The sequence below is a fragment of the Arachis hypogaea genome, chromosome 6, assembly GCF_003086295.3.
Source record: "Arachis hypogaea cultivar Tifrunner chromosome 6, arahy.Tifrunner.gnm2.J5K5, whole genome shotgun sequence".
In the NCBI taxonomy this organism is placed as follows: Eukaryota; Viridiplantae; Streptophyta; class Magnoliopsida; order Fabales; family Fabaceae; genus Arachis; species Arachis hypogaea.
This window is the reverse complement of record NC_092041.1, coordinates 14,499,220-14,571,308: the sequence shown is the minus strand read 5'-3', so window position 1 is coordinate 14,571,308 and position 72,089 is coordinate 14,499,220. Positions and strand designations below refer to the sequence as shown.

At 40.2% G+C, this 72,089-nt stretch overlaps 1 protein-coding gene and 1 pseudogene across 1 annotated transcript; both read left to right on the top strand.

Annotated features, from left to right (window-relative positions):
- The first annotated feature begins 24,110 nt into the window (after positions 1-24,110).
- On the top strand, positions 24,111-58,862 carry LOC112805349 (heat stress transcription factor A-2b-like; annotated as a pseudogene).
- A 6,281-nt stretch (positions 58,863-65,143) lies between these two features.
- LOC140173612 (uncharacterized) lies at positions 65,144-65,632 on the top strand. Its single transcript, XM_072198102.1, has one exon. It carries the CDS (start codon positions 65,144-65,146, stop codon positions 65,630-65,632), a length of 489 nt encoding a protein of 162 aa, XP_072054203.1.
- Positions 65,633-72,089: the final 6,457 nt, after the last annotated feature.

Genomic DNA, 72,089 nt, shown 5'->3' with positions numbered 1-72,089 from the left:
TCCGGATTCTCGAAATCCTACTCGGAATACCATAGACAAGGTTAGACTTTCCGGATTCCCATGAATGCCGCCATCTATCTAGCTTATACCACGAAGATTCTGTTGGGGAATCTAAGAGATATGCACCCGGCCTAAGGTAGAATGGAAGTTGTTGTCAGTCACGCGCGTTCATAGGTGAGAATGATGATGAGTGTCACGGATCATCACATTCATCAAGTTGAAGTGCAACGTATATCTTAGAATAAGAATAAAAGAGAATTGAATAGAAAATAATAGTAATTGTATTGAAACTTGAGGTACAGCAGAGCTCCACACCCTTAATCTATGATGTGTAGAAACTCCACCGTTGAAAATACATAAGTGAAAGGTTCAGGCATGGCCAAATGGCCAGCCCCCAAAACGTGATCAATAGTCTCCTAAGATGAAGAATGAAAAAAAACTGAGACCAAAAGATGTCTAATACAATAGTAAATTATCCTTTTTATACTAGACTAGCTACTAGGGTATACATGAGTAAGTAATTAATGCATAAATCCACTTCCGGGGCCCACTTGGTGTATGTTTGGGCTGAGCTTGATTTATCCACGAGATGAGGCTTCTCTTGGAGTTGAACGCCGAGTTATAGCGTGTTTTGGGCGTTCAACTCTGGGTCGTGACGTGTTTCTGGCGTTTAACTCCAGACAGCAGCATGTACTTGGCGTTGAGCGCCACTTTACGTCATCAATTCCCGAATAAAGTATGAACTATTATATATTGCTGGAAAGCTCTGGATGTCTACTTTCCAATGCCGTTGAGAGCGCGCCATTTAGAGTTCTGTAACTCCAGAAAATCCATTTTGAGTGCAGGGAGGTCAGATTCCAACAGCATCAGCAGTCCTTTTGTCGGCCTTTTTCAGAGTTTTGCTCAAGTCCCTCAATTTCAGCCAGAAATTACCTGAAATCACAGAAAAACACACAAACTCCTAGTAATGTCCAGAAATGTGAATTTAACATAAAAACTAATGAAAACATCCCTAAAAGTAGCTTGAACTTACTAAAAACTACCTAAAAATAATGCCAAAAAGCGTATAAATTATCCGCTCATCATCTGCTTTCTACAATTCTTTCCATCTTTCATTATCTAACTCTGTGAATTAACAAATTATTGTTTTGTTTCTTCTGAGTTGTTTAAACAGTTTTAAAATATTGTTTTTTATTGACAGTAATTACGAAAAGAGAAAGAAAAAGGAAAAAGAACTGAGGATTGGTTAGGGAAGGAGAAGGGGAGCGTGGAAGGGAAAGAAAGAGAAAAACTGGGGAAGGAAAAAGGGACCGTGAAAGAAAAAGAGAAAAGAGAACTGAGAATAGATAAGGGAAAGGGTAAGGAAAAAGGGAGTGTGAAAGAGAAAGGGAGAAAGGAACTGGGAATTGGAAGAGGAAGGAGAAGGGGAGCGTAGAAGGGAGGGAAAGGGAAAGGAGAAGTAAGAAAGAGTTGGGAAAGAGGAAAGGAAAAAGGGGACTGGGGAAGGGGGGAGGGTGTATGGTGCACGAAATTGCAATCACACTTTTGCAATTCCGCACAACTAACCAGCAAGTGCACTGGGTCGTCCAAGTAATACCTTACGTGAGTAAGGGTCGATCCCACGGAGATTGTCGGCTTGAAGCAAGCTATGGTTATCTTGTAAATCTTAGTCAGAATATCAGAAATTATCAGGATTGATTGTGAAAAGTAAAAGAACATGAAATAAGTACTTGTTTTGTAGTAATGGGGAAACAGGTTAAGGTTTTGGAGATGCTTCATCTTCTGAATCTCTGCTTTCCTACTGTCTTCTTCTTCAAGCACACAAGGCTCCTTTCATGGCAAGCTGTATGCAAGGGTGTCACCGTTGTCAGTGGCTACCTCCCATCCTCTCAGTGGAAATGTTCAACGCACCATGTCACGGCACGGCTATCCATCTGTCGGTTCTCAATCAGGCCGGAATAGAATCCCGTGATTCTTTTGCGTCTGTCACTAACGCCCCGCCTTCAGGAGTTTGAAGCTCGTCACAGTCATTCAATCATTGAATCCTACTCAGAATACCACAGACAAGGTTTAGACCCAGGGGCTATCAGAAATAGGATAAATAATCCCAGCCTCCAATAATTTAGTGACCTCTTTCTGCACCACCTCCTTCATGGCTGGATTTAGCCTCCTCTGTGGTTGGACCACTGGTTTGGCATTATCCTCCAACAGGTTCTTGTGCATGCATCTAGCTGGGCTAATGCCCTTAAGATCACTTATGGACCACCCAAGAGCAGTCTTGTGTGTCCTTAGCACTTGAATCAGTGCTTCCTCTTCCTGTGGATTTAAAGCAGAGCTTATAATCACTGGAAAAGTATCACCCTCTCCCAGAAATGCATACTTCAGGGATGGTGGTAGTGGTTTGAGTTCAGGTTTGGGAGGCTTATCCTCCTCCTGAGGAATTTTTGAAAATTCCTTTGTTTCCTCTGGTCCTTCTTGATCAGATTGAGCATCTTTGAAGATGTCCTCAAGCTCTGATTCTAGGCTTTCAGTCATATTGATCTCTTCTACCAGAGAGTCAATAATGTCAGCGCCCATGCAGTCATTTGTTGTGTCTGGATGCTGCATAGCTTTTACAGCATTCAACTTGAACTCATCCTCATTGACTCTCAGGGTTACTTCCCCTTTTTGTACATCAATGAGAGTTCGTCCAGTTGCTAGGAAAGGTCTTCCTAGAATGAGAGTTGCACTCTTGTGCTCCTCCATTTCCAGCACCACAAAGTCAGTTGGAAAGGCGAATGGCCCGACCTTGACAATCATATCCTCTATTATGCCTGATGGATGTTTAATGGAGCCATCAGCAAGTTGGAGGCATATCCGGGTTGGTTTGACTTCTCCAGTCAACCCAAGCTTTCTGATAGTGGATGCAGGTATTAGATTGATGCTTGCTCCAAGATCACATAGGGCTGTCTTGGTGCAAGCACCTTCTAATGTGCATGGTATCATAAAGCTCCCTGGATCTTGAAGCTTTTCTGGTAAGCTTTTCAGAATGACTGCACTGCATTCTTCAGTGAGAAATACTTTTTCAGTTTCTCTCCAATCCTTCTTATGACTTAAGATCTCTTTCATAAACTTAGCATAAGAAGGTATTTGCTCAAGTGCCTCTGCAAACGGAATCTTTATTTCAAGAGTCCTTAGATAATTTGCAAAGCGGGCAAATTGCTTATCCTGCTCCGCTTGGCGGAGTTTCTGAGGATAAGGCATCTTGGCTTTATATTCTTCAACCTTAGTTGCTGCAGGCTTATTCCTTACAGAAGTGGTTGAAGAAGCCTTTTTAGAGGGATTACTGTCAGCACTCTCAGGTGTCTGATCCTCCCTTGGCATCTGAACGCCAGGAATGGGTGAAGATTGGGCGTTAAACGCCAACTTCTCTCCCTTTTCTGGCATTTGAACGCCAGAACTGGGCAAGGAATGGGCGTTTAACGCCAGCTTTCCTTCCCTTTCTGGCGTTTGAACGCCAAAAGTATTCCTCTCTGGGCTCTTACTGTCCTCAGAGGGATTTTGGGCAGTGGCTTGGTTATCCTCTGTCAATTGTTCCTTATTTGACTTTTTGCTCTTTTGAGTGGTGTTGTTCAGTGTCTTCCCACTCCTCAGTTGAACTGCTTGACACTCTTCTGTTATCTATTTAGATATCTGCTGTTTTGCTTGATTCAACTGCAGTTCTATGCTCTTGTTAGCAACTTTAGTTTCATGGAGCATCTCTTTAAATTCTGCTAACTGTTCTGTCATCAGGAGCAATTATTGATTAAGCTCAATCATCTGTTCTTGAGGATTAGGATCAGTGACTACTGCCATGACTTCCTCTTTTGGAGAGAACTCATTGCTAGAGTACAAATATTGATTTCTAGCAACAGTGTCTATAAGCTCTTGAGCTTCTTCAATTGTCTTCCTCGTGTGTATAGATCCACCAGCTGAGTGGTCTAAAGACATCTGAGCTTTTTCTGTAAGCCCATAGTAGAAGATGTCTAATTGTACCCACTCTGAAAACATTTCAGAGGGGCATTTTCTTAGCATACCTCTATACCTCTCCCAAGCATTATAAAGGGATTCATTATCCTCTTGTCTAAAGCCTTGGATGTCCAGCCTTAGCTGTGTCATCCTCTTTGGAGGGTAAAAGTGATTCAGGAATTTGTCTGATAACTGTTTCTATGTCTTTATGCTTGCTGTAGGTTGGTTATTCAACCACCTCTTAGCTTGATCTTTTACAGCAAATGGAAACAGCAATAGTCTGTAGACATCCTGATCCACCTCCTTATCACGCACTGTGTCAGCAATTTGTAAGAACTGTGCCAGAAACTCAGTAGGCTCTTCCTGTGGAAGACCGGAATACTGGCAATTTTGCTGCACTATGATAATGAGTTGAGGATTTAGCTCAAAGCTGCTTGCTTTGATGGGAGGTGTACAGATGCTACTCCCATATGCAGCTGTAATGGGGTTAGCATATGACCCCAGAGTCCTTCTGGACTGTTCAATTCCACTTATGTCCATGATGGATAAAGGAAAATAATATGGATTGCAAGTAGATAAAAATATTTTTATATTATTTTTTTTTGAATTAACCGAAAAATAAAAACAAAAGGAAAATAAAATGATAAAAAAATTCGAAAATTAAAAGAAAATAAGATCAAAGCAAATTGAAAACTGAATCAATTAGTTAATTAAAAAGATTTTGAGATTAGCAATTAGAAAGATATGATTGAAAAATTTTTATGAAAAAGATTTGATTTTTGAAAAGAGGAAAGAGAAAAACAACAAAATGACACCAAACTTAAAATTTTTAGAAAATCAAACACTAATATTCGAAAATTTTTAAGGGAAAAACACAAAGAGGACACCAAACTTAGAAATTTTATGGATCAAAAAGGGACTAAGAACATGCAAATTCGAAAATCAAAAGAAAAACAAAAGCATGCAGTTGACACCAAACTTAAAACATGAAACTACACTCAACTAAAAGACTCTAAACCAACAAAAATAACACAGTCCTAATCTAAGCAACAAGATAAGCCGTCAGTTGTCCAAACTCGAACAATCCCCGGCAACGGCGCCAAAAACTTGGTGCACGAAATTGCAATCACACTTTTGCAATTCCGCACAACTAACCAGCAAGTGCACTGGGTCGTCCAAATAATACCTTTCGTGAGTAAGGGTCGATCCCACGGAGATTGTCGGCTTGAAGCAAGCTATGGTTATCTTGTAAATCTTAGTTAGGATATTAGAAATTATCAGGATTGATTGTGAAAAGTAAAAGAACATGAAATAAGTACTTGTTTTGCAGTAATGGGGAAACAGGTTGAGGTTTTGGAGATGCTTCATCTTCTGAATCTCTGCTTTCCTACTGTCTTCTTCTTCAAGCACGCAAGGCTCCTTCCATGGCAAGCTGTATGCAAGGGTTTCACCGTTGTCAGTGGCTACCTCCCATCCTCTCAGTGGAAATGTTCAACGCACCCTGTCACGGCACGGCTATCCATCTGTCGGTTCTCAATCAGGCCGGAATAGAATCCAGTGATTCTTTTGCGTCTGTCACTAACGCCTCGCCTTCAGGAGTTTGAAGCTCGTCACAGTCATTCAATCATTGAATCCTACTCAGAATACCACAGACAAGGTTTAGACCTTCCGGATTCTCTTGAATGCCGCCATCAGTTCTAGCTTATACCACGAAGATTCTGATTAAAGAATCCAAGAGATATTTACTTAATCTAAGGTAGAACGGAGGTGGTTGTCAGGCACACGTTCATAGTTGAGAATGATGATGAGTGTCACGGATCATCACATTCATCCAGTTTAAGAACAAGTATTATCTTAGAATGGAAGCAAGCATGATTGAATGAAAAACAGTAGTAATTGCATTAATCCATCAAAACACAGCAGAGCTCCTCACCCCCAACCATGGGGTTTAGAGACTCATGCCGTAGAAGGTACACAAAGAAACGTGTAAAATGTCATGAGGTACAGATACAATGTCAAAAGATCCTATTAATAGTGAACTAGTAACCTAGGGTATACAGAAATGAGTAAATGACGTAAAAATCCACTTCTGGGTCCACTTAGTGTGTGCTTGGGCTGAGCATTGAAGCTTTTATGTGTAGAGACCTTTTCTGGAGTTAAACGCCAGCTTTCATGCCAGTTTGGGCGTTTAACTCCAATTTTTATGCCAGTTCCAGCGTTAAACGCTGGAAATTCTGAGGCTGATTTGCAATGCCAGTTTGGGCCATCAAATCTCGGGCAAAGTATGGACTATTATACATTGCTAGAAAGCCCAGGATGTCTACTTTCCAACGCCGTTGAGAGCGCGCCAATTGGGCTTCTGTAGCTCCAGAAAATCCACTTCGAGTGCAGGGAGGTCAGAATCCAACAGCATCTGCAGTCCTTTTCAGCCTCTGAATCAGATTTTTGCTCAGGACCCTCAATTTCAGCCAGAAAATACCTGAAATCACAGAAAAACACACAAACTCATATTAAAGTCCAGAAAGGTGAATTTTAACTAAAAACTAATAAAAATATACTAAAAACTAACTAGATCATACTAAAAACACACTAAAAACAATGCCAAAAAGTATATAAATTATCCGCTCATCAGTGTATTTGTTTTAAATAAATATAAAACGATGTCATTTTTAGTGTTCTGATGAACACAAAACGCTTTAAGGACTAGTATGAGTTCCGGAGTACAAGTTTGGGGACGAATTTGAATAATTATTAATTTTAGAAATTATTTTGAGGTTCGAGTGCAAGTTTAAGGACCACCTTAAGACTTAAATAAAAAAATCAAATACAAAAAATAAACATTCAAAAATTTAAAATACATTTTTCTCTTTCTCAACACTAGATTTCACATAGCCTTAACCTATTACAAATAAAAATTAAGTTCACCAACCCGTCCATTATTCATAACTATATCAATCCACTATTACAAGCACTAACACATACTTATAAAAAAGCAAGCTAAACCAATCAAATCCACATCCGATTCTTCACCAAAAAACATTTTTGAACCAGGTCAATATTAGAAAAATATTTTTTTAATCAGAATATGAGACAAACAAATATATTTAGGGTAAAAAACCATAATAAGCCAACTGGCTCAAAAAATTACGTAAATACGCCAAAGCAAAAATCGTTTCAGCAATAAGCCAGATCATATTTTTATATAATTCGAACCAGGTTGGTTCGAACTCTAATTGTTATAAATCGAACCAGGTGAGTTCGAATTAGGTTTTGTTGGTTGGTAATAAATCGAACCAGCTTGGTTCGAATTAAGAATGAACGTAATTCGAACCAAGCTGGTTCGAATTATAGAGAGAGACGGTTTCCGTGTAATTCGAACCGGGTAGTTCGAACCAGACCGGTTCGAATTAGTGTGAGACCGAGCTGTATATATATGGTTCCAAACGTGAGTTAGTCTCATTAGATGGAGTAAGATGGCTAATGAGGAGAGTTTTGTGGTTTTGGTGCACCACAGAGGATCTGTTAATAGAAAAACTCGTTCCGGAGTAAAGTTCACAGATAAGAATCCTCTATGTATTGTCGTAACATCTACGACGAGTTATGATGACCTTGTTAGCGCTGTACTAATGAAGCTCGGTCTGGATGGTGCGAAGCGGGTAAAGAAGTTTTTCTATCGCATTCCAGTCACGGTGCTACAGAATACCGTGAAGCAGTGTTGTCAGAACCGGACCGACCCGGCCGGTCGGACCGGAAAACCGGTGAACCGGTGCCATAACCGGTCCGGGTGAGTCATCTGACCGGACAAGGAATCAAACCGGAAAGACCCGTATTGAACCGGCCGGGTTTGATCAGAACCGGTGAACCGGCGGGTTTCGTTTAACCCGGACCGGTTCGAAAATTAAATTTTTTTTTGTTTCATATGTTGGAAACGACGTCGTTTCTTTATTAAATAAAAAAAAAACTTGCTGCAGTGCTGAGTGCTTTGAAGCCCCGTAACCCTAGCCTCCATCCCCTGTTTCACAATTCACACTTCCCCTTCCCATTCCCAAACTGAGAGACCACCATGGCATCATCACCATGAGAGCTGAGAGCTGAGAGATAGAGAAGTGCGCCACTCACTCAGCCCCGTTCAGCTTCAACCAGCGCGGCACTCACCTCACCACCGCATCCAGAGCAGTGCGCCACTCACCACCGCCAAGAAGGCAGAAGCCCGTCCATGGTCCATCGTCGCCTACTGCTTGTCGCTCTTCTCTCCTCGTCGCTCCGGTCACCCGCGTCTCTGCTCGTCGCTCCGGTCACCCGCGTCTCTGCTCGTCGCTCCGGTCTCCCTCTTCTCTGGTCTGGTCTCTGCTCGTCGCTCCATTCCTCCAGCTCCAGGGTTCAGCCGTCCAGCCAGGTAAGTAACTAAGTATTTTTAATTTTTTAACTTTTTGAAGTTAATTGATTATTGTAGATTGATTATGTATGTTGGTTACTTGGTTCTGTTTGATTTGTGTTAGAATTTAGATTGTTGGTTGTTCAAATAATTTTCGGTTGTTGATTTCTGTTTAATTTAGATTGTTGATTTATGTCCAGATGAGAACATGAACAATTTTAGGTTGTTGATTTCTGTTTAATTTAGATTGTTGATTTCTGTCCAGATGAGAACATGAACAATTTTAGGTTGTTGATTTTTGTTTAATTTAGATTGTTGATTTCTGTCCAGATGAGAACATGAACAATTTTAGGTTGTTGATTTCTGTTTAATTTAGATTGTTGATTTCTGTCCAGATGAGAACATGAACAATCTTCCATTGTTGATTTCTGTTTAATTTAGATTGTTGATTTCTGTCCAGATGAGAACATGAACAAGACCACATGTTTTTCTGTTTGATCTCTCATTTCTTGATTTATTTTTTTATTTCTGTTCAGTTTGTTGATTATCCATTGTTGGTTGCTGTTGTATATTATTCTTAGTAGTTAGTGCCTTAGTGGATTGTTGTGTATTATTCTTGGAGATTAGTCATTTAGTCCTGGATCCTGGTTGATTAGGAATTTAGGATGGCTTCATCAAATACACCATCAGAAACACCAACTTCTCAGGAACAAGGATCAACTCCTGATCCTTCAATTGGAACCCAAAAAATAGTAACAGAGGAAAAACTGATCCTGCATGGGGCCATTGTAAACAAGTTTTGGATAAAGGAAAAACTGCTTTGGTATGTATTTATTGCGAGAAGCTTATTAGAGGTGGAGGAATTAACCGGGTTAAGCATCATTTGGCTGGAAAAGGCGGAGATATTGAGGCATGTCGAAAGGTGCCAGCTGTGGTGAGACACCAATTCAATCAAAACATTGAAGATCTTCGAACCAAAAAAAGGAAAACTCAAGAAGAATATGCAGAAAGTTATGGTGCTTGTGATGACGTTGAAAGGGAATTTGATGAGATTGAACGTAATGAGATGCGACAACAACAAGCATCAAGAATTCCAGCACCTAGCTCTAGAAAGGGAGTTGGAAAACAAGTCAAGGGATTACAATCCTTTTTTCCACCGGCAGCAACACCTGGAGCTCAACCAAGTATTAAAAGTGTTCTCCAAAGCAAAGAAATTGTGGAGAAGTGTGATATTGCTATTGCAAGATGGATGATGGATGCCTCTGTGCCATTCAATGCGGTTAATTCAGCTTATTATCAGTCGATGATTGATGCTATTGCAAACATGGGTGCAGGGTATAAAGGGCCTAATTACCAAAGAGTTCGTGGATATTTGTTGAGTAAATTGGTTGAAGATGTAAAGAAGATGATTGAAGGTTATCGTGTGATTTGGAAACAAACTGGATGTACTATCATGGCTGATGGATGGACTGATCGTTGTAGACGTACTTTAATTAATTTCTTAGTTTATTGCCCTAAAGGAACTGTTTTCCTAAAGTCAGTTGATGCTTCTCATATCTCGAAAACTGTTGAGGCTTTGTTTAAGTTGCTTAGGGATGTTGTGTTATTTGTTGGTCCTGAGAATGTTGTACATGTAGTGACGGATAATGCTGCAAATTACGTTGCTGCTAGAAGGTTGTTGGAATCGGAGTTTCCTAGATTGTATTGGTCTCCTTGTGCGGCACATTGTATTAATCTGATGTTGCAGGATATTGGGAAGTTTGTGGAAGTGACTGAAACTGTGTCACAAGCTTCAATGATTACGAAATATATCTATAATCACTGCCATCCTTTGTACTTGATGAGGCAGTTCACAGGCGGCCGAGAAATACTTCGTCCAGCTCCAACTCGATTCGTCACTAATTTCATTGCTTTGCAAAGCATTTTGGCTCAAAAGGATGCATTGAGAGCTATGGTGACATCTAGAGAATGGACAAGTTCAGCTTACTCTAAAGAAGCCAAAGCAAAAAAGTTTGTGGATCAAGTCTTAGATTCTAAGTTTTGGAATCAATGCACTGATATTGTTAAGCTTACGGAGCCACTTGTTCATGTATTGCGTATTGTGGATAGTGAAGATAGAACTGCAATGGGTTTCCTTTATCAAGCTATGTATAAGGCTAGGGAAGACATGGTGAAGAGGTTTCATAAAAGAAAGAGGGTTGTTGAACCTTATTTGAAGATTTTAGATTCACGTTGGGATTTACAACTTAAAAGAAACCTTCATGCTGCTGGTTATTGGTTAAATCCAGCTTTTCGATTTAATTCTGCAGAATTTGACAAGCACAAAGACACAATTTCTGGCCTACTAGATGTGATTGAGAGGTATGCTTATGGTGATGCTGATTTGATTACTAAATTGACAAGTGAGAAGAGAATATTTAAGAATGCTGAAGGAGACTTTGGGAGACAGTCTGCAATACGTGAGCGAAGCACTGTGATGCCTGGTAAATTTTGTATTAAAATTAGTTTTTTATGATTGTGATATGTTTAAGATTTGATTTTTATGATTGTGATTGTTTTCTTTTTATGTTAAGATCAATGGTGGGAATCTTATGGATGTGGAGCACCAAACCTGCAAAAGTTAGCAATTCGTGTTTTGAGTCAAACTTGCAGTTCTTCAGGTTGTGAGCGTAACTGGAGCATTTTCGAACACATTCACTCAAAGAAAAGGAATCGGTTAGAGCATCAAAAGCTTAATGATCTTGTTTATGTTCATTACAACTTAAGGCTACAACAAAGGTACTTTTTTATTATTCTTTCTTGAAGGCATTATTTAAAATTTTTAGTCATAATAAGAATAATCAAGTTAATTGATAATATAGGAACCGAATGAGAAAGCAAAGTTATGATCCAATTTGTCTTGATGCATTTGAGGATCATTCGGAATGGATAATGGAAGATTCACCACCATTTTTAACTCCTGAAGAAGTTGATGCTTTACGGAATGATCTTGCAAATATGTCTCTTCAATCAACTTTAGATGATTTGGGTATGTTGTTGTTAGGAATGAGTTTGTAATGCTTTAACCAAATGTTTTGCCGTATTATTGATTATGATTTGTGAAACATTATTGAAATGCTAGATGAATTGAATCTGGAAGATGATCGAGATGATGGTGAAGCTAATAATACTTCTGTGGAAAATGCAAATCAGAATGAAACCAATCAGGATGTAGCTCCAGATTTGTTAGATGAAGAAAGATTTCCAGACTTTGAAGTTACTCCTTGGATATAATCCATGAATTGTTGTTTTCATTATGTTAAATTGAGTTGTTCATGTAATAGACTAATAGTACTAAATTTTATGTTTATTCTCGTATTACTACTTATTTTTAGGATTTGAGATTTAATGTTTATTAAAATATTATTGGAGATATGTTTTTTAACTTTTAATTTTCAAGTTTTTTGCTATTTTATACATTTTACTTATGTGGGACCGGGTTAACCGGTTCAACCAGTGACCCACCGGTTGAACCAGTGACCCAGTGACCCAGTGGCCTGGCCGGTTCGATCACCGGTTCGGTTCTGACAACTATGCCGTGAAGTATGATTGCTTCACGATTAATAATGATGTGGACTTGCAAGTAATGTTTCTTTGTCGATGGCAGTTTCCGGAGGTGAGGACACCGGAGTTGTTGGCACGGCTGGTTGATGTTGTATCCAGCTCCGGCGGTTCGAACAGGAATACGAACACTATAGCGAATCCAGCAGGTTCTAGTTCCCGGCCTGCCGTTGCTTCCTCGTCCGTCCCTGTGTACGAACCAGTGGTCCAACATGTCGCCTCCCCGTCTTTTGTTGTTGACCTCAATGGCACCGAAGGCGACGAGGTAGTGGAAAGGGAAAATTTGCCGAACGCTTTAGTGGGAGTTGCACCTGTTGGCGCAGGAGACGGTTTTTTGGTTGATGAAGAGGAGGATGACGTCGAGCCGGATATGATTGACGATGACACCGCTGATGATATTGGAGCGACTGCGCCTGCATTGGAGGTAGGTGGTTCTAGCTCTGGCACACAGTAGTATCCACCACATTTTTCCTCGTTGGACTTGGACGCCATGAGACATGAGGGGGTTTTAGGGCACGCTGTTGGATTCGGAGCTAGAGATGCGGAAGGGACTACTGGTCTGACAGAGTTCCAGGTTGGTCAGCAATTCCAGGATAAAGATGAGGCCCTTTTAAGTGTGAAGACTTACAGCATCCGGCGAGGGGTACAGTACAAGGTGGTGGAGTCCGATCACCGCCGGTATGTGGGCAAGTGTTCCGAGTTTGGGAATGGGTGCACATGGTTGATTCGACTGAGTCTCCGGAAGCGCAAGGGCATTTGGGAGGTCAAACGGTACAATGGACCTCACACTTGCCTGGCCACATCCATCTCGAGTGACCACAGGAGTTTGGATTATCATGTGATTTCGGCGTTCATTATGCCAATGGTTAGGGCCGATGCATCCGTGAGCATCAAGGTGCTCCTGAACGCCACGGCAGCGCACTTTGGTTTTAGGCCGACTTACCGGAGGGTTTGGATGGCGAAGCAGAAATCTATTGCCCTCATATACGGTGACTGGGATGAGTCCTACAACGACCTGCCTAGGTGGGTGTTGGCTGTGCAGCTGACGATGCCTGGTAGTGTTGTCGTCCTTAAGATGAGCCCGGTTCGAGTTGGAGGACAAGTGGACGAGTCTCAAGCGTACTTCCACAGGCTTTTCTGGACTTTCCCGCCGTGCATCGAGGCATTCCGTCATTGCAAGCCGCTAGTGAGCATTGACGGCACACATCTGTATGGGAAGTATGAGGGGACGTTGCTCATCGCGATTGCACAGGACGGGAACTCGAACATTCTACCTGTCGCATTCGCACTAGTAGAGGGTGAGAATGCGGAATCCTGGACATTCTTTCTCTCGCACCTTCGACAGCACGTGACCCCGCAGCCCGGTCTGCTGGTTATATCGAACAGGCACAACGGCATCAAGGCTGCGCTTGAGGCCCCTGACGGCGGTTGGCTACCGCCATCTGCGTACCGTGCATTCTGCATACGACACGTAGCGGCTAATTTTGCCCTAACCTTCAAGGGCAAAGACGCTAGGAGGCTACTAGTGAACGCGGCGTATGCGAAGACCGAGGTTGAATTTGATTACTGGTTTGATATCCTGCGATCTGAAGATCCGGCGATGTGTGAGTGGGCGAACCGGATTGATTACTCGTTGTGGACTCAGCATCGTGATGAGGGGCGGAGATTCGGTCACATGACGACGAACATCTCCGAGTGTGTGAACTCTATCCTGAAGGGGGTCAGAAATCTCCCTGTAGCATCCCTGGTGAAGGCAACATATGGTAGGCTTGCGGAACTGTTTGTTCGCAAGGGGAGAGAGGCTGAGGCCCATATGGGAACAGGACAACAATTCAGTCAGCATTTGGTGAAGTGTATTGAGGCCAACATGAAGACGGCCAGGTGCTTCACGGTGACGCTGTATGACCGGGATAACTCCGAGTTCACTGTAGCAGAGACCACTCCGACTGGTTCTTTCTCCTTGGGTACTTACAGAGTATCACTTGCCTCTCGGACATGTGACTGCGGGTACTTCCAGGCTCTTCATTTCCCGTGTCAGCACGCACTTGCATGCTGTGCATACTCACGGGTCACCTGGACCTCTTACGTTCACAGCGTCTATCAGATTAGCTCGGTGTTCAGTGTGTATCAGATGGGATTCACACCTTCGATCCCGGAGGGCTTCTGGCCACCTTACGACGGGCCCACGGTGATTCCAGACCCTGACAAGAGGCGTGCCAGAGAGGGTCGTCCTAGATCCACTAGGATACGGACGAATATGGACGAGGCAGATCCGAATCGGCCAAAGAGGTGCGGCCTATGTCGCCAACCCGGACACACACGACGTAGTTGCCCACAGGTTGGATGCTCGTCTCAGACAGGACACCATTAGTATGCATGTTGTTAGTGTTAGCATTATTTACATTAGTGCGCATGTTGCTAGTCTTATAGTTATTTACATTATTTCGCATGTTGTTAGTGTCAGTATTATTTACATTAGTGCGCATGACTTTTAGTTTGATTGTTGCGAGTAGTAATGAATATGGCTTCTTTAATTATGTATAATGCTACATTTTCCGTAGGTGCACAATTTAATAAGAAAAAATAAACACTGAACTGTTTCAAGATTCATTGATCATACATAATCAAAGTCCAACAACACAAATAAAAAAAACATAGGTGAACAGACTATAACATAACAAAAAAAATACAAATCACTTTCATACATGAATGAACTTTAAGGAAAAAATACATGAAACGTGAATCATCTAAACAGATGCGACCCAGTACCACAGCGACGGGCTACCCGTGCCCTCTGACCTCGGCGGATAAACGGCTCCTCATCCTCGATGTCATCCCCATCATCCGGTGGGGCAGGCTGTGCTGGTGGCGCAACATACAGGGGTGCCGCTGAAATCCCTGCGACAGACTCTGATGCAGCGGTGAAGGCGGATGGAGAAGTACCTCCGAGACAGAATCTGGGTCGTTTTCTCTGAGATTTTGTGGGGTAGGGGGTAGGAATAATAGTTCGAATGAGGGTGATTCGAACTCCTTATATAGCCGAATCACCCATAATTCGAACCACCTTGGTTCGAATTATGAAGGACCACGCCAAGGGTAATTCGAACCAGCTTGGTTCGAATTACATGGTTTGGTTTCCAATGAATAATTCGAGCTAGGCCAATTCGAATTACGTGCAAGAAGAGTTCGAACCACCCTGGTTCGAATTACGTTTAAATTTCCTCTCCCCTAATTCGAACCACACTGGTTCGAATTATTAAGGTTTGTAGTTCGAACCACCTTGGTTCGAATTACATAAAGATAGTGTTTGGCTTATTGTTGAAACGATTTTCGGTTTGGCGTATTTACGTTAGACCCTTCTTGCCTTGGCTTATATAAGTTTTTTACCCATATATTTAATATACCATACCACATTTGGAGACCATTTATTCTAACAATACAATCCAATAATCAAATCCAACTAGTTATTCAAAAACGAAAAAAAAATCCAATCCACTAAGTAAATCTAACATCAACAAGACCATTTAAGGATTCATTGGCTTTGAATAAATTGAGCCACTATGACACAAAAAAAAAGGCAATGCTATGGTGCTGAAACTAATATTTTTCGGTAAGTACTGAAATGAGCTGGTTACGCTATATAATAAACGCGTATTGTTGTTGGTGTGACAAGAGAAATCAAGAAGTAAGTGGAATCAGCAAAATACAGTAATTGGTCATTATGATGGTGTCGAGTAATTAAACCAAAAATTTGTATATTGAGATAGTTATAGCTTGTTAATTTTTATTACAATTGGATTTTTCTTTTTTTTTTTGTTATAGTTGAGATTTTTTTATAAGTAGGTAGACTACTTAGAGTGATTGGACTTACATGGTATAAGAATGATATAATATTTTGAAAATAAAAATTTTGATACTAATACATTAACTAAAACTCTTACATAAATTAACTAACCTAGTTCATAAATACAAAAAAAACTTACTTCATAAATTCTTATTTAATAATAAATGGTTGAATTGTTATCAAGTAAATTAAATATTTTATTTTTCAAAATATCAACTAAAATAATATATTTATAAATTACATTTTTAATTTTTTAATAATATAAAATATTTTTTTATTATTTTAAATTAATTATCCTATGATACATATTGAATCAACCTGTTAACAATGATTTAATATGTTAATTAAATAATAACATTCTTACTTATTTAGCAAACACAATCTAATTTATTTTATTTTTAAATTATAAAATTAAACTTTTACAATATTTATTTTTAAATCATTTTTATACTCAAATTTTTCTAATTTTAAATTAATATTCATTAATTTCAAAAATTATAAAGTAATTTTGTTTTTCTAAAACCAAATATACATTACTAGCAATATAAACATATTGTATGACTATGAGTCCGTTTTGAAAGTAGCATAAGCTACTTTTTCTGACTTTTGAATTATGAAAAGTCACCGTACGCGGGCACTATTTTAGAAAAAACTTTTAATTTTTCGAAAGGTTAATTCATAGTTTTTTTAAAAAGTAGAAATATATGATTTCTCCTCGATAAGTCATTCTATCATTTTCATAAAAAAAACCTCAAAACAAAAAAATCTACTTTTATTTTTAACTCTGTAAAAAAGACTGAAAATACTGACCTCCCACCACCATTTTCATCTAAGGTTCCATCTGCTAGAATTATTGGCCTTCCACCATCATTTTCACATAATGATTTATCTGTTGAAAATATTGACCATCCACTACATTTTAAAACAATGTTCCATCTGAACCACCTATTGCATATATTCTTTCCATTTTTTTATCATTTTACCATTCTATTTTTATTATTAAATTTGTATTTAACATTGTGTGTGGTATAAAATCTCAGTTTTAATTTTAGTATTTTTTGTGATTTTATTTTTATATAGCTGCTATTATTTTTATAGTTAGTTATAGTAAGTTCTTGACCCTAATCAAAGAGGAGGAAATTCTAATAGAAGTAAAAAAAAAAAAAAAACAGCAATTAAATATGCATTGACACACATTTTATATTTATTTTTTATTTTTATCTACCATATCATACACAATAAAATAGTAAACACTAACTAAAAAATAATTTTTTTGGCATTGCCATCAAGATTATTGTAAATTAAAATTTTATTACTATTTATCACATACAAGAACACTGTTATAGGTGAAGATGAAGTAGAAGAACAAGTTTCTACCTAAAAATGGAACTAATAAGAGAGCAAATAAAGAATTAATTGCCTAAACAATTGTAATCTTAGTTATTAGGTTATAGAAAATCAACATTTAATGTTGAAAAGTATTTGTTATCATCGTTATTTTAATATCCATTTTTGTGAAAAAAAATTGTATTTTTTGAGTTATTTATCCAAACGCTACAACTTTAAAATAACTATTTTTATAACTAAAAATTCAAATACAAAATAACTTATTTATAAACTGCTATTAATAAAAGTTCTTATACTTTAAGCTCTTTTTTCAAAAAAAGCTTATTTAAGTTATTTACTCAAATTGAGCCTACATTTATTTTCATATTACATACTTACTGCATATTACTAGTTTTAAATATTTATTTTTTATTTAATTAAATAAAAAATAAAACATAAAAAATATACATCACTAACAATACAAGCACATTGTATGGCTACGATTATTTTTATATTGCACATCCATTACATTATACACACCAAATGTGTTTGAAGGATTACGAGGACAACGTGAATGGCTTGTAAGTTATATGCCATATTGTCACGGTAAATTTTAGAAGATTAAATTTAACAGTGTTTGTATAGTTTTTTAGAGCATTTGAGAATGTTTTAGATGGTTTCGAAACATTTTAGAATGTTCTGAAATGTTCTGGAATACCCTAGAAAGTGTTAGAGGATTCTGGAAGGTCATAGAGTATTCTAGAAGAGTGTAGATGTATATAGAAATATAAAAAGTGGTATGGAATAATCTAAAAACATTTAGAAAGTTGTGGTAAGATAGATATTTATAAAGAAGGTTCTGGATGATTAATCTGGACCGTTGATTAGATTTAATTATAACCATCCATTAAGAAGGTGGATGGCTATAAATAGGATGTGAGAGTTAGTGTGAGAAGTGTGTGAATCATTTGTAACATACACTTGAGAAATAAAGTATTTTTTCGACCAAGCTTCCTTTCTCTTGTGTTCTCTTGTATTCTTAGCTTTCTTACTAAAGATTGAAGGTTAGGCTGATTTGGTCTTAAATCAATAGGTTGAATAAGTTTGAGTGCCGGCACGGTAGCATTAGAGTGTGTTCAAAGCCGTGATAATATGCTCCTCTTTTTAACACATTTATATTTATATAGTTGGAGTATTAATTATAAGAACAAAATTTAGAAATTTGATAAAAATTATAAATTGGACTAGACAACATAGTTATTATATCACTCATTTTCTAACATAGTTATAATAAATCCTTATAATACTTCAAATATTTGTTATGTTTTATTTTTTATTTAGTTAAAACTAGTAATATACAGTAAGTACGCAATATGAAATTAAATGTAGTCATACAATGTGCTTATTATTGTTAGTGATATATATTTGGTTTTGGGAAAAAAAGTTGTCTTATAATTTTAAAATTAATAAATATTAATTTAAAATTAGAAAAAATTGAGTGTGGATTAAATGATTTAAAAATAAAAACTGAAAAAAAATTAATTTTATAATTTAAAAATAAAATTAATTAGATTGTGTTTCGTTAAATGAGTGAGAATATTATTATTTAATTAACTGTATTAAATCATTGTTAACAGGTTGATTCAAATGTGTATTAGAAGATAACCAATTTAAAATAATAAAAAATTATTTTATATTATTAAAAAAATTAAAAATTCGATTTGTAAATATATTATTTTAGTTGATATTTTGAAAAATAAAATATTTAGTTTATTTGATAACAATTCAACCATTTATTATTAAATAAGAATTTATGAAGTAAGTTTTTTTTTCTTGAATTTATGAACTAAGTTAGTTAATTTATGTAGGAGTATTAGTTAATGTATTAATATTAAAATTTTTATTTTTAAAATATTAAATCATTCTTACACAATATAAGCCTAATTATCCTAATTAGTCTACCTACTTACCAAAAAATTTCAACTGTAACAAAAAAAGGAAAAACCCAATGTAATAAAAATTAACAAATTATAACCACCTCAATTTATACAAATTTTTTGATTTAATTAGTTGAACACTATTCTAACCAATTACTGTATTCTGCTATTTCCACTTATTTCTTGATTTCTCTTGTTACACCAACAACAATACGCGTTTGTCATATAGCATAATCAGTTCATTTCAGCACCTGTTGAAAAATATTAGTTTCAACACTATAACACTGTCCAAAAAAAATAGAACAAATTGAGCCACCAAACTATTGATCTACAAGCCCTTCACAAAAAGAAAATTACAAGGAACTGAAGTGAGCGTTTCTCCGTTAACAGGAAATTCGGTTCTTCTCTATCTTGTTCTGCATTTATTAGGACCACCACATAAATTGCTTTGAGAATCTTAACCATCTACCTATTTAAGTCAATATCTAATAACATGTGAACTTTCCAGAACTTTCCAAGCAAAGAAATCCACTTGCTATTTGTGGAAACCGGGTTCAATAGTATAATAGTATTCCTCCCAATATGTCTAGAAACTTCTTAAACATTATTCTTCTAATTATTTATCCGAATTCTTTTTCTTATCACTCACTAATACTATTTTAATTAATTAATCTCCTCCTTATATATAATCACTTCAAACACTTCAGCAGTGGCTCTCTTCATAGATAAGTGTGACACACGAGTGAGTGTGTGTTATGTGTTATAACAAACGGTTCGTTCTTCTTTTTTCTCTAACCGTCTCAACGACTTTCCCACTAAGGAAGCCGAAACAGAGCTCCCCTGCATTTCGACGTTGGCTTCCTTCTTATCCTCTTTTATTTTTCATTTTTTTATTAACTATAATTCAGCACTAGGATTCCTCGGTTTGGGAAAATGAACTACCTGTACCCGGTAAAGGAAGAGTACCACGAGGAACCCGTCATCGTCGTACTTTGTGGCTGAAAATGACGAGATGAGGATGGTTCCTCTGCCGCAGCCAATGGAGGGGCTCCACGAAGCGGGGCCACCACCATTACTGACGAAGACGTTAGACGCGGTAGACGATCTGGCCATAGATTGTTGGGTTTTTGGGCTCTCTTTTTATGTGGAGAAAAAATCTAAATGCTAGTATCCAAACTTATGAAAGTTGAAGTAACTGAGGTGAGTTAGGGTTGAGAGAGAGAGAGGTCATTTTACAAGAGAACACCAAACACTAGAGAGAAGAGAAGAGAGAAAATTATTTTCGTACATATACAAAGCTATTTCTGTAAATTGGTTGCTACAGATTCGTTAACCATTGGATCGAGCTTAAATTTGGACAGTGTGTTCTACATATTTGGTTCTTTGATTTCACCGTTCAAAACTTCAATTCGACATCTGTCGCTGGAGATATTGACAACGCACAACAGCTCTGTTTTTGTAATATTTTCATCTTCTTGTTCTTGTTTTGTAAGCTTTGAAGCTTGGGCTTTTTGGCTTATTGTATGCACGTTTTGTGCAATAATTTGTGACTCTCTTGTACCCTATTTTCATCATAGTGAAGCTATATCCTGGTCTTGGTGACTCGTGGTTTTTACTTCTCTCATTGAGGAGGTTTTCCATGTTAAAAATTTTGGTATGTTAGCTTATCTCTAATTTCTGGTTTATGTGATTTTTCCGCTGCTATTGGGTATTATTGTGTTGGTGTGAATACTTGTTGTGAGTGGATATTGTTGCTCCTCTAATTCTTGCAAGTAGGAAATTGTGTTTTATTCCTATCAATTGGCATCAGAGCTCAGTTTCGGATATTTGGTTATAACTTTCTTGAAAGATGGAGGCAAATAATTCCACTAGGATAATAAGTTTGAATGACACTAATGACCATCTATGGAAGGGCAAAATAAAAGATTTGTTGTTTGTCAAAAATCTACATTTACCCGTATTTTCTACACAAAAACCAGAATCTAAAACAGATGAAGAATGGGAGTTCGAACACCAACAAGTGGTATCAGAACCGATGGTTAATCGGTCTGGTGGTTTTAAGGGGTATTCAATGTGAAGCATCGAAAGTCTTCCTAGCAAAGGTGGTCCAAGAGGCATGTCCTGCGGTGTTTTGCGACGGTGTGATGGACGAATACTCGTGATAATGGAGGAGCTAGAGGGGAGTTGATGCTTGATGTGGAAGTTCACACTTGAAGGGGAGATTGTTAATGTTTACAAGTGTGAGGAGTGCATAAAATTAGTCCCACATCAAAGAAAGCAAGGAAGAGTGAGGAGTTTATAAGATGAGAGACCCATTAACTTACTACCTTAAGGTTTTGAATTGGATGTGGTGCCTTCTCATCTTATGTTCTCTCGCTTGATTCCTCCCCGAAATTTCTCCGATGATCGAGAGCTCCTCACGGTTGGCCCAACAAGTGGTATCAGAGCATGCAACTTGTTAAGGGTGGCATTTTAAATGAAGAGATGAGAAGGAAGACTGAAAAGGAAGACAAGAATGTTGAGTGTCACTACTGTCATAGTTAAAAAATATTACTATCTTTGGAAAAAAGAAAACAAAGGTAAGCAAGAAAAGAAGGATGATAGTGGTAATGATCGTGTATCTTCTATTTTAGATGATCTTCTTATTGTTGATATTGCGATTATGAGTACAAAGTCAATCTTGTTTCTGATGATGAGTTCAGCTAGGTAATTGATAGTAGCGCCTCAATACATGTTACACCGAAGAAGGAGTTCTTCACTTCTTATACTCCAGGTAATTTTGGAGTGCTTAAGATGGATAATGATGGCTTAACCAAGGTTATTGGTGTATGAGATGTTTGTCTTAAGACTAATATGGGAATGAAGCTACTACTCAAAGATGTTAGACACGCTCCAGATGTTCGCTTAAATTTGGTTTCAGTTAAAAAGCTTAATAATGAAGGCTTTGTAAACACTTTCGGCTTTGGACAATGGAAGCTTACTAAAGGTAATTTAGTGGTGGCTCGAGAAAAAGGTACTTCAAGTTTGTATGTGATGCATGCCATGATTGCAAAAGGTAGTGTGAATGCGATTGAAAGTACAGAAGTTTGTAGCTTGTGGCACAAAAGACTTGGTCATATTAGTGAAAAAGGACTTAGCTATTTGGCTCGAAAGGATGCTCTTTCAGGTTTGAAGAATGTAGAGTTAGAGAAATGTTCTCATTGCATGGCTGACAAACAAATAAGATTATCCTTCAAGAAGCATCAACCTTCAAGAAAATCAGACTTCTTGAAGTTGGTGCACTCTTATATTTACTTTGAAGGTACGGTATTTTAGTGGAGCTATTTACTTTATTACTTTTATTGATGATCAGTCAAGAAAGCTTTGGACTTGTGCTTGAAAACAAAGGACCAAGCTTTGGAAAAGTTCAAGCAATTCCAAGCTTTGGTTGAGAGGCAAACAGGTAAAAAACTTAAATATATTCGCACTGATAATGGTGGTGAGTATTGTGGACCATTTGATGTGTATTACAAGTAGCAAGGCATTAGGCATGAAAAGACACCTCCTAAAATACCTCAGTTGAACGGTTTGGCAGAAATGATGAATAGAACACTAATTGAAAGAGTTAGGTGTATGCTTACTGAAACTAAGCTACCTAAAGTCTTTTGGGGTGAAGCGCTACTTACAGCGGCTCATGTGATTAATCTGAGTCCTACAATTGCTTTGGACAATGATGTTCCAGATCATGTTTGGTCGAGCAAATATGTCTCGTATGGTCATTTGAGAGTCTTTGGATGTAAAGCATTTATTCATCTTCCAAAGGATGAGAGGTCCAAGTTGGATGTGAAGACAAGGCTGTGCATTTTTATTGGATATGGTCAAGATGAGTTTGGTTACAGGCTTTATAATCCAATTGAAAATAAGCTTGTAAGAAGCCATGATGTAGAGTTTGTTGAAGACCAGACCATTGAAGACATTGATAAGGTAGAGAAGAGTCAATCACAAGAGAGCAGTGATTTGACTGATGTAGATCTAGTTCAGTCGCCTCCTTCGTCAGAACAAATAGAGAATCAAGATCAGGAGCATATGCAGCAAAATGAGCCTTTGGTTCCCGATGACCAGGAGATGGGAGATCCAATTGATGCTCTAGTTGATGATGATGCTGATAATCAACCTGAGCTACCTAAAGATCCACCAGGTTTCCATCCTAAGAGGTCTATTAGAGAGCAGCGACCTTCAACGAGATATCCTTCTAATGAGTATGTGACATTTACTGATGGATATACGACCTTGACTGATGGGGGAGAACCTGAATGTTATGAGGAAGTTATGGAAGGTGACGAAATAGTTTGATGCAATGCAAGATGAAATGAAATCCTTGTATGATAATCAAATATTTGAGCTTGTGAAGTTGCCAAAAGGAAAGAAAGCTTTGCTGAACAGGTGGGTTTATAGGTTGAAGCATGAAGAAAATCCTCAGTGTCCAAGGTACAAGGCTAGATTGGTGATCAAGGGCTACAGGCAGAAAAAGGGAGTTGACTATAATAAAATTTTTTCACCGGTTGTGAGAAGATCTTCTATTAGGATTGTTTTGAGTTTGGCTACAAGTCTTGATTTAGAAATAGAGCAGATGGATGTGAAAACTAATTTTCTTCATGGTGATCTTAAGGATGAAATTTACATGGAACAACCTGAAGGTTTCATGGTAAAAGGCAAAGATGATCATGTTTGCAAACTGAAGAAGAGCTTGTATGGCTTGAAGCAAGTTCCAAGACAATGGTACAAGAAGTTTGAGTCTGTTATGGCAGAACAAGGCTACAAGAAAACTACTTCTGATCATTGTGTATTTTTTAAACAGTTTGCTAGTAATGATTTTATTATCCTTTTGATATATGTTGATGACATGCTTAGTGTTGGTCAGAATGCTTCTAGGATTGATATGTTGAAGAAGCAACTTGCAATGAAGGACCTTGGACCAGCAAAAGAGATTCTTGGTATAAGAATCGAGCGTGATAGAAAGTAGAAGAAACTTTGGTTGTCACGGGAGAAATACATAGAGACAATGTTGCACAGGTTTCAAATGGAGAAAGCAAAGGCCGTTAGTACTCCTCTTGTTACACACTTTAAATTGAGTTGCAAGCAAAGTTCATCAAGTGATGAAGAGAAGAAAGACATGGAAAAAGTTCCATATGCATCAACCATGGATAGTTTAATGTATGTTATGATGTGCACAAGACCGGATATAGCTCATGTTGTTGGTTGTATTAGCCGTTTTGTTTCAAACCCAGGAAGAGAGCATTGGAATGCTGTAAAATGGACAATGAGATATCTTCGTAGTACTTCTAACATGAAGTTGTGTTATAGAAGTGATAAGCCTATTCTAGTTGGTTACACTAACTCAGACATGGCAGGAGATATTGATTCTAGAAGGTCCATTTCAGGCTTCTTGATCAACTTTGCGGGTGGAGCTGTGTCTTGGCAATCTAGATTGCAAAAATGTGTTGTTTTGTCTATTACCGAGGCTGAGTTTATTGCCATTACCGAAGCGTGCAAGGAGATGCTTTGGATGAAGAAATTCTTGAAAGAACTCGGGTTTACTCAAGAGAGGTATGTGTTGTTTTGTGATAGTCAAAGTGCTATACATCTTGGTAAAAACTCTACTTTTCATTCTCGATCCAAACATATTGATGTGAGGTAACATTGGATACGTGATGTTTTGGATGCTGAGTTGTTGGAACTTGAAAAGGTTCATACTGATGAGAATGGTTATGATATGATGACCAAGGCATTACCAAGATGGAAGTTTGAAGTTTATTGCTTAATCGCCAGATTGGCGGTTGCCTCCATATAGTCCTGAGGGGGAGATTTGTTGGTTTTTGGGCTCCCTTCCTATGTGGAGAAAAAGCCCAAATGCTAGTATCCAAGTCCATGAATAATTGAAGTGGCTGAGGTGAGTTATGGTTGAGAGAGAGAGATGTCATTTTGCAAGAGAACACCAAACACTGAGAGAAGAGAAGAGAGAAAGTCATTTTCGTACATATACAAAGCTATTTCTATAAATTGGTCGCTACAGATTTGTTAACCGTTGGATCGAGCTTAAATTTGGACAGTGTGTTCTTCACATCTGATTCTTTAATTTCACCATTCGGATCTTCAATTAGACATCTCTAGCTGGGGATATTGACTACGCACAGTAGCTCTATTTTTATAGTATTTTCATCTTCTTGTTCTTGTTTTGTAAGTTTTGAAGCTTGGGTTGTTTGGCTTGTTGTATGCACGTTTTGTGCAGTAATTTGTGACTCTCTTGTACCCTATTTTTCATCATAATGAAGCTATATCCTGATTTTAGTGACTCGTGATTTTTACTTCTCTCATTGAGGAGGTTTTTCACATTAAAAATTTTGGTGTGTTAGCTTGTCTCTAATTTCTAGTTTATGTGATGTTTTCGCTGCTATTAAGTATTATTGTGCTGGTGTGAATACCTGTTGTGAGTAGATATTATTGTTCCTCTAATTCTTGCAAGTAGAGAATTGTGTTTTATTCATATCACAGACCACATAGTGTCGTGGAGCCGAAGCGGAGCAAGCTTCGTGGTTTAAGATCCGCACGCCTTCTTAGTGCACGAAATTGTGATCATCAATGGCGCTATCAACATGGCACGCACAATTGCAATCTCAACTCTTTATCACAACTTCGCACAACTAACCAGCAAGTGCACTGGGTCGTCCAAGTAATAAACCTTACACGAGTAAGGGTCGATCCCACGGAGATTGTTGGTATGAAGCAAGCTATGGTCATCTTGTAAATCTCAGTCAGGCAGACTCAAATGGTTATGGATGATGAATAAAACATAAAGATAAAGATAGAGATACTTATGTAATTCATTGGTGAGAATTTCAGATAAGCGAATGGAGATGCTTTGTCCCTTCCGTCTCTCTGCTTTCCTACTGTCTTCATCCAATCCTTCTTACTCCTTTCTATGGCAAGCTGTATGTAGGTGGTGCACGAAATTGCAATCACACTTTTGCAATCCCGCACAACTAACCAGCAAGTGTACTGGGTCGTCCAAGTAATACCTTGCGTGAGCAAGGGTCGATCCCACAGAGATTGTCGGCTTGAAGCAAGCTATGGTTATCTTGTAAATCTTAGTCAGGATATCAGAAATTATCAGGATTGATTGTGAAAAGCAAAAGAACATGAAATGATTACTTGTTTTGCAGTAATGGAGAATAGGTTGAGGTTTGGAGATGCTCCATCTTCTGAATCTCTGCTTTCCTACTGTCTTCTTCTTCAAACACGCAAGTCTCCTTCCATGGCAAGCTGTATGTAGGGTTTCACCGTTGTCAATGGCTACCTCCCATCCTCTCATTGGAACGATTCCTAATGCCCTGTCACGGCACGGCATTCCATCTGTCGGTTCTCAATAAGGCCGGAATAGAATCCAGTGATTCTTTTGCGTCTGTCACTAACGCCCCGCCTTCAGGAGATTGAAGCACGTCACAGTCATTCAATCATTGAATCCTACTCAGAATACCACAGACAAGGTTTAGACCTTCCGGATTCTCTTGAATGCCGCCATCAGTCTAGCTTATACCACGAAGATTCCGGTTAAAGAATCCAAGAGATAACTACTTAATCTAAGGTAGAACGGAGGTGGTTGTCAGTCACACGTTCATGATTGAGAATGATGATGATTGTCACGGATCATCACATTCATCCGGATTAAGAACAAGTATTATCTTAGAATGGAAGCAAGCATGATTGAATGAGAAACAGTAGTAATTGCATTAATCCATCAAGACACAGCAGAGCTCCTCACCCCAACCATGGGGTTTAGAGACTCATGCTGTGGAAGAAAACATGTAAAAATGTCATAAGGTCATCAAAAGGTTGTATCCCCCCTTGATACAATGTCAAAAGATCCTATAAATAGTAAACTAGTGTCCTAAGGTTTACAGAAATGAGTAAATGACAGAAAAATCCACTTCCGGGCCCACTTGGTGTGTGCTTGGGCTGAGCAATGAAGGAATTTCGTGTAGAGACCTTTTCTGGAGTTAAACGCCAGTTCTCATGCCAGTTTGGGCGTTTAACCCCAAATTTTATGCCAGTTCCGGCGTTTAACGCTGGAATTTCTGTAGGTGACTTTGAGCGCCGATTTGGGCCATCAAATCTTGGGCAAAGTATGGACTATTATATATTGCTGGAAAGCCCAGGATGTCTACTTTCCAACGCCGTTGAGAGCGCGCCAATTGGGCTTCTGTAGCTCCAGAAAATCCGCTTCGAGTGCAGGAAGGTCAGAATCCAACAGCATCTGCAGTCCTTTTTGGTCTCGGAATCAGATTTTTGCTCAGGACCCTCAATTTCAGCCAGAAAATACCTGAAATCACAGAAAAACACACAAACTCATAGTAAAGTCCAGAAAAGTGAATTTTAACTAAAAACTAATAAAAATATACTAAAAACTAACTAAATCATACTAAAAACATACTTAAAACAATGCCAAAAAGCATACAAATTATCCGCTCATCACAACACCAAACTTAAATTGTTGCTTGTCCCCAAGCAACTGAAAATAAAAATAGGATAAAAAGAAGAGAATATACTATAGATTCCAAAATATCAAGGAAACATAGCTCCAACTAGATGAGCGGGACTAGTAGCTTTTTGCCTCCGAACAGTTTTGGCATCTCACTCTATCCCTTGAAGTTCAGAATGATTGGCATCTATAAGAACTCAGAACTCAGATAGTGTTATTGATTCTCTTAGTTAAGCATAATGATTCTTGAACATAGCTAGTGTATGAGTCTTGGCTGTGGCCTAAAGCACTCTGTCTTCCAGTATTACCACCGGATACATACATGCCACAGACACATAATTGGGTGAACCCTTTCAGATTGTGACTCAGCTTTGCTAAAGTCCCCAATTAGAGGTGTCCAAGGTTCTTAAGCACACTCTTGTTGCCTTGGATCACAACTTTATTTCTTTCTTTTTCTTTTTCTTTTCTTTCTTTCTCTTTTTTTTTTGTATCACTGCTTTTTCTTGCTTCAAGAATCACTCTAATGATTTTTAGATCCTCAATAACAGTTCTCTTTCTCCTCATTCTTTCAAGAGCCAACAAGTTTTTAACATTCTCAAAACAACCAATTCAAGAGACATATGCACTGTTCAAGCATTCATTCAGAAAACAAAAAGTATTGTCACCACATCAAACTAATTCAACTAGTTTCAGTGATAAATTTTGAAACCCTGTACTTCTTGTTCTTTTGTGATTAAAGCATTTTTCATTTAAGAGAGGTGATGGATTCATAGGACATTCATATCTTTAAGGCATAAAAGTTCAATTTTATTAATTATGAATTAAAACAAGACTCAAAAATAGATATAGAATAAGACTAGAAAAACGAAAAATAAAAACAAAACTCAATAAAAAACGAAAAACAGAGGCTCCTAATGATAGAGGTTTTCACAGAGTTAGGACTCAACAACCTTGATTTTGAGAAGTGGATGCTCCCTCAGCTTGAGAGGAGAACTTTTGGCGTTTCAATTCTTGGAGTTCACGCCCCTGCTTCTCTTGTTCCTTCAGCAATTTGCAGAGCATGCAGTTCTGATTCTGCTGTTCTTCCTTCAGTTGCTCCATAGTCTCTTGCAGCTTGTTAATAGATGCTTCTAGGCTGGACCAGTAGTCAATTCTTGGGAATTCAGGGAGGAATTCCTGCGCCCTCCTCTTGATGGAGTTGTCTTGCACTTGTCCTTCCATTGACTTCTTGGTGATTGGGTGTTCAATGGGTATGAACTCATCTACTCCCATCTTCACCCCAGCCTCTTTACAGAGCAAGGAAATCAAGCTTGGGTAAGCCAGTTTGGCTTCAGTGAAATTCTTATTTGCAATGGTATAGATCTCACAAGCAATCACATGATGGACCTCCACTTCTTTTCCAAGCATAATGCAATGAATCATCACTGCCCTCTTGATGGTGACCTCAGAACGGTTGCTAGTGGGCAATATGGAACGCCCAATAAAGTCCAGCCAACCTCTTGCAATTGGCTTGAGGTCTCCCCTCTTGAGTTGGTTTGGGACACCCTTTGAATTGGTTATCCACTTAGTCCCAGGGAGGCATATGTCCTCTAGAACTTGATCCAACCCTTTATCTACTCTCACCATCCTCCTATTGAAAGAGTCAGGATCATCTTGTAGTTGAGGTAATTTGAAGATTTCTCTTATTTTGTCTAGATGAAAGTACATAACTTTCCCTCTGACCATGGTTCTGTAGGTATGGTAAGCAGTTCCAGTCATTCTCTGCTTATCTGTCAACCACAGATTAGAGTAGAATTCCTGAACCATGTTCCTTCCAACCTTTATTTCAGGATTGGTCAGAACTTCCCATCCTCTGTTTCGAATTTGCTCTTGGATCTCCGGATATTCATCTTCTTTCAGATCAAATTTGACTTCCGGGATCACTGACCTCAGACCCATTATTTTGTGATAATGGTCTTCATGTTCTTTGGTTAAGAACTTCTCTTGATTCCAAAGATTCTTTGGATTAGTCTCTTTCTTTCCTCTTGAGTTAGTTTGTTTTCCCTTGGGAGCCATGATCTTGATAGATCTTGGCTTAGTGATCACGGAAAAGCACACCAAACTTAGAGGTTTTGCTTGTCCTCAAGCAAAAAGAAAAGAAAGAAGAGAAGAGAGAGAGAGAGGAAGAGGAAATTCGAATGGTGTGAGGAATGAGGGGTGAGAAACGTTCATTTATAGAGTGGGGGGAGGAGAATTTCGAAAACAAAAGAGAGATTTGAAAGGAGATTTGAGAAGATATGGAAAGAAATTGAGAAAAGGGTGAGTTTTTGAAGAAGATTTGGGATTAATTTGAAATAGATTTGAAGAATGGCTTTGATTTGTGAAGATTTGAAAGTGAATGATGAAAGGTTGAAGTGCATTTATGTAGAAGAGTATGGGTAAAAAGAGGAAAGTTTGAAAAAAATTGAGCTGAAAACAAAAGTGTGGTCCCCCCACCTTTCTGGCGTTAAACGCCCAGAATGGCACCCATTCTGGCGTTTAACGCCCATATGGCACCCCTTTTGGGCGTTTAACGCCCAGCCAGGTGCCCTGGCTGGCGTTAAACGCCAGAAAACCTTCCTCACTGGGCGTTTTTCTGAACGCCCAGTGATGCTGCACACCTGGCGTTAAACGCCCAGAATGGTGCCCATTCTGGCGTTTAACGCCCAAAATGGCACCATTCCTGGCGTTAAACGCCCAGAATGGTACCCATTCTGGCGTTTAACGCCCAAAATGCCCCTTACTGGCGTTTTTTCGCCAGTAAGCTCATTTTCTCTGCTTTTTGAGCTGAATCCTTCTGTAACTCTGTGAATTCCTTCATTTTTGATATTTGCCTCTGTAGGAACTAATCATATAACCTCCTAATGACTGGGTTGCCTCCCAGCGAGCGCTTCTTTACTGTCTTTAGCTGGACTTTCACTGAGAATCACTCAAGTCTCAGTTTTGAGCATTCCTGCTCAAAATTTCCTTCAAGATAGTGCTTGATTCTCTGTCCATTAACAATGAACTTCTTGTCAGAATCAATATCCTGAAGCTCAACATATCCATATGGTGACACTCCTGTAATCACATACGGACCCCTCCAACGGGATTTGAGTTTTCCTGGAAACAGTTTGAGCCTAGAGTTGAAGAGCAGAACTTTTTGTCCTGGCTCAAAGACTCTGGTTGACAACTTCTTGTCATGCCATTTCTTTGCCTTTTCCTTATAAATTTTTGCATTTTCAAAGGCATTGAGTCTGAACTCCTCTAGCTCATTTAGCTGGAGCAATCTTTTTTCACCAGCTAACTGTGCATCCATGTTTAGGAATCTGGTTGCCCAGTAGGCTTTATGTTCCAGTTCCACAGGCAAATGACAGGCCTTCCCATACACCAGTTGGTATGGGGGTTCCTATAGGAGTCTTGAATGCTGTTCTGTATGCCCACAGAGCATCATCCAAGCTCTTTGCCCAATCCTTTCTTCGGGCTATTACAGTCCGTTCTAGGATTCTCTTTAACTCTCTGTTAGAGACCTCAGCTTGCCCATTTGTCTGTGGATGATACGGAGTTGCCACTTTGTGGCTAATTCCATATCTAACCATAGCAAGGTGTAGCTGTTTATTGCAGAAATGAGTGCCCCCATCACTGATTAGCACTCTGGGAACGCCAAATCTGCTGAAAATGTTTTTCTGGAGGAATTTCAGTACGGTCTTAGTATCATTGGTGGGTGTAGCAATCGCTTCTACCCACTTAGATACATAGTCCACTGCCACCAGAATGTAAGTGTTTGAGTATGATGGTGGGAATGGCCCCATGAAGTCAATTCCCCATACATCAAACAACTCTATCTCTAATATCCCTTGTTGAGGCATGGCATATCCATGAGGCAGGTTACCAGCTCTTTGGCAACTGTCACAGTTATGCACAAACTCTCGGGAATCTTTATAGAGAGTAGGCCAGTAGAAGCCACACTGGAGGACTTTAGTGGCTGTTCGCTCACTTCCAAAATGTCCTCCATACTGTGATCCATGGCAGTGCCATAGGATCCTTTGTGCTTCTTCTCTGGGTACACACCTGCGGATCACTCCGTCAGCACATCTCTTAAAGAGATATGGTTCATCCCAGAGGTAGTACTTGGCATCTGAAATTAATTTCTTTCTCTACATGTAACTGTACTCTTTGGGTATGAACCTCACGGCTTTAAAATTTGCAATATCTGCAAACCATGGAGCTTCCTGAATGGCAAATAGTTGCTCATCTGGGAAAGTCTCTGAGATCTCAGTAGAAGGGAGGGACGCCCCAGCTACTGGTTCTATTCGGGACAGATGATCTGCTACTTGGTTCTCTGTCCCTTTTCTGTCTCTTATTTCTATATCAAACTCTTGCAGAAGCAACACCCATCTAATGAGCCTGGGTTTTGAATCCTGCTTTGTGAGTAGATATTTAAGAGCAGCATGGTCAGTGTACACAACCACTTTGGATCCCACTAAATAGGATCTAAACTTGTCAATGGCATAAACCACTGCAAGTAACTCTTTTTCTGTTGTTGTGTAGTTCTTCTGTGCGTCATTTAGAACACGGCTGGCATAGTAAATGACGTGCAGAAGCTTGTTATGCCTCTGTCCCAACACTGCACCAATGGCATGGTCACTGGCATCACACATTAGTTCAAATGGCAATGTCCAATCTGGTGCAGAGATAACTGGTGCTGTGACCAACTTAGCTTTTAGGGTCTCAAATGCTTGCAGACACTGTGTGTCAAACACAAATGGTGAGTCAGCAGCTAGCAGGTTACTCAGAGGTTTTGCAATTTTCGAAAAATCCTTTATAAACCTTCTGTAGAATCCTGCATGCCCAAGAAAGCTTCTGATTGCCTTAACATTGGCAGGTGGTGGTAATTTTTCAATTACCTCCACCTTTGCCTTATCCACCTCTATTCCCTTGCTTGAAATTTTGTGCCCAAGGACAATTCCTTCAGTCACCATAAAGTGACATTTCTCCCAGTTTAAAACCAGGTTAGTCTCTTGGCACCTTTTCAAGACAAGTGCTAGGTGATTAAGACAGGAGCTAAATGAGTCTCCATATACTGAAAAGTCATCCATGAAGACTTCCAAAAATTTCTCTACCATATCTGAGAAGATAGAGAGCATGCACCTCTGAAAGGTTGCAGGTGCATTGCACAGACCAAAAGGCATTCTCCTATAGGCAAACACGCCTGAAGGGCAGGTGAATGCTGTTTTCTCTTGGTCCTGGGGGTCTACTGCAATTTGGTTGTAGCCTGAATAGCCATCCAAAAAGCAGTAATAATCATGGCCAACTAGTCTTTCTAGCATTTGGTCTATGAATGGTAAGGGAAAATGATCCTTTCTGGTGGCTGTATTGAGCCTTCTGTAGTCAATACACATGCGCCACCCTGTGACTGTCCTTGTAGGAACCAGTTCATTTTTTTCATTATGAACCACTGTCATGCCTCCCTTTTTGGGAACAACTTGGACAGGGCTCACCCAGGGGCTATCAGAAATAGGATAAATAATCCCAGCCTCTAGTAATTTAGTGACCTCTTTCTGCACCACCTCCTTCATGGCAGGATTTAGCCTCCTCTGTGGTTGGACCACTGGTTTGGCATTATCCTCCAACAGGATCTTGTGCATGCATCTAGCTGGGCTAATGCCCTTAAGATCACTTGTGGACCACCCAAGAGCTGTCTTGTGTGTCGTTAGCACTTGAATCAGTGCTTCCTCTTCCTGTGAATTTAAAGCAGAGCTTATAATCACTGGAAAAGTGTCACCCTCTCCCAGAAATACATATTTCAGGGATGGTGGTAGTGGTTTGAGTTCAGGCTTGGGAGGCTTATCCTCCTCCTGAGGAATTTTCGAAAATTCCTTTGCCTCCTCTAGTTCTTCCTGATCAGGCTGAGCATCTTTGAAGATGTCCTCAAGCTCTGATTCTAGGCTTTCAGCCATATTGATCTCTTCTACCAGAGAGTCAATAATGTCAGCGCGCATGCAGTCATTTGGTGTGTTTGGATGCTGCATGGCTTTTACAGCATTCAACTTGAACTCATGCTCATTGACCCTCAAGGTTACTTCCCCTTTTTGTACATCAATGAGAGTTCGTCCAGTTGCTAGGAAGGGTCTTCCTAGAATGAGAGTTGCACTCTTGTGCTCCTCCATTTCCAGCACCACAAAGTCAGTTGGAAAGGCAAATGGCCCAACCTTGACAATCATGTCCTCAATTATGCCTGATGGGTATTTAATAGAGCCATCAGCAAGTTGGAGGCATATCCGGTTGGTTTGACTTCTCCAGTCAACCCAAGCTTTCTGATAGTGGATGCAGGTATTAGATTGATGCTTGCTCCAAGATCACATAGGGCTGTCTTAGTGCAAGCACCTTCTAATGTGCATGGTATCATAAAGCTTCCTGGATCTTGAAGCTTTTCTGGTAAGCTCTTTAATATGACTGCACTGCATTCTTCAGTGAGAAACACTTTTTCAGTTTCTCTCCAATCCTTCTTATGACTTAAGATTTCTTTCATGAATTTAGCATAAGAAGGTATTTGCTCAAGTGCCTCTGCAAACGGAATCTTTATTTCAAGAGTCCTTAGATAGTCTGCAAAGCGGGCAAATTGCTTATCCTGCTCCGCTTGGCGGAGTTTCTGAGGATAAGGCATCTTGGCTTTATATTCTTCAACCTTAGATGCTGCAGGTTTATTCCTTACAGAAGTGGTTGAAGAAGCCTTGTTAGAGGGATTACTGTCAGCACTCTCAGGTGTCTGATCCTCCCTTGGCGTTTGAACGCCAGGATTGGGTGGAAAATGGGCGTTTAACGCCAACTTTTCCCCCTTTTCTGGCGTTTGAACGCCAGAACTGGGCAAGGAATGGGCGTTTAACGCCAGCTTTCCTTCCCTTTCTGGCGTTTGAACGCCAATAGCATTCCTCTCTGGGCTCTTACTGTCCTCAGAGGGATTTTGAACAGTGGTTTGGTTGTCCTCTGTCAATTGTTCCTTGTTTGGCTTTTTACTCTTTTGAGCAGTGTTATTCAGGGTCTTTCCACTTCTCAATTGAACTGCTTGACATTCCTCTGTTATCTGTTTGGATAATTGCTGTTTTGCTTGATTTAACTGCAGTTCTATGCTCTTGTTAGCAACTTTAGTTTCATTGAGCATCTCTTTAAAATCTGCTAACTGTTCTGTCATCAGGAGCAATTATTGATTAAGCTCAATTATCTGTTCTTGAGGACTAGGGTCAGTGACTACTGTCATGACTTCCTCTTTTGGAGAGAACTCATTGCTAGAGTACAAATATTGGTTTCTAGCAACAGTGTCTATAAGCTCTTGAGCTTCTTCAATTGTCTTCCTCATGTGTATAGATCCACCAGCTGAGTGGTCTAAAGACATCTGAGCTTTTTCTGTAAGCCCATAGTAGAAAATGTCTAACTGTACCCACTCTGAAAACATTTCAGAGGGACATTTTCTTAACATACCTCTATACCTCTCCCAGGCATTATAAAGGGATTCATTATCCTCTTGTTTAAAGCCTTGGATGTCCAGCCTTAGCTGTGTCATCCTCTTTGGAGGGTAAAAATGATTTAGGAATTTGTCTGACAACTGTTTCCATGTCTTTATGCTTGCTGTAGGTTGGTTATTCAACCACCTTTTAGCTTGATCTTTTACAGCAAATGGAAACAGTAATAGTCTGTAGACATCCTGATCCACCTCTTTATCATGCACTGTGTCAGCAATTTGTAAAAACTGTGCCAGAAACTCAGTAGGTTCTTCCTGTGGAAGACCGGAATACTGGCAATTTTGCTGCACTATGATAATGAGTTGAGGATTTAGTTCAAAGCTGCTTGCTTTGATGGGAGGTGTACAGATGCTACTCCCATATGCAGCTGTAATGGGGTTAGCATATGACCTCAGAGTCCTTTTGGACTGATTGATCCCACTTAAGTCCATGATGGACAAAAGGGAAATGATAATGATTGCAAAGAGATAAATTTTGTTTTTTTTTTCTCTCTTTTTTTTTTGAATAAACGAAAAAATAAAATAAAACAAAGGAAAATTAAAGTAAAAATTCGAAAATCAAAAAGAAAATAAAATCAAAGCAAATTGAAAACTGAATCAATTAGTTAATTAAAAAGATTTTGAAAACAGCAATTAAAAAGATATGATTGAAAAATTTTTATGAAAAAGATTTGATTTTTAAAAAGAGGAAAGAGAAAAACACAAAAAGACACCAAACTTAAAATTTTAGAAAATCAAACACAAAATTTTCGAAAATTTTTAAGGGAAAAACACAAAGAGGACACCAAACTTAGAATTTTTATGAATCAAAAAGGGACTAAGAACATGCAAAAATCGAAAATTAAAAGAAAAACAAAAACATGCAATTGACACCAAACTTAGAATATGAAACTAGACTCAACTAAAAGACTCTAAACCAACAAAAATAAAACAGTCCTAATCTAAGCAACAAGATAAGCCGTCAGTTGTCCAAACTCAACAATCCCCGGCAACGGCGCCAAAAACTTGGTGCACGAAATTGCAATCACACTTTTGCAATCCCGCACAACTAACCAGCAAGTGTACTGGGTCGTCCAAGTAATACCTTGCGTGAGCAAGGGTCGATCCCACAGAGATTGTCGGCTTGAAGCAAGCTATGGTTATCTTGTAAATCTTAGTCAGGATATCAGAAATTATCAGGATTGATTGTGAAAAGCAAAAGAACATGAAATGATTACTTGTTTTGCAGTAATGGAGAATAGGTTGAGGTTTGGAGATGCTCCATCTTCTGAATCTCTGCTTTCCTACTGTCTTCTTCTTCAAACACGCAAGTCTCCTTCCATGGCAAGCTGTATGTAGGGTTTCACCGTTGTCAATGACTACCTCCCATCCTCTCATTGGAACGATTCCTAATGCCCTGTCACGGCACGGCATTCCATCTGTCGGTTCTCAATCAGGACGGAATAGAATCCAGTGATTCTTTTACGTCTGTCACTAACGCCCCGCCTTCAGGAGATTGAAGCACGTCACAGTCATTCAATCATTGAATCCTACTCAGAATACCACAGTCAAGGTTTAGACCTTCCGGATTCTCTTGAATGCCGCCATCAGTCTAGCTTATACCACGAAGATTCCGGTTAAAGAATCCAAGAGATAACTACTTAATCTAAGGTAGAACGGAGGTGGTTGTCAGTCACACGTTCATGATTGAGAATGATGATGATTGTCACGGATCATCACATTCATCCGGATTAAGAACAAGTATTATCTTAGAATGGAAGCAAGCATGATTGAATGAGAAACAGTAGTAATTGCATTAATCCATCAAGACACAGCAGAGCTCCTCACCCCCAACCATGGGGTTTAGAGACTCATGCTGTGGAAGAAAACATGTAAAAATGTCATAAGGTCATCAAAAGGTTGTATCCCCCTTGATACAATGTCAAAAGATCCTATAAATAGTAAACTACTGTCCTAAGGTTTACAGAAATGAGTAAATGACAGAAAAATCCACTTCCGGGCCCACTTGGTGTGTGCTTGGGCTGAGCAATGAAGGAATTTCGTGTAGAGACCTTTTCTGGAGTTAAACGCCAGTTCTCATGCCAGTTTGGGCGTTTAACTCCAAATTTTATGCCAGTTCCGGCGTTTAACGCTGGAATTTCTGTAGGTGACTTTGAGCGCCGGTTTGGGCCATCAAATCTTGGGCAAAGTATGGACTATTATATATTGCTGGAAAGCCCAGGATGTCTACTTTCCAACGCCGTTGAGAGCGCGCCAATTGGGCTTCTGTAGCTCCAGAAAATCCGCTTCGAGTGTAGGGAGATCAGAATCCAACAGCATCTGCAGTCCTTTTTGGTCTCGGAATCAGATTTTTGCTCAGGACCCTCAATTTCAGCCAGAAAATACCTGAAATCACAGAAAAACACACAAACTCATAGTAAAGTCCAGAAAAGTGAATTTTAACTAAAAACTAATAAAAATATACTAAAAACTAACTAAATCATACTAAAAACATACTTAAAACAATGCCAAAAAGCATACAAATTATCCGCTCATCAGTAGGGTTTCACCGTTGTCAGTGGCTACCTCCCATCCTCTCAGTGAAAATGTTCAATGCACCCTGTCACGGCACAGCTAATCATCTGTCGGTTCTCAATCAGGTTGGAATAGAATCCATTGATTCTTTTGCGTCTGTCACTAACGCCCAGCCTTTAGGAGTTTGAAGCTCGTCACAGTCATTCAATCATTGAATCCTACTCAGAATACCACAGACAAGGTTTATACCTTCCGGATTCTCTTGAATGCCGCCATCAATTCTAGCTTATACCACGAAGATTCCGATTAAGGGATCCAAGAGATATCCACTGAATCTAAGGTAAAACGGAGGTGGTTGTTAGGCACACGTTCATAGGTGAGAATGATGATGAGTGTCACGGATTATCACATTCGTCAAGTTGAAGAACAAGTGATATCTTAGAACAAGAATAAGCTGAATTGAATAGAAGAACAATAGTAATTGCATTATACTCGAGGTACAGCAGAGCTCCACACCTTAATCTATGGTGTGTAGAAACTCCACCATTGAAAATACATAAGAACGAGGTCTAGGCATGGCCGTGAGGCCAGCCCCATGATCTAAGATAGCTACCAAGATGAGAATACAATAGTAAAAGGTTCTATTTGTAGAGAACTAGTAGCCTAGGGTTTACAAGGATGAGTAAATGACATAAAAATCCACTTCCGGGCCCACTTGGTGTGTGCTTGGGCTGAGCATTGAAGCATTTTTGTGTAGAGATTTCTCTTGGAGTTAAACGCCAGCTTTTGTTCCAGTTCGGGCGTTTAACTCCCATTCTTGTGCCAGTTCCGGCGTTTAATGCCGGACAGTTTTGAGCTGATTTGGAACGCCAGTTTGGGCCATCAAATCTCAGGCAAAGTATGGACTATTATACATTGCTGGAAAGCCCAGAATGTCTACTTTCTAACGCCATTGAGATCGCGCCAATTGGGCTTCTTTAGCTCCAGAAAATCTACTTCGAGTGCAGGGAGGTCAGAATCCAACAGCATCTACAGTCCTTTTCAGCCTCTGAATCAGATTTTTGCTCAGGTCCCTCAATTTCAGCCAGAAAATACCTGAAATCACAGAAAAACACACAAACTCATAGTAAAGTCCAGAAAAGTGAATTTTAACTAAAAACTAATAAAAATATAATAAAAACTAACTAAAACATACTAAAAATATACTAAAAACAATGCCAAAAGGCGTATAAATTATCCGCTCATCACAACACCAAACTTAAATTGTTGCTTGTCCCCAAGCAACTGAAAATCAAATAGGATAAAAAGAAGAGAATATACTATAAACTCCGAACTATCAATTAAACTTAGCTCCAATTAGATGAGCGGGACTTGTAGTTTTGGCATCTCAATTTATCCTTTGTGGTTCAGAATGATTGGCATCTATAGGAACTCAAAATTCAGATAGTGTTATTGATTCTCCTAGTTAAGTATGTTGATTCTTGAATACAGCTACTTTATGAGTCTTGCCGTGGCCCAAAGCACTCTGTTTTCCAGTATTACCACCGGATACATACATGCCACAGACACATAACTGGGTGAACCTTTTCAGATTGTGACTCAGCTTTGCTAGAGTTCCCAACTAGAGGTGTCCAGGGTTCTTAAGCACATTCTTTTTGCTTTGGATCACGACTTTAACCGCTCAGTCTCAAGTTTTCACTTGAAACCTTCACGCCACAAGCACATGGCTAGGGACAGCTTGGTTTAGCCGCTTAGGCCAGGATATTATTCCTGTAGGCCCTCCTATCCACTGATGCTCAAAGCCTTGGATCCTTTTTATTACCCTTACCTTTTGGTTTAAAGGGCTATTGGCTTTTTCTGCTTGCTTTTTCTTTTTCTTTCTCTCTCTTTTTTTTTCTGCAAGCTTTTCACTGCTTTTTCTTTCTTCAAGAATCAATTTGATGATTTTTCAGATCCTCAGTAACATTTCTCCTTTTCCATCATTCTTTTAAGAGCCAAAAATTTTAACATTCATGAACAACAAATTCAAAAGACATATGCACTGTTCAAGCATACATTCAGAAAACAAAAAGTATTGTCACCACATCAAGATAATTAAGCTAGTTTTAAGGAAGAATTCGAAATCATGTACTTCTTGTTCTTTTGTAATAAAAACATTTTTTCATTTAAGAAAGGTGGTGGATTCATAGGACATTCATAACTTTAAGGCATAGACACTAAGACACTAATGATCATAAGACACAAACATGGATAATCATAAGCATGAAAATTTCGAAAAAAATAGAAAAATAAAGAACAAGAAAATTAAAGAACGGGTCCACCTTAGTGATGGCGGCTTGTTCTTCCTCTTGAAGATCTTATGGAGTGCTTGACCTCCTCAATGTCTCTTCCTTGCCTTTGTTGCTCCTCTCTCATGATTCTTTGATCTTCTCTAATTTCATGGAGGAGGATGAAATGTTCTTGATGCTCCACCCTTAGTTGTCCCATGTTGGAACTCAATTCTCCTAGGGAGGTATTGATTTGCTCCCAATAGTTTTATGGAGGAAAGTGCATCCCTTGAGGCATCTCAGGGATTTCATGATGAGGAATTTCCTCATGCTCATGTCTATGAGTGGGATCTCCTGTTTGCATTGAGCTCCTTCCACACAGATATCCATGAGGACTTGGTCCAACCTTTGATTAAAGTTGACCTTTTTGAGTTTGAAAAGGGACCTCGGGGACCACCTTCTTCTTGGCCACAACTTCATAGAAGTGGTCTTGATGCACCCTTGAGATGAATCTCTCCATCTCCCATGACTCGGAAATGGAAGCCTTTGCCTTCCCTTTCCTCTTTCTAGAGGTTTCTCCGGCCCTAGGTGCCATAAATGGTTATGGAAAAACAAAAAGCAATACTTTTACCACACCAAACTTAGAAGGTTTGCTCGTCCTCGAGCAAAAGAAGAAAGAAGAGAGTAGAAGAAGAAGAAATAGAGGAGATGGAGGTGGCTTTGTGGTTCGGCCAAGGGGGAGAAGTGGTGTTTAGGTTGTGTGAAAATGAAGAAGTGAATATGGGTTTATATAGGAGTGGAGAGAGGGTGTATGGTTCGGCCATAATGGGTTGGTTTGGGAGGGAAAGTGGTTTGAATTTGAATGGTGAGGTAGGTGGGGTTTTATGAAGGATGGATGTGAGTGGTGAAGAGAATAGTGGGATTTGATAGGTGAGGGGTTTTTGGGGAAGAGGTATTGAGGTGATTGGTGAATGGGTGAAGAAGAGAGAGAGTGGTGGGGTAGGTGGGGATCCTGTGGGGTCCACAGATCCTGAGGTGTCAAGGGAAATTCATCCCTGCACCAAGTGGCGAGCAAAAATGCTCATTCTGCCAATTTTGGCATTAAACGCCGGGCTGGTGCCCATTTCTGGCGTTTAACGCTAGCTTCTTGCCCTTTCCTGGCGTTTAACGCCAGTTTGGTGCCCCTTTCTGGCGTTAAACGCCCAGAATGGTGCCAAACTGGGCGTTAAACGCCCATTTGCTGCCCTTACTGGCGTTTAAACGCCAGCAAACAAGGTTTTCCTCCAGGGTGTGCTATTTTTCTTTCTGTTTTTCATTCTGTTTTTGCTTTTTCAATTGATTTTGTGACTTCCCATGATCATTAACCTACAGAAAACATAAAATAACAAAGGAAAAATAGATAAATATAACATTGGGTTGCCTCGCAACAAGCGCTTCTTTAATGTCAGTAGCTTGACAGTGGGCTCTCATGGAGCCTCACAGATGCTCAAAGCAATGTTGGAACATCCCAACACCAAACTTAGAGTTTGAATGTGGGGGTCCAACGCCAAACTTAGAAGTTGGTTGTGGCCTCCCAACACCAAACTTAGAGTTTGACCGTGGGGGCTCTGTTTGGCTCTATTTTGAGAGAAGCTCTTCGTGCTTCCTCTCCATGGTTACAGAGGGGTATCCTTGAGCCTTAAACACAAAGGATTCTTCATTCACTTGAATGATCAATTCTCCTCTGTCAACATCAATCACAGCCTTTGCTGTGGCTAAGAAGGGTCTGCCAAGGATGATGGATTCATCCATGCACTTCCCAGTCTCTAGGACTATGAAATCAGCAGGGATGTAATGGTCTTCAACTTTTGCCAGAACATCCTCTACAAGTCTATAAGCTTGTTTTCTTGAATTGTCTGCCATCTCTAGTGAGATTCTTGCAGCTTGTACCTCAAAAATCCCTAGCTTCTCCATCACAGAGAGAGGCATGAGGTTTATGCTTGACCCTAGGTCACACAGAGCCTTCTTGAAGGTCATGGTGCCTATTGTACAAGGTATTGAGAACTTGCCAGGGTCCTGCCTCTTTTGAGGTAATCTCTGCCTATTCAAGTTATCCAGTTCTTTAGTGAGCAAAGGAGGTTCGTTCTCCCAAGTCTCATTACCAAATAACTTGTCATTTAGCTTCATGATTACCCCAAGGTACTTGGCAACTTGCTCTTCAGTGACATCTTCATTCTCTTCAGAGGAAGAATACTCATCAGAGCTCATAAATGACAGAAGTAAATCCAATGGAATCTCTATGGTCTCAGTGTGAGCCTCAGATTCCCATGGTTCCTCATTAGGGAACTCATTGGAGGCCAGTGAACGTCCATTGAGGCCTTCCTCAGTGGCGCTCACTGCCTCTTCCTCCTCTCCAAATTCGGACATGTAGGTCATGTTAATGGCCTTGCACTATCCTTTTGGATTCTCTTCTGTATTGCTTGGAAGAGTGCTATGAGGGAGTTCACTAATTTTCTTACTCACCTGACCCACTTGTGCCTCCAAGTTTCTAATGGAGGACCTTGTTTCAGTCATGAAACTTTGAGTGGTTTTGATTAGATCAGAGACCATGGTTGCTAAGTCAGAGTGGCTCTGCTTAGAATTCTCTGTCTGTTGCTGAGAAGATGATGGAAAAGGCTTGCCATTGCTAAACCTGTTTCTTCTACCATTATTGTTGTTGAAACCTTGTTGAGGTCTCTGTTGATCCTTCCATGAGATATTTGGATGATTTCTCCATGAAGGATTATAGGTGTTTCCATAGGGTTCTCCTATGTAATTCACCTCTTCCATTGAAGGGTTCTCAGGATCATAAGCTTCTTCTTCAGATGAAGCTTCCTTAGTACTGCCTAGTGCAGCTTGCACTCCAGACAAACTTTGAGAAATCATATTGACTTGCTGAGTTAATATTTTATTCTGAGCCAATATGGCATTCAGATTATCAATCTCAAGAACTCCTTTCTTCTGATTCGTCCCATTGTTCACAGGATTCCTTTCAGAAGTGTACATGAATTGGTTATTTGTAACCATTTCAATGAGTTCTTGAGCTTCTGCAGGCGTCTTCTTCAGATGAAGAGATCCTCCAGCAGAGCTATCCAATGACATCTTGGACAGTTCAGACAGACCATCATAGAAGATACCTATGATGCTCCATTCAGAAAGCATGTCAGAAGGACATTTTCTAATCAATTGTTTGTATCTTTTCCAAGCTTCATAGAGGGATTCACCTTCCTTTTGTCTGAAGGTTTTGACTTCCACTCTAAGCTTACTCAATTTTTGAGGTGGAAAGAACTTTGCCAAGAAGGCATTGACTAGCTTTTCCCAAGAGTTCAGGCTTTCTTTAGGTTGTGAGTCCAACCATATCCTAGCTCTGTCTCTTACAGCAAAAGGGAATAGCATAAGTCTGTAGACCTCAGAGTCAACCCCATTGGTCTTGACAGTGTCACAGATTTGCAAGAATTAAGCTAAAAACTGATGAGGATCTTCCAATTGAAGTCCATGAAACTTGCAATTCTGTTGCATTAGAGAAACTAATTGAGGCTTAAGCTCAAAGTTGTTTGCTCCAATGGCATGATAGAGATGCTTCTCCCATAGAAGTCGGGAGTAGGTGCAGTAAAGTCACCCAGCACCTTCCTTGCATTGTTGGCATTGTTGTTGTTTTCGGCTGCCATGTCTTCTTTTTTGAAGAATTCTGTTAGGTCCTCTACAGAGAGTTGTGCTTTAGCTTCTCTTAGCTTTCGCTTCAAGGTCCTTTCAGGTTCAGGGTCAGCCTCAACAAGAATGCTTTTGTCTTTGCTCTTGCTCATATGAAAGAGAAGAAAACAAGAAAATATGGAATCCTCTATGTCACAGTATAGAGATTCCTTGATGTGTCAGAGGAAACGAAAAATAGAAGGAAGAGGTAGAAGAATTCGAACTTATCAAGAAAGATGGAGTTCGAATTATGCATTAAGGAGGAGTGTTAGTCCATAAATAGAAGGATGTGAGAAGAGGGGAAGAAATTTTTGAAAATAAATTAAAAAGATTTTAAAAACATTTTGAAAAAATACTAATTGATTTTCGAAAACTAAGAGTGAGAAAGAAATCAAGTGATTTTTGAAAAAGATTTTGAAATTAGAAATTAAAAAGGTATGATTGAAAACTATTTTGAAAAAGATGTGATTAAGAAGATATGATTGAAAAATTATGGTTTTAAAAATATGTGATTGAGAAGATATGATTTGAAAAACAATTTAAAAAGATTTGATTTTGAAAATTAATGACTTGGCTAACAATTCTTCTGTGCATCATTTAGAACACGGCTGGCATAGTAAATGACGTGCAGAAGCTTGTCATGCCTTTGTCCCAACACTGCACCAATGGCATGGTCACTGGCATCACACATCAATTCAAATGGTAATGTCCAGTCTGGTGCAGAGATTATTGGTGCTGTAACCAATTTAGCTTTCAGAGTCTCAAATGCCTGCAGACACTCTTTATCAAAGATAAATGGCGTGTCAGCAGCTAGCAGGTTGCTCAGAGGTTTGGCGATTTTTGAAAAATCCTTTATAAACCTCCTATAGAATCCTGCATGCCCCAGAAAGCTTCTGATTGCCTTAACATTAGCAGGTGGTGGCAATTTTTCAATTACTTCTACCTTAGTTTGATCCACCTCTATTCCCTTGTTCGAAATTTTGTGCCCAAGGACAATTCCTTCAATCACCATAAAGTGACATTTTTCCCAGTTTAAAACCAGGTTAGTCTCTTGGCATCTTTTCAGAACAAGTGCTAAATGGTTAAGGCAGGAGCTGAATGAGTCTCCAAATACTGAAAAGTCATCCATGAAGACTTCCAGAAATTTTTCCACCATATCAGAGAAAATTGAGAGCATGCACCTCTGAAAGGTTGCAGGTGCATTGCACAAGCCAAATGGCATCCTTCTGTATGCAAATACTCCAGATGGGCATGTGAATGCCGTTTTCTCCTGATCCTGGGGATCTACTGCAATTTGATTATAACCTGCATATCCATCCAGGAAGCAGTAGTATTCATGACCTGCTAGTCTTTCTAGCATTTGGTCTATGAATGGTAAGGGAAAATGATCCTTTCTGGTCGCTGTATTGAGCCTTCTGTAATCAATGCACATACGCCACCCTGTAACTGTTCTTGAAGGAACCAGTTCATTTTTTTCATTATGAACCACTGTCATGCCACCTTTCTTAGGGACAACTTGGACAGGGCTCACCCAGGGGCTGTCAGAAATAGGATAAATAATCCCAGCCTCTAGTAATTTAGTGACCTCCTTTTGCACCACTTCCTTCATGGCTGGGTTCAGCCGCCTTTGTGGTTGGACCACAGGTTTGGCGTCACCTTCCAATAGGATTTTGTGCATGCATCTGGCTGGACTAATGCCCTTAAGATTACTGATGGACCACCCAAGAGCTGTCTTGTGTGTCCTTAGCACTTGAATTAATGCTTCCTCTTCCTATGGCTCTAAGGTGGAGCTTATAATTACAGGAAAGGTATCACCTTCTCCCAGAAATGCATATTTCAGGGATGGTGGTAATGGTTTGAGCTCGGGTTTAGGAGGTTTCTCCTCTTCCTGAGGAATTTTCAGAGGTTCTATTATCTTTTCTGATTCCTCCAAATCAGGCTGAATATCTTTAAAGATGTCCTCTAGCTCTGATTCGAGACTCTCAGCCATATTGACCTCTCTTACCAGAGAGTCAATAATATCAACACTCATGCAGTCATTTGGGGTGTCTGGATGTTGCATGGCTTTAACAACATTCAACTTGAACTCCTCCTCATTGACTCTCAAGGTTACTTCCCCTTTTTGGACATCAATGAGGGTTCGGCCAGTTGCTAGGAAAGGTCTTCCTAGAATGAGAGTTGCACTCTTGTGCTCCTCCATTTCCAACACCACAAAGTCAGTAGGAAAGGCAAATGGCCCAACCTTGACAATCATGTCTTCAATCACTCCTGATGGGTATTTAATTGAGCCATCAGCAAGTTGTAGGCATATCCTGGTTGGTTTGATTTCTTCAGCTAAACCAAGCTTTCTGATAGTAGATGCAGGTATTAGGTTGATACTTGCCCCAAGATCACATAAAGCTTGCTTGGTACAAACACCCTCTAATGTGCATGGTATCATAAAGCTCCCAGGATCTTTAAGCTTCTCAGGTAAGCTTTTCAGAATGACTGCACTGCATTCTTCAGTGAGGTAAACTTTTTCAGTTTCCCTCCAATCCTTCTTATGACTTAAGATCTCTTTCATGAACTTAGCATAAGAGGGTATTTGCTCAAGTGCTTCTGCAAACGGAATCTTTATTTCAAGAGTCCTGAGATAGTCTGCAAAGTGGGCAAATTGCTTATCCTGTTCCGCTTGGCGGAGTTTTTGAGGATAAGGCATTTTGGCTTTGTATTCCTCAACCTTAGTTGATGCAGGTTTATTACCTACGGAAGTGGGTTGGGAAGCCTTTTTAGAAGGGTTGTTATCATCACTTGTATGTGACTGATCCCCCACTGGCATTTGAATACCAGGGGTGGAAGCTGGGGTGGCGTTAAACGCCACCTCCTTGCTTGTCACTGGCGTTTGAACGCCAAAACCATGTTCCCTTTGGGCGTTCAACGCCAGATCCATGCTTGTTTCTGGCGTTGAACGCCAGGAATGAGCATGGGCTGGGCGTTTAGCGCCAGCATTATTCCTCTCTGGGCTCTGATTGTCCTCAGAGGGATTTTGATTGGCCATCTGTTCATTTCTTAGCTTCCTGTTGCTTTGAAGTGAGGTATTTAATGTCTTCCCACTTCTTAATTGAACTGCTTGGCATTCTTCTGCTATTTGTTTTGACAGTTGCTTTTCTGTCTGCTTTAATTGCACTTCCATATTCCTGTTAGCCATTCTTGTTTCCTGTAATATTTCCTTGAATTCGGCTAGCTGCTGAGTTAGAAAGTCTAATTGCTGATTAAATTCATTAGCCTGATCCACCGGACTGAGTTCTGCAGTTACTGTTTTAGCTTCTTCTTTCATGGAAGATTCACTGCTTAGGTACAGATGCTGATTTCTGGCAACTGTATCAATAAGCTCTTGAGTTTCTTCAATTATTTTTCTCATGTGTATAGATCCACCAGCTGAGTGGTCTAGAGAAATCTGAGCTTTTTCTGTAAGCCCGTAGTAGAAGATGTCTAATTGCACCCATTCTGAAAACATTTCAGAGGGGCATTTTCTTAGCATCTCTCTGTATCTCTCCCAGGCATCATAAAGGGATTCATTATCTCCTTGTTTGAAGCCTTGGATGTTTAGCCTTAGCTGTGTCATCCATTTGGGAGGGAAATAGTGATTCAAGAATTTTTCTGACAGCTGTTTCCATGTTTTTATGCTGTTCTTAGGTTGGTTATTTAACCACCTCTTAGCTTGATCTTTTACAGCAAATGGAAACAGTAATAATCTGTAGACATCCTGATCTACTTCCTTATCATGTACTGTATCAGCAATTTGCAGAAATTGTGCCAGAAACGCTGTAGGTTCTTCATGTGGAAGACCAGAATACTGGCAGTTTTGCTGCACCATGATAATGAGCTGAGGATTCAGCTCAAAGCTACTAACTCCAATGGAGGGTATACAGATACTACTCCCATATGAAGCAGTGGTGGGGTTAGCATATGACCCCAGAGTCCTCTTGTCTTGTCCATTCATACTTACTGTTGTAATGGAATACAAGAGTGATGATATGTATGTTGATATTATTTATTTTATAATAATGGAATAAATAAAAATGGAATTTGTAAAAATATTTTGAAAATACTTTGTGAAAATTTTCGAAAAATTTGAAATTGAAATTTGGATTTTATATCAAAAATTTCGAAAATATAGTTTTTTTTTAAATTTTGAATTGATGAAAGAGAAAAACACACAAAAGACACAAGACTTAAAAATTTTTAAATTTAGTGCTCCTTATTTTCGAAAATTTTTGGAGGGAAAACACCAAGGAACACCAAACTTAAAGATTTTAAGATCAAGACACAAGAAAAACTCAAGAACACCTTGAAGATTCACAAGAACACCAAGAACAAAAGAAAGAACACCAAACTTAAAATTTTTAGAAAACTTTAAGAAAATTTTCGAAAATTATAAGAGATTAACAAGAAAACACCAAACTTAAAGTTTGGCACAAGATTAAATCAAGAAAAATTATTTTTGAAAAAGATTTTCAAAAGAACTGGTGCCCAATTGCCAAGAACATAAGCCAACGCTATAACCAACTGAGTTAAAAATGTAATGTATTTTAAAGATGTATTATTTTTGTGGATAAAAGTATAATTTTTGAAAGTTAATGTTTTGAAAAAGCACAAGAAAAACAAGAAAAGACACAAAACAAGAAAAACTCAAGATCAAACAAGGAAAATAAACAAGAACAACTTGAAGATCAATGAAGAACAAAGAACACAAGTCGAAAATTTAAAGAAAAATATCAAATATGCAATTAACACCAAACTTAAAATAAGACACTAAACTCACGAAAAATTAACACTTAATTAAGAAAAATAATTTTTTTTTGAAAAGAAACTATCCTATCAAAATTTAATGACTCTGTAACAAAAAAAATAAATTATTCCTAATCTAAGAAATAAAATAAGCCTTCAATTGTTCAAACTCAATAATCCCCGGCAACGGCGCCAAAAACTTGGTGCACGAATTTGTGATTCGCACAACTAACCAGCAAGTGCACTGGGTCGTCCAAGTAATACCTTACGTGAGTAAGGGTCGATCCCACGGAGATTATTGGCTTGAAGCAATCAATGTTTATTTTATTGATCTTAGTCAGGAGGCCAATGGGATTAAAAGTGAAATTACCAGATTTGATTATAAAAATAAAAGAGAATAACAGTGTTACTTGTTGTGCAGTAATGAGAAACATGTTGGAGTTTTGGAGATGCTTTGTCCTTTGAATTTCTACTTTTCCTTGAAATCCTCTTCCCACACGCAAGGTTCCTTCCATGGCAAGTTCTATGTAGGGTGTCACCGTTGTCAATGGCTACTTCCCATCCTCTCAGTGAAAACGTTCCTATGCTCTGTCACAGCACGGCTAATCATCTGTCGGTTCTCAATCAGGTTGGAATAGAATCCATTGATTCTTTTGCGTCTGTCACTAACGCCCAACCCTCAGGAGTTTGAAGCACGTCACAGTCATTCAATCCCAGAATCCTACTCGGAATACCACAGACAAGGTTTAGACTTTCCGGATTCTCATGAATGCCGCCATCAATCCGGCTTATACCACGAAGATTCTGATTAAGGAATCTGAGAGATATTCATTCAGTCTGATGTAGAACGGAGGTGGTTGTCAGGCACACGTTCATGGATTGAGGAAGGTGATGAGTGTCACGGATCATCACCTTCTTCACAATTAAGCGCGAATAAACATCTTAGATAAGAACAAGCGTGTTTGAATGGAAAACAAAGGAATTGTATTAAATCATCGAGACGCTGCAGAGCTCCTCACCCCCAACAATGGAGTTTAGAGACTCATGCCATCACAAAGTATGTAATTCAGATCTGAAAATGTCATGATGTACAAGGTAAGTCTCTAAAAGTTGTTTAAATAGTAAACTAGTAACCTAGGTTTACAGAAAATGAGTAAACTAAGATAATTGGTGCAGAAATCCACTTCTGGGGCCCACTTGGTGTGTGCTGGGGCTGAGACTAAAGCTATCCACGTGTAGAGGCCTTTCTTGGCGTTAAACTCCAGGTTATGACGTGTTTTGGGCGTTCAACTCCGGATCATGACGTTTTTCTGGCGTTTAACTCCAGACAGCAGCATGAACTTGGCGTTCAACGCCAAGTTACGTCGTCTATCTTTGTGCAAAGTATGGACTATTATATATTGCTGGAAAGCCCTGGATGTCTACTTTCCAACGCCGTTGAGCGCGCGCCAATTGGACTCCTGTAGCTCCAAAAAATCCATTCTGAGTGTAGGGAGGTCAGGATCCAACAGCATCAGCAGTCCTTTTTCAGCCTAGGTCAGGTTTTTGCTCAGCTCCCTCAATTTCAGCCAGAAAATACCTGAAATCACAGAAAAATACACACACTCATAGTAAAGTCCAGAAATATGATTTTTGCCTAAAAACTAATAATATTCTACTAAAAACTAATTAAAACACACTAAAATCTACATGAAATTACCCCCAAAAAGCGTATAAAATATCCGCTCATCAATCATCAAGAGCATCTTGAAGATCACTGAAGACACATGAGAAACGCAAGAAGAACAGAAACATGCACTTGACACCAAACTTAAAATGAGACTAGACTCAAACAAGAAATATTTTTGGTTTTTTTATGATTTTGTAATAATTTTTTTTATTTTTCAAAAATTATATGGAAAAGAAAATAAAGAAATTCAAAAATTTTTAATGAGAATTCCAGGAATCATGCAATGTTAGTCTAAAGTTTCAGTCTAAAGAAATTAGACATGGCCAGCCAAGCTTCAGCAGGACATTGCATTCAAGAGCTCAATTGATGAAGATCAATCAGCTTTGGTGATGATGAAAACATCACCATGAAACACTAGAATTCATTCTTAAAAATTCTGAAAAATACCTAATCTAAGCAACAAGATGAACCGTCAGTTGTCCAAACTCAAACAATCCCCGGCAACGGCGCCAAAAACTTGGTGCACGAAATTGTGATCATCAATGGCGCCATCAACATGGTACGCACAATTGCAATCTCAACTCTTTATCACAACTTCGCACAACTAACCAGCAAGTGCACTGGGTTGTCCAAGTAATAAACCTTACGCGAGTAAGGGTCGATCCCACGGAGATTGTTGGTATGAAGCAAGCTATGGTCATCTTGTAAATCTCAGTCAAGCAGACTCAAATGGTTATGGATGATGAATAAAACATAAAGATAAAGATTGAGATACTTATGTAATTCATTGGTGATAATTTCAGATAAGCGAATGGAGATGCTTTGTCCCTTCCGTCTCTCCGCTTTCTGATGAGCGGATAATTTGTACGCTTTTTGGCATTGTTTTTAGTATGTTTTTAGTATGATCTAGTTAGTTTTTAGTATGTTTTTATTAGTTTTTAGTTAAAATTCACTTTTCTGGACTTTACTATGAGTTTGTGTGTTTTTCTGTGATTTCAGGTATTTTCTGGCTGAAATTGAGGGACCTGAGCAAAAATCTGATTCAGAGACTAAAAAGGACTGCAGATGCTGTTGGATTCTGACCTCCCTGCACTCGAAGTGGATTTTCTGGAGCTACAGAAGCCCAATTGGCGCGTTCTCAACAGCGTTGGAAAGTAGACATCTTGGGCTTTCCAGAAATATATGATAGTCCATACTTTGCCCAAGATTTGATGGCCCAAACCGGCATTCAAAGTCACCCTCAGAAAATCGGTTTAACCGGGTTTACGGTTTACTGGTGCAGCTTAGCACCAGCACTCTCTGATGACTTTAGCAATGCTAAGGCCTCATTATTCATGTTTTATTCTCATATTAAATATGTTACTAGTGTCATTTATGCTAGTAGCTCAGAAAATAATTTTTAGAGATGTTTTTACAAGTGTTCCGATACACCTAGTTTTAGTAGTTATACACCAGAGATATTTTAATATTATTTTAATCCACCTTCAAGCCAACCAATCACAACTCTCCTTACACCCCCAAGACACTCCAAGGCTGGTCATTTACTCCCTTTGGCCGAAAATGTGAAGAGAGAAAAGAGAGAAACTTTCATGACCCTTTAATCTTCAAAGCTTGATTTCTTCTGAACTAAAACTCAAATCAAAACTCCGATTTCACCAAAAAGATCCTCTCTTCTTCCTCTACATAACCATGTGACTTATCAAGGCTGGAAATAAGGTGAGATGGCTGTCTCCCTCCCTCTTCAATTCGGTTTTCAAGGAAAACCATGTAAACATGTGTTTTCTTGATGTGATTTAGGAGGAAAAAGTGCTAAAGGACCACCTGAAAGTTTAACCAAATTAGGAGCAGCAAAACCAGGTAGGGTTTGGTAAAATTAATCTTGATTGATTGTGTTTGAGATGTGTGATTATGATATGGTTTGGTTATGCTTGAAATTGATTGCTTATATGAGTTATTCTTGGTGAAAGTTTGTTGAAATTTTGATGAAATTTGATGAAATTCAAGCTTTATGTTCATGTTCTTGGAGCAGCTGGAAAAACGAAACCCTAGGCTTAAATTGAGGTTCAATTTGTGATGAAATCATGTAGAAAAGATGGGGTTTTAGTGGCTGCTAATTTATTATGAATTGTAGTAAAAATCGGTTGCTGAAAAGATTGAAAAACGGGTAAAAACAGAGAAAGAATTTGAAGAATTTATGAAGAACATGAAGAACACTTTGAGTGTGATGAAGAACAATGAAGAACAGGCCTTAGATCTTAGAAAGGGCAAGGAAGTAAAATTTTTGGTGTTTAAGGGGTTGTTTAGTAATTTCTGAAAGTTAGGGTGGTAAAAGTAGACATATTAAAAGTTACGGGTGGTAAAAAGTGAATTTTAAAGGTTAAAAGGTAAAGGCAAGGTAATTTTCGAAAATTTAATAATAAAATAATAAATAATAATAAAATATTAAATAATAATATTTAATTAAAAATAATATTTTAATAAAAATAATAAAATAATGCGAAAAAGGCAGTTTTCTGTAAAAGCTTTAGAAAGACAACTTTAAGTGCAGAATCTCATAGTTACCTTCATAAAACACTTAGGGAGTGGTAAAAACATATTAGCAAGGCAAAGATAAAAGAAAGATAAAAAGTTAAAGGAAAGATAAAAACCAAAGAAAAGTCTGTAAAGTCTTAATAACAGAAGAACAGACATAGACTAGCGAACGAACTAGGGCAATATAGTTAGTCCTTGAGTTGCGACTAGGGTTAGGTATTATATGAAAAGTTAAACTGTTTCAGTATAGACTTAATGAACCTATACTTGGGACAGGCAAACTATTCATACCGAGATTTACATAAGCTTTAAATACATACATTAAGCAGAAAAAAGAGTAATCAGAGCAGAGTAAAGAAACACAGAGAACAGAGTAACTAGAGCAGAATAAAGGGATACAGAGAAAAGAGTAATCAGAGCAAAGTAAAAAGACAAAGAGAAAAGAGTAATGTGATAAAGAGAAATGGTTTGAGCCAAGATATTGTAAAAGTGAAAGATGTAAAGTTTGTATAGTATGATTGAGCAGAGAAAGAAAGAGATATTGCATAAGAATGTGAATGTGATGACGAATAATGAGAATGATAATGAATGATGATAATAAGAATGATTATGTAAGAATCTGCTGCAGAGAGGCAGTCAGATAGATGGTGGTACGACCACTGAGAACGCTTTCCTGGGATACCTTGCTATAATGCTTTGCTGTAAGACAGAGGTTGCTTACAGAGGTATCAAGATGAATGTGCTCCTATAAGACAGAGGTTACTTATAGTGAGTGTGTTGTTGCTCCTGTAAGACAGAGGTTGCTTACAGTGAGTATGTTGTTGCTCCTGTAAGACAGAGGTTGCTTACAGTGAGTCTGTTGGGCATATATCAGCTAATAAGTTTCGCCCTGTAAGACAAAGGTTGCTTGCAGTGGATACCCTGCAAGACAAAGGTTGCTTGCAGTGGATATTGCCAACAGGAAAGCCCTATCCAGACAGAGGTTGCTGGATAACGTCGGGAGCGGGTTAGTAACCGACAGATGAGCTCATTACCTGCACTAGGGCTAGACATGCATCATACTTGGTTGCACATTTACTCTGTTATGGTTGATTGTTTGAATGCATGTTTTCTTTGTTTGTATTCTATTCACTGTGTCTGTGTTTTATTTTCTTGTATTCTCTTGTTTGTGTTCTGCTTTCTATTTTCTATTCTCTCTAAGTTATCTGCTTCTTCCCTCCACTGCTTCTCGATATTCTGCTATTTAACTGCTAAACAACACGAAATTAATGAACTTAACTAATAACCCCGACCCTACTAAGAACTCCCCAGTTCTTACCCCTTCTCTCTCCTTCCCCCTCCAGATGGAAACATGAGTACCCTTCCGTAGTTCGCTGATGACTGTTCGTAAAGAGAATTCCGCTCTAGGTAGTCTTCTGAGTCTAGGGTGAATTCCGTTCTCTGTTCATATGTATATACGGTGAGGCCAGCCAACGTCTGCACCCCGCGTATCTACAAACTTTAGCCTAACTCCTTCGTACGATGTTGCTGTTATGTGGCCACTCGATGAAGTACTTGAGAGATGCTCTTTGATGTCATATGATCGTGCAGAGGAGTAGTATACAACCTTCCACCTTTTGATGACGTTCCACCTGACTTGAGTTTAGAAGACCTAGAACGTATTTTCCCTCGCTTTAGTAGGTTAGAGGGACTAGGTGAGTATAGAGTCTAGGCTAGCCTGGGCGCCAGCTTAGGGACTTCTTGAACAGGTCAGGGCCTAGGATGTTGTAGGTATATATATGTATATAGTTATTATTTAGCTATATCTAGGGGTATTTTAACTAACAGTCTATGTTCTAATAAAGCTGGATCACGGAATGTTATCAACTGCTTGAGATGTATTTATGTGTGGTTGTTTATAACTGTTTTATATATTATTAGTTGTGAATTAATTATGAATGATACCGTTTGTTAATCCAAATGTTTTAAAAAAAAAAAAGTACCTCGTAAAATAACTACACTTTTAACAACGAATCAGGCTCATATAATAAATAATAGATAATAATTAGGTAGACAAGTTGGTAGCGCTCAGTTTCTAGTATGATCATGACGTACCAGAAATTGGGTCGTTACAACCATAGCTTGCTTCATACTAACAATCTCCGTGGGATCGACCCTTACTCGCGTAAGGTTTATTACTTGGACGACCCAGTGCACTTGCTGGTTAGTTGTGCGAAGTTGTGTTAATGCCATGGTATTGAACACCAAGTTTTTGGGGTTCATGACCGGGGATTATGAGAGTTGTGAAAAGTGTTGTTCACAATTTCGTGCACCAAGTTTTTGGCGCCGTTGCCGGGGATTGTTCAGGTTTTGAGCAAGCTTTTGGTCCGGTAACATCAGTGCCAAAAATCCGGCAACAGCACCAAGTTTTTGGCGCCGTTGCTGGGGATTGTTCAGTTTGGACAACTGACGGTTCATCTTGTTGCTTAGATTAGGTATTTATTTTTTCGAAATTTTTGAAGATGAATTCTAGAGTTTCATGATGATTTGTTGAAGTCTGGCTGGCTGTGAAGCCATGTCTAATTTCATTGGACCGAGGTTTCAACTTATCATCACAAGAGCTTGTTGATTTTCATCAATATTGCTTTTGGAGCAGTGATTTGCTAAGGCTTGGCTGGCCTTTGCCCATGTCTAGTGTTTTGGACCGAAGTTTTCTTTGAAAGCTTGGCTGGCTGTGAAGCCATGTCTAATTCCTGGACCGGAGTCTTAGACTAGCATTGCACTGATTCCTGGAATTCTCATTAAGAATTTTGATATCTTTTTCCACTTAATTTTCGAAAAACACAAAAAAATTACAAAATCATAAAATCCAAAAATATTTCTTGTTTGAGTCTAGTGTCTCATGTTAAGTTTAGTGTCAATTGCATGTTTCTGTTCTTATTGCATTCATGCATGTGTCTTAAGGATCTTCAAGTAATTCTTGATGATCTTCGTGCTCTGATCTTTGAATTCTATTGACTTGAGTGTTTTGTGTGTCTCATATGCATTCTCATTTTGTTAGTGTCAGTAGTATACAAACTGCTAAGTTTGGTGTCCTGCATGCATTGTTATTTGATTCTTGTTGCATTTTGATTATTCCTTATTATTAAAAATCTAAAAATATTTTTAATTTGTGTCTTTTCAAGTCAATAATACAGAGAATTGAAGATTCAGAATATACAGCAGAGGAATTGCACAGAAAAAGCTGGGCGTTCAAAACGCCCAGTGAAGAAGGACAGACTGGCGTTTAAACGCCAGCCAGGGTACCTGGTTGGGCGTTTAACGCCCAAAAGGGTAGCATTTTGGGTGTTAAACGCCAGAATGTGCACCATTCTGGGCGTTTAACGCCAGGATGGCTAAAAGGGGAAGATTTTGTTTTCAAATCAAATTTTTTTTAGTTTTCAAAATCTTTTCAAAATCAAATCTTTTTCAAATCAATTTTTCAATCAAATCTTTTTCAAAATCAATTTCTTTCTTTTTTTTAAAATACTTGCTACCAATTAATGATTTGATTCAACATTTCAAGTATGCTGCCTTTTCTGTTGAGAAAGGTTTAATGTTTGAATCATATCTTTTCTTGTTAGTCAAGTTTTTAATTTTCAAAATCAAATCTTTTTAAAATGTTTTTCAAATAATATCTTCTTAATCACATCTTTTTAAAATCAATCATATCTTCTTAACCTCATCTTTTTCAAAATAGTTCTCAATCAAATCTCTTTGATTTCTGATTTTAAAATCTTTTTCAAAAATCACTTGATTTCTTTTCTACTTTCATTTTCGAAAATTAAGTAATGTTTTTCAAAAATGTTTTCAAAATCTTTCACTTGGTTGTTAGGCACACGTTCATAGGTGAGAATGATGATGAGTGTCACGGATCATCACATTCATCAAGTTGAAGAACAAGTGATATCTTAGAGCAAGAATAAGCTGAATTAAATAGAAGAACAATAGTAATTGCATTAATACTCGAGGTACAGTAGAGCTCCACACCTTAATCTATGGTGTGTAGAAACTCCACCGTTGAAAATACATAAGAACGAGGTCTAGGCATGGCCGTGAGGCCAGCCCCATGATCTAAGATAGCATAAGACTAAAGATAGCTACCAAGATGAGAATACAATAGTAAAAGGTTCTATTTGTAGAGAACTAGTAGCCTAGGGTTTACAAGGATGGGTAAATGACATAAAAATCCACTTCCGGGCCCACTTGGTGTGTGCTTGGGCTGAGCATTGAAGCATTTTCGTGTAGAGACTTCTCTTGGAGTTAAACGCCAGCTTTTGTGCCAGTTTGGGCGTTTAACTCCCATTCTTGTGCCAGTTCCGGCGTTTAACGCCGGGCAGTTTTGAGCTGATTTGGAATATCAGTTTGGGCCATCAAATCTCGGGCAAAGTATGGACTATTATACATTGCTGGAAAGCCCAGGATGTCTACTTTCCAACGCCGTTGAGAGCGCGCCAATTGGGTTTCTGTAGCTCTAGAAAATCCACTTCGAGGGCAGGGAGAAATCCAACAGCATCTACAGTTCTTTTCAGCCTCTGAATCAGATTTTTGCTCAGGTCTCTCAATTTCAGCCAGAAAATACCTGAAATCACAGAAAAACACACAAACTCATAGTAAAGTCCAGAAAAGTGAATTTTAACTAAAAACTAATAAAAATATAATAAAAACTAACTAAAACATACTAAAAACATACTAAAAATAATGGCAAAAAGTGTATAAATTATCCGCTCATCACTTTTCCAGAGACCTTCTTCCAAGATACTTCAAGCATAACTGCATAAGTGCATAACAACTTCTCCAGATTCGTAAGGCAGCTCAACACTTACGTAAGCCTTCTCTCTAATTTCTTTAATTACGTCTCTTAAGTCTTAATTACTGTAATTATTATTAATTACTGTGAAACTGTTTACCTGGCACTATATGATTGAATATTTAATTAATTAATTGAACGTGGTTTCTGGAATTCTCTTACCTGCTACTGCGGTAGGTGAACAATCATTGAGACTTCAAATTTGTCTTGTTTTGTAGGGTTTTAGAAAGATTGATCCAGATAAATGGGAGTTTGCGAACGAAGGGTTTGTGAGAGGGCACAGGCACCTGTTAACAAGTATAAGGAGAAGGAAGGCGCCTCCGCCACCAATCCAAACACAGATGTCGCAGTAGCAGCAGGGTCACTGCCTTGAAGTAGGGCGGTTCGGATTGGATGAGGAGATCGACCGGTTGAGGCGTGACAAGCAGGTTTTGATGATGGAGCTTGTGAGGCTAAGACAGCAGCAACAAACCACAAGATCGTATCTTCAGGCAATGGAGCAGAGGCTGAAAGGTACTGAGATCAAGCAGCAGCAGATGATGGCCTTCTTGGCTAAAGCAATGAAGAACCCTGTGTTTATACAGAAACTCATACAGCACAAGGAGAAGAGGAAGGAGCTTGAGGATGCCATGACCAAGAAGATGAGGAGGCCCATTGAGCAAGGGCCTAGTTGCAGCACCACTACTGTTAAGGTTGAGAATCCACCAGAGTTTGCTGGTTATGCTGGTGGCTTTGGAGCTTCTGAGCTTCAAATTCTGGGTATGGAGATGCAAGGATATGGTAGAGGGAGGCGAGGGAGTACTGAGCATGAGCAAGAGCAAGAGCAAGAGCAAGAGCAAGAGCAAGAGAGGCTTGACAAGGAGCTTGATGATGAAGGCTTCTGGGAAAAGCTGTTCAGTGAGAGTTTTGAGGGTGATTTGGACATTTCTAAAGATGAAGAAGAGGATGTTAATGTGTTGGCCAATCGGCTGGGTTACTTGGGTTCAAGTCCTAAGTGAAAGAAATTAGTATTCAATCAAAGTAACATTCATCATTATTCTTCATTTTAGGATGATTCATCCGGTGAATGGGTTTTCAACTTTCAACTGTTCAACCTCATCATCACCAACTGGGGGCAAGACAGTAAAAATCAACGTGAAGCGTGGATAAAAATGGTAATTTGGATAGAAATTGATATAGATGAACTTAGTATATATGGTTGACTCAATCATTCAGGCAGGTCATGTTAGGAGATTAGGGATTAGGGTGGCCCATCAAGAAGAGACCCTAATTAATGTTATAAATCTGGCTATGTTAGATACCTTATCTTCAATTGAATGATTCTTCACCTTTGAAGTAAAAAAAAAAATCATATCATGCAGGCAGGGTCAGAATAGTCCTTTACTTATGTTTGAATTTGGATATAATTCTTTATTTCTGGATTTAAGAAAATGGCTTAATGCGAAATACAAACAGTTTGGACCTAATAAATTTTAACAATTTTAGTCTTTTAAGTTTTAATTTAAGTGAAATATTAATTATAATATTAAAGAATATATATAGCGCATATAACTAAAAAATTATCTGCCACTAGGTGTGTGCATGGCCCGGCCTGGTCCGAAGACCTGGTCCAGTTTCGAACACTTTAGGGATTAATTTGGTGTGATTTTATCGGGTTTAGGGTCGGGTAAGGGTCTCAAAAATAGACTTGGTCAATATTTTAGGTCGAGTCCGGGCCATAGCTCGGGTCACCCGAAATCAGCCCGATGACCCGGTCATCATACGCAATTAATATTTTGTGTTAGTGATGGATGATGGCTATTATTATATGGAATTTAAGTATTGTAAACCTTAATATTTTGTGTTATTAGTCATTATATATAAGACTATAAGTTAATGTTTTATGTTTAAAATGCATAAGACTTTAGACTAATGCATAGTATTGTGTTATTTGTATTGATTTAAATATTTAGTGTTATTAGACAATATTAGTATTGATTATGGTTATGCTTTAATTTTAGAGAAGTTATATTTTTCTAAGTGAATTTTACCATGTCAAATAATGGTTGGAATTTTGGAAATTTGGATATTTTTACATGCTAACTTACAAGAAGGTATCAAGGTAATGTAATGTTAATGGCCCGGGTTTCACCCCGTTTTTACCCGGTATAATCGTGGCCCGAAAGTGTATAGGTTTCATCGGGTCTAGGGTCGAATTCGAGTCTAACAAATAGGTCTGGTATATATTTCGGGTCGGATCCGGATCACATCAAATCTGGTTTCACCTAGCCCATGCACACCCCTATCTGCCACTGTTCACGTGAATTATATAATTGACAAAAAAATTTTGTATTAGACCCCAGATTTTATTTAAGGTACACTATAAAAAATACATTCAACTAATTTTATTGTCATAAAAAATATATTCGAAATTTTATTATTGATAAAAATATCTTTAAATAATTAAAAAATATAATAAAATGTCTGTTACGGCCTGGCCCAAAGGGAACTTGGGCCGACCCGACCCACTAACCACCCGACCTGAACGGTCAGATGACGCACTCATATCCGGCTCGAACACGCGTCCTGGACAGCTGGCCGCCACAGCTGTATAGGGAAACTTCGAGGAAGGTGGGTTCTGCCCTCGTGAGACCCACATCTGACATAGTATATAAGGGGAGGGTCCTACCCCTCCCCCAAGGTACGTCACACATTCCACCTAACCTATTTCTCGCCTGCACACTAACTGACTAGAGCGTCGGAGTGTCTTTGCAGGTGACACCCCCTCCTTTCACAACGAGAGCTCGGCTAACCGGCAGATCCGATCCCAGCACAGTCTCTCTGGACGAAGCATTTCCGCCACCTCGACTCTCCACCCGAACCATCCGGTAACTGACCAACTGAACATTGGCGCCGTCTGTGGGGACGCCTAAATGGATGTCGTGCCGGGCATTGGAGACCAAGGCCGAGCAGCCGGCGCAGAAGGGGCAGCCTTTGTCGCCTCACCGAGAGGGTGACGGAGGTCCCCCCGACAACGCACTGAACCACGCGCAGGAACGCGACCCTTCGGAGGAACTGGCGGTGACAGCGCCAGAATAATGCAGGAGCTACGTCATAGGGTCCAGAACCTGAAACGACAACTAGCCGATCAGAAGCATGATCGACAAACCACCGATCCTAGCTACTCCCCGTCCCCTGAGAGCCGAGAGAGAGATTCCCACCGGAGTCGTCCCCGGCACGCCTCCGCTTCCAGAACGGAAGCGAAAAGCACCCGAGAAGATTCGCCTATCCCGAGAAGACGAAACGACACAATCATCTACTCCCGAGGCAAGGAAACGCACCGCACGGGACAAGATCGCGAAGACGGAGAAGGGAGGCCTGTGAGGACACAGCGACCCGTAATAATGGGCACCACCCCGTTCCATCAATCCATCCTCGAGGTCCGGTTGCCGAAGCACTTCGACAAACCAACGGACATAAGGTACGATGGAACCCAAGACCCTCTGGAACATCTCACGGCCTTCGATGCTAGAATGAATCTGGAGGGAGTAGGAGACGAGGTGAGGTGCCAGGCCTTCCCGGTGACCCTGGCAGGACCTGCGATCCGATGGTTTAACGGCCTCCCGCAGGGATCCATCCATGGGTTTTTGGACATCAGCCATGCCTTCTTAGCTCAATTCACAACACGAATAGCAAAGGCAAAGCACCCGATCAACCTGCTCGGGATAACCCAAAGGCCCGGGGAGCCGACCAGGAAATACTTGGACCGGTTCAACGACGAATGCTTGGAAATTGACGGCCTAACCGACTTGGTGGCCAGCCTCTTTGACGAACGGCCTCCTCAACGAGGACTTCCAAAAACACCTCACCACGAAACCGGTTTGGACGATGCACGAGATCCAAACGGTAGCTAAGGAATACATAAATGACGAGGAAGTCAGCCAGGTCGTGGCTGCCAATAAACGACACTCCGGCTACAATCAACCTAGGCAACAAGGTAACGAAGAGAGACAGAAAGAACAGGCCAAAGAGGGAGGGCCGAGCAAGGCACCCAAACCGTTTTCCCGGATCAGGAAATTCACCAACTACACTCCACTCACTCTCCCCATCATGGAAGTTTACCAGCAAATAGCCGAGAAAGGAATCTTACTGAAGCTTCGACCACTCAAGGACCGCACGGGGGGAAACAAGAGCCTCTACTGTGACTACCACAAGGGCTATGGGCACCAAACACAAGACTGTTTTGACCTGAAGGATGCACTAGAGCAAGCGATAAGGGATGGTAAACTAACAGAATTCTCTCATCTTATAAGGGAGCCGAGGAGGCGACATCGCGACCAAGACGAGGAAGGCAAGACCCGCTCGGCAAAGCGGCGACAAGAGTCAGAAGACAAAGACCACGGTCTCACTATGATAAACGTGGTAACCGCCAAAAACACCGCACCAAGGTCGAGATCGGCGCACAAGAAAGACGCCAGGGTCTTGGCGGTCTCCTCCTCGATGGCGCAAAGCTCTAAGAAGCCCCCATCTATCTCTTTCGGCCCGGAAGATCAATGGTTCGACGAGGCCCCTGAAAACCCACCCACGGTCATCACGGCCAGAGTGGGAACCGGCCTCGTCAAACGAATCCTTGTCGACACGAGGGCAGACTCGAACATCATCTTCCGCAACGTGTTCGACGCATTGGGGTTAAGGGACGCCGACCTATCGACTCACCAGCACGGGGTCATCGGATTAGGCGACCACTTCATCAAGCCAGATGGAGTGATATCCCTGCCGATTTCTGTGGGACAGGCTCAGGGCCGAAGATCGGCAATGGCTGAGTTCGTGGTTCTCCGAGATTCCATGGCCTACAACATCATCTTGGGAAGGAAGACGATTAACGATGTTGAAGCGATAATCAACACAAAGCTACTAGTCATGAAGTTTGTTACCGACGACGGATCCATAGGGTCCATAAGGGGAGATCTAGAAACGGCGGTCGCTTGCGACAACGCCAACCTCTCCCTAAGGAAGAAATCTAAAGAGGCGTCGGGGGTGTTCCTGGCCGACCTAGATGGCAGGGTTGACGACAAGCCCAGACCGGAACCAGAGGGGGACCTGGAAAAGTTCAGGGTCGGTGACACGGAGGAAAAGTTCACGTTTGTCAACAGAAAACTTCCACATAAATTGAAAGAGCCTCTGGTAGAAATGATCAGGGCCAATGGGGATTTGTTCGCCTGGACACCAGCCGACATGCCGGGCATATACCCCAAAGTCATGTCACACCACCTAGCCGTCAAACCGGAAGCCCGCCCAATAGCCCAGAGGAGGAGAAAGATGTCGCGGGAAAGGGCGGAGGAGGTGGCCAGGCAGACGGCTAGCCTCCTAGAAGCAGGTTTCATACGGGAACTAGACTACTCGACTTGGCTTTCGAATGTAGTTCTGGTAAAAAAACACAGCGGTAAATGGAGAATGTACGTAGACTACTCCGACCTCAACAAGGCATACCCTAAAGATTGTTTCCCCCTCCCCAACATAGACGCACTCGTCGATGCGGCAGCGGGCTACCGGTATCTGAACTTCATGGATGCCTACTCCGGCTACAATCAGATACCGATGCACCGACCCGACGAGGACAAGACAGCATTTATAACGCCTGGGGGAACCTTCTGTTACAAGGTGATGCCGTTCGGCCTAAAACACGCAAGGACAACATACCAAAGGCTGATGAACAAAATATTTCGTGACCCCATAGGCAAGACAGTGGAAGTCTATGTAGATGACATCCTCGCAAAGACTGCGCAACCCGACGACCTCCTGAATGACCTGGCAAATGTATTCGCGTCTCTCCGACAACACGGTATGAGGCTCAATCCCCTTAAATGTGCCTTCGCCATGGAAGCTGGAAAGTTCCTATGGTTCATGATAACCCAAAGGGGGGTAGAAGCTAACCCTGAGAAATGCCAAGCGATACTCCAGATGAAGAGTCCGGGTTGTATCAAGGACGTCCAGAGATTGGCAGGTCGACTCACATCATTATCCCGTTTTCTCGGAGCTTCGGCAACAAAAGCCCTACCCTTCTTTAACCTCATGAGGAAAGGGATAGCATTTGAATGGACGCCCGCATGCGAGGAGGCTTTTAGACACTTCAAGAAAATTCTGACGACACCCCATGTGCTAGGGAAGCCAAAGGCCAGGGAACCGTTGTACCTATACCTCACCATAACAGGAGAAACCCTAGCCGCAGTTCTGGTACGAGAAGAAGGAAGGGCTCAACAGCCAGTCTATTTCGTGAGCAGAGCCCTACAAGGGACAGAACTAAGGTACAGCAAACTGGAAAAGCTAGCTCTAGCACTCTTGACCTCTTCGCGGAGGTTAAAACAATACTTCCAAGGTCACCAGATTGTCGTAAGGACGGACCAAGGAATTCGACAAGTACTCCAAAAACCCGATTTGGCGGGGAGGATGATGACTTGGTCCATTGAACTTTCCCAATATGACATACGGTACGAACCCCGACATGCAATCAAAACGCAAGCGATGGCTGACTTCCTGGTAGAAGTGACGGGAGATCCAACCGAAGAGACGGGCACACGGTGGAAGCTCCACGTGGACGGAGCCTCCAATCAGACGTCCGAGGCGCCGAGATCATCCTGGAAAGCCCAGTCGGGGTCGTATACGAGCAATCGGTCAAGTTCGAATTCCCTGTCTCAAACAACCAAGCAGAATATGAAGCCCTCATAGGGGGCTTAGCTCTAGCAACGGAAGTTGGAGCGACAAGGTTGGATATATGCAGTGATTCACAAGTCGTCACCTCCCAAGTAAACGGGAGCTACCAAGCCAGAGACTCGCTACTACAAAAGTACTTGGAGAAAGTCAAGGATTTGAGCCAGAAGTTTGAAGAGGTCACGATCCACCACATTCCAAGAGAAAAGAACACACGAGCAGATCTCCTATCAAAACTGGCTAGCACAAAATCGGGAGAAGGCAACCGATCTCTCATCCAAGGTATGGTGAGGGAACCGGCAGTCACTCTCTACCTGTCAAGGCTAAGCCCCTCATGGTTAGACCCCATCACCAACTTCTTAGAAAACGGCAAACTCACCGACAATGAAAAAGACGCTAAGAAACTGAGGAGGGAAGCAGCCAAGTACGCGATCATCTAGGGTCAGCTGTTCAGAAAGGGGCTCAACCAACCTCTATTGAAATGCCTGCACCCCGACCAAACGGACTACGTCCTCAGGGAAGTCCATGAAGGGTGTTGCGGCCATCACATAGGGGGCAAAGCCCTAGCAAGAAAATCAATTCGAGCGGGATACTATTGGCCATCAATGATGGCAGACTCTAAAGAATTCGTTAGAAAGTGCGTCAAGTGTCAAGAGAACGCCAATTTTCACAGAGCACCGGCCTCTGAACTAAGCTTGTTAACGTCTTCCCGGCCATTCTCATAATGGGGAGTCGACCTCTTGGGGCCCTTTCCGGTTGGTCCAGGACAAGTCAAGTACCTCATAGTCGCCATTGACTACTACACCAAATGAATAGAGGCCGAGCCGCTGGCCAGCATATCCTCATCCAATTGCAGGAAGTTCATGTGGAGGCAAGTGATAACACGATTCAGTATCCCCAAGGTCGTCATCTCGGACAACGGGACACAATTTACCGACAAGAAGTTCACGGAGTTCCTCATCGGCCTAGGTATAAGACAGAAGTTCTCCTTAGTGGAACACCCCCAAACAAACGGACAGGTTGAGTCTGCAAACAAGATCATCCTGTTAGGACTTAAGAAGCGGCTGGATGATAAAAAAAAGTGCTTGGGTCGAAGAGCTCACCTCGGTCCTTTGGTCCTACCGTACAACCGAGCAGTCATCCACCGGGGAGACCCCCTTCCGACTAACATATGGGCTAGACGCGGTAATACCCGTGGAAATCGGGAAACCGAGCCCACGGCTACTTTTGAAGGGAGTGGAGGAAGCTGTGGAGAAGGACCTAATAGATGAAGCCAAAGAGATGGCCCACCTGACGGAAACAGCACTGAAGCAAAGAATGGCCCTGCGCTACAACACCAAAGTGCTCAGAAGAGAGTTCAAACCAAACAACCTCGTTCTAAGGCGTAACGACATCGGCTTGCCGACCCCGGGAGAGGGCAAGCTGACGGCAAACTGGGAAGGTCCCTACAGAGTTAAAGAGGTGATTGGCAAAGGCGCTTTCAAGTTGGAAAGGCTCAATGGCAAAGAGATCCCGAGGACGTGGAACGCGAGCAACTTGAAAAGGTTTTACTCTTAACACGTGTGATGATTTGCCAGCCAATCGAGCTAAGTAGTCAATCCATGAAATTGTACTTTTCGCCATGACCTATAGACCTTTTGTGCAATTACCGACTAATATATACTTGTCAAAAGTTTTGTTTTGTTTACTTTTCTTGGACAACCCATTGCGCAAATGAACTCCGCACAACGCGACGATGACATACGGCCCCGGGACTGATCACCCCGGGAGCCCGTCAACTAACGCAATAGCGAACGGCTACACTAAAAAGCCACGACCTGGCTCAGCCAGAGTACCAACGACACGGTGAAACGAGTATGAACAATAAACCAAAAACGATGAATACAAATGACGACACAACCAGACGAACAGGAAAACGGGCAAACGACCCAAAAAACCATTGTTCACGAAAGTTAAACAAAATAACCCACAAAAAAGTTTCATGAAGTTATACAAAATATAACAGATCATTTCTTAGGCATGTCAACAATCTTGCCGTCTTTGATCATCTTGAAGACACCAATTGCCGACAGGTCGAAGTCAGGGGCAACGATTTTGACCTGGGCCTTAAGGGCCTCCTCAGTCGCCAAAATCGCACCCTTACCCTGCTTAACGACTTCTTTATACTTTGTCTTCCACCCTGCAAGATCAACTTCGACAGCCTCCTTTGACGAAACGGCCTCGTCTTGCTCTTTCTCTAGTGCAATCACCCGCCCCTGAGCCATGCTGACCTGACCCTCTAAAGTCATTTCCCGCTCGACAAGCCGGGAAACGGTGGCATCGGACTGCTCCAATTTTTTCTCGGCACTGGAGGCTCTTTTCTCGGCAGCCTCGAGCTTTTCATTAGACTGGGCAAGTTGCTCCCGAAGGGTCTCAACTTCGTGTTTTAAATCATTATTAGCTTTCCCAGCAGATTCCAACCTCCTGCGGAGAGATTCCATCCCGGACAGCTCAAACTTGGCTTTCCGGGCTATCACTGCGCCACGCAGGAGGGTACGATACATCCACCTCGCTTGCCCGGCAAGAGATGACTCATGGAAGTGCTCTTCAGTGCCAGGAATCAACTGAGCATCTATGAAATTCCCGGCGTCAAAATTTTTCTCCATCACGGTGAGAACCCCTCTGGGGCTACCTGACGTTTTCCTCCTTTTGAGGTTGGGCACCTCTTCCACATCGTCGTCGGTCACTGGGTTGGACCTCGAACCCCAGTACCGACCACATTGCGTAAGGGGGAAACACGCACCTCTTTGTCCCCACCCTGAACGGAAGTACCGACCTCATCGGCCATAATCCCCTGCTCGGGAGTGGCCTTGCTTTGATCCTCTGGGGGGGCAGTCGACTTCTCATTGCCCGCCTCGTTGTCACTCGCACACAAAAAAGTTTGAAATAAGTCAGGGAGACCCGTCACCTCGACAGACATCCCCACTGTAATAGGAAAAAGATATTGTTTAGTCGCAATGGGAGATTGAAAAAGCAAAAAAAAAAGCTCAAGTTAAAACTGCTCACAAATATAGTTCCGACCGACTTCCCGATCACCCATGAGGAGATGAGGATTCACATGATTCCTCCCGAAGACTGCCATTAAGACGTCGGCAATCTTCTTGTCCACGGCGGACATACTCTTATAGGATACTTTAATGAAGGCATTAGAGCCCGCCCCGAAACTCCAATACGTCGGGATGAGGCGTGCCCCCTCTAACGATAGCCAGAAAGGATGACGACCTTTGATGGGGCGCACCTTGAAATACTTATCCTTGAACCCATGGTAGGAGTTCTCAAACAAGCCAAAAATCCTCCGACGTTGGGCAGATCGGAAGGACATGAACCCCTTCTTATGTTTCCCTTCCTTCGAAGGGTTTGTAAGGTTGAAAAAGAAAAGGAAAACATCCACAGACACCGGCAGCTCGAGATATTTACAAACCATCTCGAAATAGCGGATTGAAGCCCAACTGTTCGGATGCAACTGCGACGGCGCCATGGAAACCCGGCCCAAAAGCGCCATTTGGAAGGCGGAGAAAGGAATGCGGACCCCCACTTGAGTAAACATGGATTTATAGAACCAAATCCAATTGGCAACTCGGGGAGCGCTGACAAACCCCAATTTGACGGTTTATCTTGTATTGATTTTAGGGGATTTTATAACCTTTTACCCACATTTATTCAATGAAATAGCATGGTTTTGTATATTCTCCTTTAATTGTGCTTAAGAGGGAAAACATGCTTTTTAGGCCTTAAAATAGCTAAATCTAATTCACCTTGATTCCATTAGATGCCTTGATATGTTTGTTAAGTGATTTAAGGTTTAGGAGGCAAAGATTGGATCAAGGGAATGAAGAAAGAAGCATGAAAAGTTGGAGAACTCATGAAGAAATGAAAGAACCGGAAAGCTGTCAAGCCGACCTCTTCGCACTTAAATGACCATAACTTGAGTTACAGAGGTCCAAATGATGCGGTTCCAGTTGGGTTGGAAAGCTAATATCCGGGGCTTCGAAATGATATAAATTTTTCCATATGTTGCTTCGCGTTCAGGGGCGCGCACGCGCACTTTGCGCGCGAGCGCCGATTTTGTCCGTGGCCCACTTTAATGAAATCGTCCCCAGCGGTTTTAGGAGCCTTGTGGGCCCAATCCAACTCATTTCTGATGCTATTTAAGTCAAGGATTGAAGAGGGATGAGACATCTAGTTACCATTAGTTTAGTTTAGTAGTTAGAATTAGTTTCTAGAGAGAGAAGCTCTCACTTCTCTCTAGAATTAGGATTAGGATTAGGATTAGTTCTTAGATCTAGGTTTTAATCTTTGCTTTCTTCTACTTCTACCTTTCAATTCTTTGTTGCTACATTCATCTTCTTCTATTCTTTTGTTGTAATTTTCTTTATGTTGTTCTTATACTTTGTTGTAGATCTACTATTATTCCTTCCATTTTCTTTCAATTCAATAAGAGGTAATTCATAATAATTGTTCTTCTTTGCTTTTCCATTGTTGATCTCTTGCCTTTGTAGTTAGATCTCTCTTTAATTCTTGCAATTTATGTTGTTTACTTTTATTGCCTTTTATGTGTTTGTTGAAATGCCTCTTATAGCTATTAGTTAGATTTTGTTCCTCTTGGCTTAGGTAGAGTAATTAGTGACACTTGGGTTATCTAATTCCTTTGTTGATTGGTAATTAGAGAGATTGCTAATTGGTTTGGAGTGCACTAAAGCTAGTCTTTCCTTGGGAGTTGGCTAGGACTTGTGGCTCAAGTCAATTCATCCACTTGACTTTCCTTTATTTAGTAAGGGTTAACTAAGTGGTAGCAATGAACAATTCTCATTACAATTGAGAAGGATAACTAGGATAGGACTTCTAGTTCTCACACCTTGCCAAGAGCCTTTTATAGTTGTTAGTTTACTTTCTTGTCATTTATCTTTCATGCCTCTTATCAAAATCCCAAAATAACTCACAACCAATAACAAGACACTTTATTGTAATTCCTAGGGAGAACGACCCGAGGTTTGAATACTTCGGTTTATAAAATTAGGGGTTTGTTACTTGTGACAAACAATCTTTTGTATGAAAGGATTAGTGATTGGTTTAGAAACTATACTTGCAACAAGAATTCATTTGTGAAATTCTAAACCGTCAAAAATCCAACCATCAAGCGCTGAAGTTGATCTCGTATAAACGCTCGTGGGGAGCCGGGACGAAGACGTCGTAGTTAGACTCCTCATCGGTTCCGCCGTACAAGTACTCGTTTTGACGGAACTCTGTGAGCTCCTCCTCGCCCATTTGATTGGGGGAGTCCCTCAGATCAGAAACAACCCAGGCGTCGGGATCGTACGCCGCAGGAGAAGGGGAAGCCCAGGAGGCAATGCGAGCCATACCTACATGGGGGCACCACCCAGTTAGTCTAAGAGGTCGGGTGCTCGGAGTGAGCGCAGAAACTACACCCAACCTATTCTGCAACTAAAACTAAACATGGCCAAAAGGTGGAACCCAAACAAAACCCATCCTAAAATGGCAACCTCCCCCTAACGCGCCTACTTAAGATCAAGGATCAACCATCATGCAAAGTTAAAACAAACAACATGCAAAGGAAACAACGACAGAAGCAAAAGAACAACGAAAGAAGATAAAAAGAATGCATAATTACCTGTATTAACTGCAAAAATCTGAAAGGAAGACAAGAACAACGCCCTGGAATCGCTGAAGGAGAAGAAGACGGGGATAGCTGAATTGGAAACGAAGAGATAAACGCCAGATGAATACCAAAGGCATCACAAAAGTGTTTTAAAACTACCACCAAAAGGAGCGCGAAAGCCGAGGGGCATATTGGTCTTTGCACGAAGGGTTTTAAATCCATTATGAGCATTTAATGCTCGACACAAAAAACGAGGCGATGAATGATTGCCCCAGCAACAAACAGGCACGCGCGCAAGAGGCACGTCCCCCCCACAGACGGCCGACTTGGCGACAACGCATGAGATCAGAGATAACACGCCACCAACAGCCCACGCGACCATTGCTGATATGTTGGGGGCACTGTTACGGCCTGGCCCAAAGGAAACTTGGGCCAACCTGACCCACTAACCACCCGACCTGAACGGTCGGATGACGCACTCATATCCGGCCCGAAGACGCGTCCTGGACAGCTGGCCGCCACAGCTGTACAGGGAAACTTCGAGGAAGGTGGGTTCTGACCTCGTGGGACCCACATCTGACATAGTATATAAGGGGAGGGCCCTACCCCTCCCCCAAGGTACATCACACATTCCACCTAACCTATTTCTCGCCTGCACACTAACTGGCTAGAGCGTCGGAGTGTCTTTGCAGGTGACACCCCCTCCTTTCACAACGAGAGCTCGGCTAACCAGCAGATCCAATCCCAGCACAGTCTCTCTGGACGAAGCGTTCCCGCCACCTCGAATCTCCACCCGAACCGTCCGGTAACTGACCAACCGAACATCGTCAAAAAACATTATCTTTTTTAAATGATAAATAATTTTTGTATTTGACAAATCATTATGCATTTGATTCAAAATTTTATAAAAATATTTAGATAATTATTTAAAAATACACACAAAAAAGGATAAATATTTGATCTCTATATTTTTATTTTATTTTTTAAAAGTATTATTAGTCGTTGACAAAAAAGTCATAAAAATATATATACTTAACTTTAATCACCAAATTTTAAGGATAAAAATATCTAATTTTTTTAATTATACTTGCAAAAAATCGCATCAAAATTAAAAATTTAAAGTATTTTTAAGAATACATTTTTAATGTTGGATATTTTTATCACATTTTAAAATTATTTGAGGACATTTTTGTCAATAACAAAATTTGAATATGTTAGAAATAAGAGACTAAACTGAAAAAAAAAGATTTGTATATTATTAAGTGTATTCAAATTGTCTGAAATAATACAATACAAATAAATTTTATAGATGTTAAAATAATCATAATAATAAAGACGTAATATTCTATAATAAATATTTAGATATGTTAAATAATTCTAATAAATGCTAATCGATCCTCGTATATTCTAACAAAATACATTTTTATAAGCAAAATTATCGGATATATTTTTCTCACCCTTTCATATATATAGATACATGTTTCTTTTTAATATAGCGGAATAAACATGAATTAAAAATATTTCATTTCAATACTTTTTCAAGATAATTGTTAGTAAATATATCTAATAAACAAATTAAAAATAAATCCAAGCTAATTATTTTTCATTTGATCTGTGCAGCTCCTCAAAATCATTTAAGTCGGTAACTAAGCCCACCTTAATTAATTGTCATATAGCAGTTTGGCACATATTAATTAAATAGTTTTAAAACTTAAATGCACAAAATGTTTTTTATTAGCAAACACTATCATTTTAAAATATTATTCTTTTTAAATCATTCTTAGTAGAAGTATAAAATAAAATTATTCTACTGTTAAATCATTTTGCCTAAATTCTTAACAAACCCAACTCAAATTCGACTCCATGTGTAATATAATTAAGTGAACATACATTGAAATCAACTTATTCACAACTTTGGCTGGGTGTTTAAGCTAAGTTTCATTTGTTATTGTTTTGAGAATTACCTAAAACGTTGATTTAGGCCTGAATGTGAGGTCAAGATCCTTTTGTATAGCAGCATCCGACTTGATATGCTGAGATACCGCCTATCCGAGTCCCTTACGATTGTTTCTTCAATAGATTAAATGTCCAACTTCCATTTATTGCCTTCGAAATAGAAGTTCTAGAGTAACACCAGCCCCGCTTTCAGATTTATTCGATGACCCATCCACGTACAGAGTCCATGTAGTGGGGTTCCCAGGACTTTCAATGTATTCAGCGATGAAGTCGGCGAGGTATTGTGATTTGATAGCTGTCCGAGTTTCATATCTTAAGTCAAACTCGGACAGCTCCACCGCCCATTGCAAAATTCTCCTGGCCAAGTCTGCTTTTTTGTAAGATATTTTTCATTGGTTGATT

Bases quoted from the DNA above. Each gene is read 5' to 3' on its own strand.
- LOC140173612 (XM_072198102.1), top strand. From the start codon at position 65,144: ATGATAAAAAAAAGTGCTTGGGTCGAAGAGCTCACCTCGGTCCTTTGG.